The 60,948-nt window shown below is 41.4% G+C and overlaps 1 protein-coding gene across 2 annotated transcripts; it reads left to right on the forward strand.

Annotated features, from left to right (window-relative positions):
* The first annotated feature begins 25,765 nt into the window (after positions 1-25,765).
* Galnt3 (polypeptide N-acetylgalactosaminyltransferase 3) lies at positions 25,766-60,747 on the forward strand. 2 transcript variants are annotated; one of them, XM_057755727.1, is made up of 11 exons: positions 25,766-26,372; positions 39,791-40,413; positions 44,192-44,364; positions 48,389-48,538; positions 50,167-50,401; positions 50,833-50,950; positions 52,389-52,589; positions 53,584-53,715; positions 53,885-53,986; positions 58,545-58,697; positions 59,697-60,747. In XM_057755727.1, exons 2-11 carry the CDS (start codon positions 39,899-39,901, stop codon positions 59,817-59,819), a joined length of 1,902 nt encoding a protein of 633 aa, XP_057611710.1. In that variant the 5' UTR covers positions 25,766-26,372; positions 39,791-39,898; the 3' UTR covers positions 59,820-60,747. The 2 variants fall into 2 exon arrangements, with proteins under 2 accessions (XP_057611710.1, XP_057611711.1); XM_057755728.1 differs by lacking the exon at positions 25,766-26,372 and adding an exon at positions 27,077-27,175.
* The last annotated feature ends 201 nt before the right edge of the window (positions 60,748-60,948 follow it).

Genomic DNA, 60,948 nt, shown 5'->3' on the forward strand with positions numbered 1-60,948 from the left:
GTGCGAAAAAACAACCCACTCTTCATGTGTGATACCCACCCCGGCATTATCCTAAGTATTTTTTTTTTCAAGTAAATTATCCTAGTCAGCTGCAGCACAAAAATATTGTATGAAGTTTCCCATTACGGATCCATTAGTAAGAAGTATCACAGCACATTGCCTATTACAAAGAGATCAAAATCAGAAAAAGGACGCGTGGAACAAAGGAAAAATGAAAGAGCGTTGCATAAATGAGAAGTTAGACAAGACACATCATCTAAATGCTTTTCTCAGTGCCACACTCTAGATCTTGTTTTTTGATTAAGGACAGTATTATTACATGGGTTATTTTCCAGACTGCTGTATTTTTTAACTAGGCACAGACATGACAGTGTAGGCAAGACGGGTGGTAAGTACAGAGAGGGTGACAGGATTATAAAGGAAGTGTTTGCCAAGAGTGACTTTAGTATACATTTGTATTACCTCGTTGCACAACCCTTGCTACTTCTTCTTTTCTTATTTCTCATACAGTTTTCCCATCGACTGCTCCTCAAAAGACAGTAGGAGAACTGTGCCATAAAAGAAGCTAGTCTGATGAGTTTTAATAATAATGGCTTATGTTTCCTTAGTACTGCCCGGTCATCTCTTTATAGCTAATACAATGTGGTATAGGCACCAATACTAAACGGAATTTCCAAAGGAGGAAATGGAAGCACAGATTGAAAAACACTTGACCAAGGATACACAGCCATGGTATAGTTAATAGCCTCAGGAACAAATAACGGTGCCATTTAAGAACTTGAGAAGAGGGGAGGGAGAGAGAACTGGGATTGGTATGTAAAATAAGATTGTTTACAAAATAAAAAAAAGTAAAAACATTAAAAACTTGAGAAGAAGCAATGGCTAAGTGAAGGGTCTTGCTTGCTCTTCGAATAAAAAGACCCAGGCATAAGTTTCAAATTCTAGGAAATTTTTAAAAATTAATTTTGTCAGGCTTATTATGGGTACCATGGTTCATCTTGATCACCAATTATAGTATATCTTGAACCAACTAAGAAACATGCCTCTGGCTGGGTGTGTGAGGGTGTTTCCAAGAAGGGTTCACTGGAAGTGCTTGATTTCCCCCACAGTGTCAGGAGCCATTTTCCCAAAGATTATGGCGGGGACCATTGTCCTGGGGATGTTTGTGGAGAGCCCCACACCCCAACTGTATTGAGAACTGTTTGTTGGCAGAGCCCACCCCACACCCAACTATCTTGAGAGTTATCTGTTAGCGGAACCCGCCCCACATCCCAACTATCGAGAGAATTGTTTGTGGTTGGAATCACAAAAGGAACGATTCCGCCTGCATAGAGAACACCAGGTGTGTCGACTCATGACCTCCTGACTGAGGACTCATGACCTCGTGTCCAACTCGTGACCAAGTGACCAAGTGTCGGCTCGTGACCATCACTGCAAGATCCCTTTCTGCCCTGACCATGCCCCTGCCCCCATCCCAACCCAAATTCCTCATCCAGGGCCTATATAAGCCACAACCATGATGCTAATAAACGGAGGCTTTGACAAGAACTCTGCTTGGCCTTCTTCCTCTTTCCCGCCCATGCCTTTTCAGATAGTGCCTCTCCGGGACCCTGGAATAACTGACCTGCCAGGTGGGTTACAACCCCAGACTAACTGACCTGCCGGGTGGGTTACACCACAGAGTGAGCAACACTTAAGAGCAGTGGCTGGATAACCAGAAGTTCGATAGGAAAGCAGTGCTGGTCCCCGGCCCATCTTCCTTTCTTGCTGATGAATTGATCTGACGCATTGTTCTTGCTGCTATCTTTCGTTGCCATCAGAAGCCAGGTTCCTCAGCTTTACAATGCGGACTGAAGACCAGGAACCCTCCAACCTTTCAGGGCCAGGTTAGTACTGCTGAGGAATCCAGCTTTGTAAACAGAGCAGCTGCAGGTGTTCCTGTGACTCTAGCATGAGACAATCACTTGTGACTGCTGCGGTGGTTTGAATGGAAATGGCCCTAATAGGGTCATAGGGATGGACACTATTGGTAGGTGTGGCCTTGTTGAAGGAAGTGTGTCACTGGGGTTAGCTTTGATGTTTCAGAAGCCCAAACTAGGCCCCAGTGGCTCTCTCTTCTGGCTGAGTGCCTATCCAGATGTAGGACTCTAAGTCACTCCTCCAGCACAACATCTGTGTGCCGCCATGCTTCCTGCCGTGAAAACAATGGACTAAACCTCTGAACTGTAAGCCAGAAAAATTAAACGTTTTCTCTTCTAAGAGTTGCTATGATGATAGTGTGTCCTCACAACGATAGAAACCCTAAGACAGAAGTTGGTACCAGGGACGAGGTGCTATAAGAGCATGGAAGACGGTGATGCTGAATGTAAACTGAATTGTAGGGATCTGGTTCAAGAGGTTTCAGAGGAAAAAAAAATTAGTATGTGGTCTAGAAAACCTTCTTGTGACAGTTTGGTGAAAAATGTGGCTGCTTTCTGCCCTTGTCCAAAAAAAAAAATATTCCCAAGGCTAAATCAAGAGATGGATTAACAACATTGTCAGAAGAAATTTCAAAACAGCCTATCATTGACTGTGTCATATCATTACTGGTAGCCAGTCTTATGCAGATCTATAATGAAAAGCAGCAAGCTGAGCAAGGAGAAGTACAAAATATATAGTTTGAGGAGAACAGGGCACCAGGAAGTTTAATAGCGCTAAATCATGTGATTAAAATAAAAAGATTAAAGAAAAGTCCTATGCTAGGTGGGATAAAGGGAGTGGGGACCTTGAGGCAAGACCCTACCCACTAAGCTTCCAACTTGTGAAAATGAATTAAAGAAAAGCTTAGGGCTGGACATGGTGGCACCTACCTTTAATCCCAGCACTGAGGAAGTAGAGGCAGGTGGATTTTAGATGTTAAGGCCAGCTAAGTTTCAGGACAGTCAAGTGTAGACAGTGAATGAAACCATCAAAAACATAAAACTGGTGAAAACGTATTTGAATGAGGGGCAAAGTTCCAGCCCCAGCAAGCAGCAGAACTTGACAATTTTAGCCAAGTGGTTTTGACTTTAGAGTTAAGGATACAAGAGAGGGGTTATGGAATCCCTGAGACTAGGGAAAGCTGATGAGGTCAGGCATCTATAAGAGTGTCCCTGCACAGAGGCCTAGAGAGGCCATGCATGAAGCTGTAAAGGTAAAGCCTGGGTTGCCTTGGAGCCCCAAAGATGTTGGAGATGTCAGAGTCATGAGAAAAGTTGCTTACAGTGAGTGAATGGTGCTAGCCCAATAGAAAGAAGTGTGTTGCAGTCAACAAAGCTGAAAGGAGTTAGCAATTTAAAGAGTATTTTGACACCAGACATAGAGATGAAGAGTTTGGAGTTTGCCCAGCTGGTTTTGGTTTTTGGTCTTCTGTTGGTCCAGTATTTTCTCACTATGCTCCCTGTCCTGCCTTTTGGAATGGACATGTATACCCTGCGCATTGTATAGGAGATTACAGTTAAGAGATTGCCAAGAGTCTCCGAAGAGACTTTGGACTTCTAAACAGGGTTGAGATAATAAATTATGGGGACTTTTGAAGCTGAAATGACTGCTTTTGTATTGGATACAGCTGTAATCCTATGGTGGTCAGGGAGTGGAATGTGGCAGCTTGAATGAAAATGGCCCCTATTTACTCGAGGAGCCGCACTCTTGGGAGGTGTGGCCTTATTGTAATAGGTTTAGCATTGTCGGAAGAAGTGTGTCACAGGGGGTAGGCTTTGAGGTTTCAGAAGCCCAGGCAAGGCCTACTGTCCCTCTCTCTTTCTGCAGTCTGCTGACTGGGATCTAGAACTCTCAGCTACCTCTCCAGCACCATGTCTGTCTGCATGCTGCCATGCTTCCCAACATGATGATGAGGGACTAACCTTCAGAACTGTAAGCCAGCCCCAATTAAGTGTTTTCTTTTATAAGAGTTGATATGGTGTCTCAAAGCAATAAAATCCTAACACAATAACCCAGTCCATGCCCTAAAAAGCCAGTGTGATAAATGTTCTTTTGTTCTGTTCATCTGGAGAACTCTAATAAATACAGGGGGTTATAGTAAAATTAAGATAGTATTTACTCCTGTACATGTACACAAACTTCTTAAACCCCATGTAATTCTGCTTCATGGAAGCATCAGGAAAGATAGAGAGTTGGGAAGTTCCCATCAGAGCATAAAAACGGAGGGAAACCAGGCTTCACATGTGAGAAAAAAAGATAGCTATGTGCTAAGGTATTCTGGTATCTGTGAAGGAAAAGCAGATAGAGGGGGAAGTACCAAAGATGCCTTCTAGGAAGACTAAATGAGAAAGACTGGATGAAAGATGGGTGATTGGCATGGAATGGGGATGTCTAGATAAGAGGAAGAGAAAGATGGGGAGGGGCAGAAAGCACAGAAGGAGGCAGAGGAAGAAACAGAGGAGACAGTCTAAGCCAACTCAAAACTAGAGCGGAAGCAGGGACATAGGGAAATGGATTTCTCTTTGTCCATCAGATTGCTAATCCCCTATTGTAGCTGCAGAAAACAAAGGTTGATGCACTAAAGAAGAAAAACCTGTATCTTTATTTTGCAGTATGCTTACTTTTGGTGCTTGAAAAATATTTTTTCTTTCTATTTTCCTTCCTTGAAGGGAAGCTCATAAAATCAAACTGGAGGATCTTTTTATTTCAACTTTTTGTCAAATATCTTGGGTCAGCGGTCTTCAAATTTAGGAAGATTGGAATCCTTAGGATTAGTCCATCAGATTTAGCAATTAAAAACACAACCCCTGTTTATATTTAAATGTCAGATAAACAACAAATCACTTCTCACTATGTTCAAATATTGCATGGGACATACTAAATGTCCTTCGTTGATGATCGAAAGTTCAAATTAATCTGGGAGTCTTCTATTTTATCTGGCAGTCCTATCTGGGGAACTTGTTAAAAATGTATGATCAGTTTAGGTGCTCATCAATGGCCGAATGGATCAAAAGAAAGTGACATGCACACAATGGAGCTTTTGTTGCCATAAGGAAGAGTGAAATTATGTCACTGGCGGGAAAATAGAAGTGAAAATCGCCATGGAGAGTGAAATAAGTTTATTTCTAAAGACAAGTATGTCACATGTTTTCTCTCACACTTGGACTGAGCAAAGGCAGCCGTCATGACATTAAAAGCACAAAGATTAGGATGTGGAAGGGGAAATGGGTGGGATAGGAAGGAGTAGCAGATAGGGAGTTACTGAGGTCACAGTAAATGTATGAAGATGCTTCTGAGGAACCTCTCACTCTGCAGTTAACACCTGCTTCACCAGTTCCACATTGGTCTTGGTCTGAAGGGAAGGGGAGGCCTAAGCACCTCCAGCTGATTAGAGTACAGCTCGTTGTCGGAAAACACTCAAGAGAGCTGCTGGGTGAGTCTGGGTAGTGCTGAGAGCAGTGGGTTCTCAGGACAGCTGAATATCTGAAGGAGGAGGTCTGCAGAGCTGTGGGAGCCCAAAGGGATGATATAAAGGCCGATGTTCCAAGTGAAGAGAACTCCAGACCCTACGCTGAACCAGAGCACACACTTGCTGCGCCCCACTGTCATTTAGCCCTTTCAGTGAGGCCGGATAAAGATAACTCTGAGCTCAGTCTTCTTAGGTAAGGACATTTTTTTTTACTATTATTCTTCTTATAAACTGAGATCGAATTACGTATGATAAATGCTCCAACATCATTCTCACTAAGCATTCTTTTGGTTACCTGAGATCTTTTTCCACATAATTCTTTTGCACAAATTTGGGTATTATTTCCTTATTTCTGTGAAGAATGGTGCGAGGATTTTGATTAGGATTGCCCTGAATCTGTAAGTTGCTTTCGGGAAGATGGTCATTTTCACACTCTTATTTCTTTTAATCCATGAGATTGGGAGTCTTTCTCAATTCCTTTCTTCAGAGATTTAAGGTTTGCATTGCAGAGGTCTCCTACCTGCGTGGTTGGCATTATTCCCACTTATTCGTCATTGGTTTGTTTTATTTTAGGTCTTCTGTGAATGGAATTGAAGGGGATCATTTCTTTGATTTCCTTCTCAACGTGTTTGTTATTGGTAGACAGAAATTAAAGCATTGGGATTAATAGGTTTATCTGAGATAGCTAATACTTAGAGGAATTAGGATTTGAGATAAGACCAATCGCATTCAAAGCCCAAATTCTCAATTAGTCCTGTGCAACAAGAGAGTTAATTTTTTTCCAAAACATTTTTTTTTTCTGTTCACAGCTACCTGTAATTTGACAAATGAATGAAAACAGCCAGGGATGTGGCATAGACCCTCTCAAAGTGCTCAAAGACCTCTACATTCTGATATGTGTGATAATAGGCAAAGAGACTGAATTTGTCAGCAACATGACCAAACGAGCTGCTGAGGAACTGGATGACACACTAGGAAACAACGTGCCGTCACTTGAAAACCACAGGGTCAAGAGTCAGTCTCCTTTGGAGGACAAACCTGGCTTGTCCTCTTGTGTTCACTGAAAACAACTGCAAATGATATGAGGCAAACCCACTCAATACAGAGAATAGGTCTATAGAGGAAGTAGAGCCTCTTAGCTTGGAGGGGAGGCAGCTCAAAAGCCAAAACAATGACAAGAAAAAAATACATGACTGATGAGATTTCCTAACATTTTCAGAGTTTGTAAAGAAGAAGAGGTAATGAGTAGAAACCACAGTTTGGATATAGTTCAGTAATGATTTTGACTCAATAAAGGTATTGAAGATTATGCTATTCAAAATATCCTTGTTCTTTCTCTGGATTGCCCTGCCTCCTCTCTAGCCTTCCTAGTGGGAGGATTCTATGTGACTCATGTTGGCCAATAAAAGATGGAAACTTAAATGGCCAGAATGTGACTTCTTAGTAACCTGACCTGAGACTGTGTATATTCCAGGGAGGGACTTTTTGTTCAGTCTGGATTGTAGACCAGAGTCAAGTGTATCTGTAATAGGCACATAGCATTGCAAGAAAGAAGTCTTTCATTTGAGGTCACTGACATTTTAAGAACATTTGTTACTGCAGAATGCCTGAGCTAGCTTGAATGGTCATTCAGAAAGGACTATAAATGTCAGTGTTGTACAGGAATGGAGAAAAGTTTGAAACGGGGCTAGGAAACCAGTTTAGGTCATGACTTCTTTTTCTTTGTTTTAGTGTAGGAAAAAGGGCAGATTGAAATGTTGGATGCACGTTTGAGCCTTAAACTTTGTTCTGTATCAGAGATTCTATGCCATATAACAGGACCTGCAAGCACGTACAAAATAAATTCAAGTTTGGACATTTATGTTTACAAACCGCTGCACACGGAGCATGAGCAGGAAATCATCACGGCTTCATCTCAGCCTGGTGTTCAAACTGGGAGTATTAACCTAACACCTGTTGGAAAGCGGGACTCTGAGCCATAACTCAGAGTTAAATATTTATGTGGTTTGAGATTAACAACCAAAGGCCTTCAGGGCAGGATTAGAATGCAAGAATAGCTTGGGAAAGTAATTCAGTCACTGTCCTGACTCCCCAGGACTCTGCTCACTGTGATGAACCATGCCAAACCACCTACTTGGCTGGACACCAGAGATGACTGAGCCACAGCACAGCATAGTACTGTGCCAAAGCGTCCGGGGTCCTGGAGGAACACCTCACGATCCTCTCTTCTTGTCTCTTCTGTCTCCTATTTTCCATCTTTGATGCTTTTCTTTTCTTCCACCATTTTATCTTAATCATCTTTCTTCATAACTTCACAAGCAGCACTTCAACTCCAGAACCAACACACACACAAACACACGCACGCACACATACACACAAACACACACGCACAAACACACACATGCACACACACAAACACATGCATGCACACATACACACACAAACACACTCACACACACACACAAACACACACATGCACACACACAAACACGTGCACACGAACATGTGCACACAAACATACACACAAACACACACACATTCTTATCTGACCTCTCAAGAAGCTAATCTAATCTTGTTTCTTTCTACCCACTTAACCAACGACCCCAGTGAGAACTCTAGGAATTGACATGGGGTTAAAATGCAATGGAAGTGTAAAACGAGTTAAACTGTCTTTTTGCCCCCACAAACTCAATCAGTGAGTCTGTAGCAGTTTGTGCTGTGTGTGAAAACATGACTCACACGGAACTCAGACAAGTTCTAGTCCAAACTGGAGCTCCACTTTCCTTGGCTTGGCTAGCTCGGCCTGGTTTGGGACTCACTGTATAATACATGCTGGCCATGAACTGTGGCAATTCTTCTTCCTCGGCCTCCTAATGTTGAGGTTCGGCTTTCATATTTCTTATTCATAAGACTCATGGCTGGGTGGGTTGTTGGGAAAGCTCAGTAAAGTGGGCCGTGCTGTGAGCGTGCAACAGCCATCAGTTAGAAGATGAACAGCACACGGATTGTGTACAATTCCAGCACGTCTTGGGTTGCAGCTACAATGTCTTCATCCTCACCTAAATTGCATTAAAATGAGAATTTTTCCTGCATCTACAAATTTGTTGCACATTGGAAGATATAAGACGTGGAACCCAAACACACTCCTGTATTTCCACAGCATTTTTCAGACATTTATTTTTTTACGGACTAAGGATGGGGATCCCTGGGAATTGACAAGGTTTAAACTATGAAATGTTATTGGAAAGCCCATTATAGGGTTATTTTCTTTATAAAACAAGGAAGAGAAAACAGATTAATTCTGCACCTTAAGTAAAAATATGAGGAAGTATGCTGCAAATCCAAACAAGGGGACCCATCAAAACCTGGATCGTCCCCTGGAGCCACAAAATAAGTTCTGGTGTTCAAGTTATCAAGTTATGCAGGCTACAGTTTCCTAAGCATTCTGAGATGAGTAATAATGGAAATATGTATAAATATCTATCTATCTATCTATCTCTATATCTATCTATCTCTGTATCTATCTATCTACCTACCTATGTATGTATGCATGTATTATGTATCTATCTACCCACCTACCTATGTATCTATCTACCTGTCTGTCTGTCTGTCTGTCTGTCTACCTATCTATCTACGTATCTATCTACGTATCTATCTATCTATCTATCTATCTATCTATCTACTTATCTATGTATGTATTATGTATGGATATATGTATGGATATATGTATGTATGTGTCTGTCTACCTACCTATGTATCTATCTATCTACTTATCTATCTATCTATCTATCTACCTATGTATCTATCTATCTATCTATCTATCTATCTATCTATCTATCTATCTATCTATCTATCTTCCTGTACTCATATAGTTACTCTCTGATTTCATGTAGAACCTTTCACATTTGTACAACTGGGTGAAATTTGGGGATATTTCCCTGGTATGACTTCAGTCTTGAATGTAAGAAAGAGAATAAACACAATCCTAATCTTTAAAATTTTTACACTTGGGAGGCAGAGGCAGAGGCAGGTGGATGTCTAAGTTTGAGACCAGCCTGGCCTACAGAACAAGCTCCAGGAGAGCCAAGGCTGTAACATAGAAATGTTCTTCTCCCTACCCCACTCCCTGCAATATATATATATATATATATATATATATATATATATATATATATATATATAGTTGTTTTTTATGTTAAGTTTGTAAATTATCTCATGAAGCAATAGGTTTCACCATACCATCCTCATACTTGTGACTTTATGCCAGGCTCTCATTCATTCTTCCACCCACCCTCATCCTCGCTTCTGCATCCTTTCCCTTCCATCTGGTTCTTTCCTATCTCCAGGTCTTCTTGTCTTCTGCTTTCCTATTACATGGTACAGATTCTATTAACAGATCTCTTTCTCCTCTTCATAGTTCCCTTTATAGTTCTCTCTCTCTCTCTCTCTCTCTCTCTCTCTCTCTCTCTCTCTCTCTCACACACACACACACACACACACATATGCATTTAAATTTTGGTTCCACATATTAGAGAAAAATATGATTTTTCTTTTTCTGAGTCTTGTTTATTTCTTTTAACATAATGCTTCCTCATCGCATCTGGTTTCCTAAAAGTGCATGATTTGATACTTCTTTAAGACTGCATGCATTTTTGTGGTGTGTATGTGTCACATCTGAGTCTTGTTTATTTCTTTTAACATAATGCTTCCTCATCGCATCTGGTTTCCTAAAAGTGCATGATTTGATACTTCTTTAAGACTGCATGCATTTTCGTGGTGTGTATGTGTCACATCGTTATCCATATATCTGCCAATCAATGGGCACGCAAGCTGGAGAAACTGGTTTCTGCTTTCCTAGTCTTCTCTGTTTATACAGGTTCCCCTTGTTAGACAAGCTACTATAGCTGCCTACATTTTGAGTTTCTGGTATGACAACCAGGAGCTGGCGATGTGATCAATGGTAGAATAGCTACAGAATATGCAAAAGGTCCTTGTTCAGACCTCAGTTAGGGGAACTGAAGAAGATGTCCTATGTAACAAACATCTGGTAGAATAGCCAGCACCATTAACAAAGATGTACAAACAGAAAATGAAATCGGATACAGGTCATACTGACACTGCCTAGTAACGGAACCATTGGCAGCACAGATTTGTTACATAAAAAATAAACCTTTATTTAGGTCGATACTTGTGCTCTTTTTTATTTTCAATTTGCAGCCAAAGACACTCCTAACAAACAGCAGGTGACAGAGTTGCTAGATCAGTGAAGTCAGAATAAAAAGGCACAGGGGATAGGATGTTACTGACATGGAGATAATAAAAAAAAAAGGAATTTCTCTCAGAAGGTTTTTCTGGTAAAAACATACTTTATCAAATAAAACACTCGCAAAGGCAGCTGCTGCACTGCTTACAGGAGAGAATCTTGACCATCTAGAATTTGTTTTTTGATACAGGGTGTTACTACATAGACCATAGGGCTTGCCTGCTTCTGTCTCCTGCTTGCTGAGATAAAGTGTGTGCCACCACCATGCCCAGTTCGAAAGTATATACATTAGGGAACATAAAATCCTGCATTTTGATTTTGAAACAAGATACATTTAAAAAGGCAAAACATAAAGCAATGGTTTTGTTTAGTTATTTAATGAGAATCAAGTTATTTTGAGAAACTTTTATAGTAATTATTTGCTATGCGATGCAGGCAATTGGTACATACATCCTACCAGCTGCCTCCACATCTTTCAATGCCATGCATTGAGCTGCTAAAGCAAAGGAAGCATTAGTACGTTCCACTTAATTTTTTAAAATTGGCTGCGGTCTGATTTCTTCTCTCTGAGTAATTACTCTCTTCCTCCTGTGAGCTGTTTCCATGCTAATTGGATTGTTTGGAAGCTCTTCCCTAACTGTTAGTTTCTACTGAGACAATGCTATTCTCAGAAATAAAAATTCAGAACTCTAAACCTTCGGTATAAATGCCATACTTTATATTTCTAAGTCTATAGAAAACCATTAGCGTAATCTTGCCAGTTTACATTTTTTTCTTATAGGGAGAAGTATACAGTCAAAGCTGGCCAGCTTGCAACCCTTTTCCTTGAGGTCCTTTTAGACTGCGCTTCTCACATTTCCAATACTCATTATCTGCTCACTAGGAAAATTTCTAATTCAAATAACATTTTGGTTTTTTTATATATATATTTGAAGATGTCAGAGTCACATTCAAATGTACCAAAGACATCTCTCAATATGTTTTGTCTATTTAGTCATGGCAGAAGTTTGGAACGAGCAACTCAGTGTGGAAATGTGTTTGTCTTTCCCAAACTTGACTGACAAGAATTCTCACACAGAGGCATGTTCTGATAATCAAGCAGTGATAATTTTAAATTGATTCATTCGTCAATTTCTTACATTATAGAGAATGTAGATTATTAATGGAAATTGGAAGGAGAGTGGGAGGGGCTTAGGGAAAAATACTGTTACTGATGGCTTTAGTCCTGAGGTTTGACCCCAGAGCCTTGTGTGTGCCGAGCATATACTCTGCCTCTGACCTCAACTCAAGCCCCAAATAGCAATTCTGATCGCGATTCAGATGAATTTTCTAAATTATCATTGTTTGAAAACGCTGTCAAAGATGTTTTGAGCATTGCAAACGTGACCAAGTTCAGATTCATTATCACCTTCTCTGAATAATAACATGGTACATTGTTTTTACGTCACAAGTAGTAATAGAACCTGAAGCTATTCCTAAACAAAATGCCTTGGATTGTCTTTCAGATTATAATTGCAACATTTCCCACTTTCCTTTCCTCCTTCCCAACACTCCCATGTACCCCTCCTCGCTCTGTCTCAAATCTGGCCTGTTGTTTTTCATTAATTGTTGTTAAGTCCATATATGTATATGCATATATATTCCTAAACACAACCTTCTCAGTCTGTATGATGCTACTTGTAAGTACGTTTTCAGGGATGACCATTGGAACTGGGTAACCAATTGCTGTGCTCTTCCCTGGGGAAGACTATTTCCCCCATGCTCAGCGTTCCTTAGTTGTCTGTGGTTCTTTGTGTAGGATTGAAGCTTCATGGGCTTTTCCCCATCCACTCTGTCACGTTTTGTTGTCAGAGGCCACGATCTTTTATCCGAGGTCACTCATTTGTTCCCGGCGGCCTAGACTCGAAATAACCGCACAGAAACTATTTTATTTGCAATACTGTTTGGTCAATGGCTCAAGTGTATTTCTGGCTAACTCTTTTGTTTTAAATTAACCCATTTCGATTAACCTGTGTATTGCTATGTGCCTGTGGCTTGCCAAGTAAAGTCCCCTCCCGTGTCTGTCTCCAGCAGGGCTACACGGCTTCTCTCTAACTCCACCTACTCTCTATATACAATTATGCATCGTTTCCAGCCTAGCTATATTCTGTAAAGCCATTGGCCGAAAACAGCTTCTTTATTAACCGAGGACAATCCCACATCAATGTTTAGTGATGTCATCCTTAAACGTTTAGTTTTTAAAGGAGGTTTGTTTAAGAAACATTAAGCAAGGCACCAAATTGTTTCCCTATTCTGGGTTTTGCCCCTGGTTGACATGTAGCCGTAACTTTCTCAGTAAGAGAAACCTGATCTGTTCTCCTGCCACTCACCTTTAGTGGTGACCAGAAGGAAACAGAATAGAGTGGCCTTGTTCACTTGAGTTCCATGACCTGGCATGAGAGAAGCCACAGGAGTACTTGTTAAATGAATGATCCTGCTGTCTGCAAACCTACACTAATTCCTCCCTCTCTAGTACTTAACACAAATTCTTTCCTCTAACCTATATACAAACCCCCTCTTAGCCCAATCAGAACTATAAGCAAGGACCGTGCCCCATTGCACACAAACCCTCCTCCTCCTTCTTCCTTTTTTTTGGGGGGGGGAGGGGGGAGAGGAATGAAAGGAATGCCTGCTACAAAACCATGGTGATTTCTGCCTTCTCACAAAAATCACATTCTTGTCTTTATAAAGACTCATGCCTTTAGCCACTGGAAGATCTGTCATTTGTACTCTGATTTGGTATGTTCTCTATGGCACTTGACGCATTTTGCTTTTGGTTGCAAATAATCGTATTCATGTATTGTCCCATCATCCACACCGTAAACTTCTTGGGGAAAAAGATAGCAAAGGGCACCATGGCCCAGTACATATACAAAACATTTCATTGTTACTCGTGAGTGTATACGTCTAGGGTTTAGCGTTTCAACCACGTGAGATCATTGCTGTGAGAGGGAGGTACTAATAAAAGGCGTATCTTAGTAAAGTTGTATGTGATTATGGACACAGTCTCCTGTAGTCATCTGCACGGGGTGGGTTCTCGCTCGTCAGTTCATGAGCTTTGCATCTTTAGGGAAGCTGTGTTATTTTCTAAACCTCATATGGCATGGTACACTATTACCTACCTTCAAGGGCTTTATGCAAATCATGGAATAACATACATAAAATGCCTAGTATCCCTGAAAAGCATTTCTTAGTATTCATTTCATGCCATTATTATTTGAATTTAAGATGTTTGAAGTTTTAATGGCTTATATAATCAATCACTATGCAATACTGGATTGCAGAAACCATTTTTGTTTGGAGTAGCTCTCCAACAATAAATTAACAACCACCACCAAATCATTTAGACTTCCATTTTCTCTGCTTTGAAAACTCCAGAAATTTTCTGTGATTCTTCATATGATTAGCAGTAGAGGTCTGTGGTATATTTCTAGCTGTACTATCTAATAATCCATAAATTCTCCACTAAGCTGATAGCAGTGATTGTTCCTAAGTATTTCTGGTTACTGACTTGGTACTTACAAGGTGCATTAGCGAACCTACTGCCCTGTTGAACTGAGCATCTGATGAAATACCCACTTCTAGTGCAGCAGACCATAAAAGGCACAGACATTAATCAGAAAAACATTAGAGCTGGCATGAACCACTCAAGGAATGTTCAAGATATCACCATTTGCTCGGTTCTAATAAAATAATTTGGAGCTCTTATAACATTAGGAAGCTTTGGAATAGCATGTTTATGCAAAGGGAACATAGCAGAAGACCCTCCCCATTTTGCATTTTGCCAAATGTTCTTTTTCAAAGAATATCATCCTTCTTATGAGCGTGCCCTGATTAAAGAAACTTAGCTATAAACGAGAAGAATCTATTTCTGGTGGTACTGTGCCCTGTGGGTTTTAGTTAAGTAAAGTCTAAAGCTTTAGGATAGTTGAGCTATATCCAATAGTGCAGTAGTGGGTCTCCATCAGCTTAAAGCATGAAATTGCTATAGTAGAAAAAATTCTGCCAAAAACAAGGTTATGGTTGAGATAAAAATATATTAAACCACCTTCCAGTATTCAGATTCTGACTATTTTAGGAGACATGGCTAAAGAAGAACCCGTGCCTGAAGCTGGTTTCTTGTTTATCACACCAACCTTGGAGGCTGAAAGACCAAGGCCCAGGACTGAAACAGGAGCCAACGCCTACTCCGGCTCCTGAAATGGAGGCATCAGCAGCGTGACGAAAGGCAAGTGGAAGATAAACGCATTTGGTTTTCCATCTGTCAAGACACAATGAAAACATACTTCCCATTTTTCCCCTTAATATTTTGTTTCCTGGCAACAAATGACAAAATTCCCAATCAACCACAGCTTTCACAGTGTTTGGTTCTTTTCAAAGGCTGCTTCAGAAATATTGTTCAGATTTCTGGAGCATAAAACCATTTTATGCAAAAGAATATATTTCTCCTACACATATATACGTGTATGACATAGCCATGTAACAAACTATTAAAGAATGTTCCGGTTACTACAAAGACACACCATGCAACCTCACTGAAAAACAACTGGCATCATCTAATAAGTCACTTATAACACAGCAATTTCGATCCTCCACATTTGTCCAAGGGAGATCTTTACAGACTTTGTAACCAGAAGCCACATACAAGCAGGACCTTAGTTTCTTTCCTACAAACACATGTTTGTACATATTCTTACATATTCATCAAAAGCAGAATGGCTCAGGAGAACACAAAATGGCAGGAGTTTAATTTGTCACAACTACATACAACAGCATGTGTCGATTTTGTATAAATATAATGTGTACACTTTTGTGAGAAAATATGACATGCGCAATGCATGTGACTGCTTCACTAAGTTCAAACATGCACAAAATGAACCCACATATGTTAAATGGAAATGTGGCCAAGTTCTGTAGGAAGGCAAAAAGAACGAATAACACAAAGCTTAGATCTGGAAATGGTGGGGACCCAAGCATCTCACAAGAGAGAGCGACACTTGTCTAACCAGGCTCATACTTCTTCTTTTTCCCATGCGTCTTCTCACAGTGCATGTGTTCCGTGGATATTCCTTAGAAAATGTTTCATATTTAGTAAAAGTATAAAAAGAATATAAACAAACCATCGCCACTCTTATATCTAAGGAAAATGCTTTTAAGGTAATACAATCTTTAAATTACCAGGACTAGAGAGATGGCTGAGCTGTTAAGAGCACTGTCTGCTCTTCCACAAAATTCAGGTTCATCCCCAGTACCCACACGGCAGCTCATAACTGTCTGTAACTCCAGTTCCAAGGGGTCTGACAGCCTCACCCGGACATACACGGAGGCAAAACACCAATGTGCATGAAATAAACACAAATCTGAAAACCTTCCCTTAGCCGTCATTTCATGACTTCAATGAGATGATGGATGTGTTTAATTACTGTAAGAGAAAAGGAAAGGTCAGATGAGAAATCCAGTTTACTGTGGCTCGTGATACCATAAGAGGTCACATTCCAAGGAGAAAACTGACAGGATATCATCAGTCTTCAGTGCCTGACGATCTTTAGACTCCGGATTTTGAAATCTTATGATGTAATATGAGGATGTTTTTTCTGGTTTAGTCTACCTCATCAGTGCAACCTAACCTCTGAAATTCTAAAATCTAGTGTTTTGTGTATTGTTACATTATAATTAAACTACAAAACCCACAATTTCTCTTCAATATTAATGGATTTTTATTATCTCACCTTAGTTTGGTGCTCTCAAGAATACTTTTTTTTTTTTTTTTTTGGTTTTTCGAGACAGGGTTTCTCTGTGGTTTTGGAGCCTGTCCTGGAACTAGCTCTTGTAGGCCAGGCTGGTCTCGAACTCACAGAGATCCGCCTGCCTCTGCCTCCCAAGTGCTGGGATTAAAGGCGTGCGCCACCACCGCCCGGCTAAGAATACTTTCATTTAACTGTTACTCTTTCTAAAGACTATTTTCACATCAAACTATAAGCTGAAAATTTGTGATAATATATTTTAATTATAACTAAATGAAGAAAATTACGCTGTAAAATATTACAAAGCATTACTTTATAACATTTTATTTGTGTTAAAATATTACATACTGCTTTACTAGACAATTACAGAAGTATGCATGTTTAAATCCTCCTTATTATATTTTATGTACATGTACAAACATATATACATACAAATATGTATAACTATTGATACATGTGTGTTTCTATGTGCATGTGTTCATGTGTGTAGCTAGGAGTCAAATCCAGGTCCTTGCATATTCTAAGCAAACACTCCACCCCTGAGCTACATCTCCAGCCCTTCAAAAGAAACAAACCACCAAATGAAGCATTGTATTGACATAGTTTTTCTTACTTTTATATCTCTGGATCCCATATTCTTTAATACTTTCATTATGAAAATTGGTATATTTGGGTTTTGTACAATATTATGTTTTATCATATCTTATGTTTAAAGGAATATCTATGTGACAATAATTAATTTTGGCTTAATAGAAGTGAATGAATTGTAAAATATGTATGTAAAAATAAACTTATATAGCTTCACTTTTCCACACATTGTTACTGAATTAACAAAGTAGAAACTGGGGAATCAGAAACCTCAATGAATGTTGTGGTGACTATTCTTGATTGTCAACTTGACACACCTGTGAAGAGGGAAGCGAAAACGAAGATGAGCCTACATCAGAATGGCTTGTGGGCATGTTATGAAGCATTGCTTCATTGGTGATTAATGAAGGGGGGTCGAGCTCACTGTGGGCGGCGGCATTCCCTAAAAGGTAGTACAGGATTATATAAGAACGCAGGCTGAGCAAACCATGAAAAGCAAGTCAGTAAACATCATTTCTCTATGGTTTCTGCTTCAAGCTCCTGCCTCGCCTTCTGTCAATCATGAACTATAACCAATAAGATGAAATAAATCCTTTCTTCCCCTGAATGCTTTTGGTCAGTGTTTTATCATAGCAATGGAAAGCCCAGAGGGACAGAAATCTACGGATAAACTAAAGGTAAGGGCACATCCGCAGTGTTCTCCCTTTCCCACACTGTTAGCTGTAAGTCTCTGAGAATGGCCCTGCACCTCCTCACCTGAACAACTAATTACACGTGAGAATGACAGGGACCATATAAGGCAACATAGTGATAATCCCCGGCATAGTGGTAATTTTCAGCAAATATTCTTCTTTCTCCCATCCCCTAGTTCAAAGTAAGAAGTAAATTTTTCTTGAAATACAAGGTATGACTAAATACTATATGCCACTTCTTTATCTTCTAAGGTGCTTAACGGTGTTTTTGTTTTGTTTTGTTTTTTAAGCAAGAAACCTTGGGCTTCATGAGCCTTGCTCTACTGTCTCTTACTTGACAGTGGTCTTCCCATCCAGCAGTCTTGCTTAGCCTTGGCGTTTGAGAAAGGAGAGAGGAGATATTTGTACCATCAGTCTCAGAAGGCCATTGGTGAAAGCTCACATGCAGGCGCTGATTCTGCCATCCAATCTTTGCAAAACACCAATGCTCTCCTACAGGATGCCTGCTACAGCATGGAGGCGAGATACTCAACATGCATTTCTTTTGCATTATTTTTTTATTTCTCACTCTGATAGTCAACCGGGGGCACGTGAATTTATGAAGACAGGATAAAATATAAGAAACTTAATGGAACATTATTTTTATGTCTGTTTTTGCATGTGTGTGAGTACATGCTCATGTGTGCTTTGTGTGGATATGTGTGTACAGATGCATGTGGAAGCCAAAGGTAATGTCACAGTCAGATGTCTTTTTTTAAAAAGAGATTTATTTATCATATATACAACATTCTGCCTGCATATATCCCTGCCGGCCAGAAGAGGACACCAGATCTCATTACAGATGGTTGTGAGCCTCCATGTGGTTGCTGGGAATTGAACTCAGGTCCTCTGGAAGAGCAGTCAGTGCTCTTAACCTCTGTGCCATTTTTCCAGCCCTGATATCAGATGTCTCACTCAATTGCTTTCCATCTTGTATTTTGACACAGAGTCTCGTTCAGTGATTCAGCAACCTCAGAGCTCCTCTTGTCTTTGCCTCTCTGGTAGTGGGATTACAAGTACAAACAGAAGCACTGGGCTTTTTCTTTTTTAACCCAACTCAAGTTTTCATGCTTGCACAGATCAGCAAGCACCTTATGGACTGTGCCGTCTCTACAGTCCTTAATGTCTGTCCTTAAGGTTTATTTTTCCCCCTTGCATCCATTCCTACCACACCAAGTGATAATCAAATCTTAGCAACTACATTTCATGGGGCTTTAAGTCATCACAGGCAACCAGGCTGTCCTGTTCTGATGATGGCCTCAGTGTGGCTTTGGCCATGTCTACATGGTTTGTTTTGTGATGTCATGCAAGTTGCACGTTTTCTCAGTTTCTTGTGCTTCTTCTAAATCAAAGATTTCTCAAGGCGCAGATAGAAAATATCTTAGACTACACAGCCTATGTGGTCTTTGTCACAGCTACTTCAACCTGGCGCTGTTACAGCAAAGCAACTGTAGACAACACACACACACACACACGTTATACATATGAATGGACAAGCTTCTTTTTCAATAAAACATAATTTACAAAAATTATCTTGCCTACAATTGGGTACATCTGAGGAACCTGGTGTATCTTTCTGGGGCACATGATGTTGTTATGCTATCTGAGATGTCTTCTGTTCTTAATCAACATTAGACAATGTGATATCAGGAGCTCACTTCTTGCATTGATAGGGTCAATGAAACCAGCTTCTTTTTTTGTCTCTGTCAGAATCCTCTTGCCAGTCTGATTTCATGGGTCAGATACATTTTACTGATTATCTTGGTCTGTTCAAGCAGTATCCTAAGTGATGATACTCTGAAATTGTGAGATGTTACAGACGTGCTTCTGGGCCTTTACTTCTCTCTTTTTAATAAATCTAATCCTTTGCCTCTTCGAAGCCTTCTGTTTGTGCCTGCTGAAATACCAAACTTAAATACTTAAAATGAGCCCCAAAATACGCTGGCATAAACAGTAACAAATTAATGTTTCCTCATAACTTTGTGAACTGCTCACATGGTTCTTTGGGGAGTAATTGCCTATAGCTGGCGCTGGGCAAAGAGTTGTGCTCAACCGGAACTCCTAGGATGGAAGGCTTCTCGCTCCCCGATCTCTCCTTCTCTTCTCTCTGTCTCCTTCTCTACCTGCTTTATCCCCTTCCCCACAAACACATTTTGTGCCCCGTGCTTGTGGCACAGTCCACTCAGGAGCACATTCCAAGGAGGAGAAAGAAAAAGGTAAAATGTTTCCCATATGTTCTAGTTCCAACTGTGCAAATACTACAAGGTCAATAGTCAATAAAATGAAGTGCACTTCTTGGCGGAAGAAACAACGAAGTTGAAGTGCAAAGGCCATGCTTGCTTACTGGAGCAGGAAGAATTTGTACCCAACTTGCAATCTTCCACACATTCAAAGACAAAGTTGGAGGCTAGTTTTTATTCCACTGATCATCTCACGATGGCTAGCTATCTTTGCAAGGGGATAAATTCCTGCTGGGATAGGAGATTATACTCTATGGGGAGAGAGTATCTTATTACAGGAAGAGTGGGATGAAAGGCAGCCGAGCTTCCCTTCAGCCAGCTGAATCACATCACATCACTTCTAGTAAGGAAAAACTGTCATTCACTTGTTAGGTCCTGGACCCACATGTGAACTTTACAGTGTTTCAGGACTTTCCTTGGGGAGATCTACAGGTATGACTATTCATTCCAGGTAGGACACCAACAAACTAAATAAACAACTTCCTACAAATCCAGCTTGGGAAAACCAGCGAGTAACTGGGATTATTTAGAAAAGCATTCATGAGAAATTACTTACAGGAGCATGGATAACCAACCAAAACTCAGTCAAATTCACAGCAAAACTCAACTAAGCATGAGGGAATGCTCATAAAAGCTGCACCAGTAGAGTCTAGCCAACATTCCATTTTCTATATATTCTAGCACATCTCAAGACAGCATGCAGGGTTATATGCTGCTGGGAGAGGAGCTAAGGAGTGTTAAGAGGCTGGATCTTGAGAGGTTCTAGATCTGCTCTGATGGCCATACCCTTGGAAGACAGAACCTCACAATACAATACCCACTGATGACATTTCCTAAGGCACACATAAAACCATTCAAGTGATGGCATTAGTTACTTGTTGGGTTGTTGTGTTGTCAGTAGCAACTGGGAGAAAAGGAGGGAGGAAAATAAGGATGGAGGGAGGGTAGCCTTATTTTGGCTCACAGTTTTAGGGAGCACAGTCCATTCTGGGAGGGACAGCACAGCTGCAGACACAGGAAGCAGAGAGGTGAGGAATAATGAATATTGTTGTTCGACTCCATGTTTTCTTTTTGTTTATAAAAGTTTAGGGCCTTAGCCCATAGAATGGCAAGGCTCACATTTAGGATGGGTATCTCTACTTCAGTCTAACCTAGAAAACGCCTCACAGACATTCCAAGGCCGTGCTTCCATGGTTATTATCAATTCCATCAAGTTGGCAACCAAAATTAACCATCAAAACCACACAGGCCTTGTTGGACACTGTCTTGGTCATCATTTCGTGGGTGTGAAGAAACACCATGACTTGGCAGCTCTTATAAAAGAAAGCATTTATTTGGACTTGCTTACAGTTTCAGTGGCTTAGTCCATTATCATCAAGGCAGCATGAAGACAGGCACAGTACTAGAGACGGAATTGAGAGTTCTACATCCAAGTGCAGGCAGCAGGAAGAAAGAGACTCTCGGCTTAAATTGGATTTTTGAAACCTCGAAGTCCACCCCCAGTGACACAGTTCTTCCAACAAGGCCACACCCACTAACCCTTTCGAACAGTGCCACTCCCTGACCAAATTTTAAAATTTATGAGTCTATGGAGAGCATTCTCGTTCAAACCACCACAGACACCATTCTTCCAAGAACCAAATACATTGGATTCCAGTGAAGTCCAAGATCCTAGCGACAATGTTGAGGCAATTATATCAGATCTCTGTGGAGCTGAAGAACGTTGGTACCACTCCTGGTTTAGTTCTTTTCCTGTATACTTTGTGAAATGAAGCCTCCTTGACTAGATCTTGATGTGGAAAGTGTCCCCAAAGTCCCCTCAGGCCTTCAGAGGATAAACCACATGACTGATTTGTTTGTGTTTTATTCTTCCACTCCTCAGCATCTTTCCGACTATACCATCCAACCCAAATACTTCTTTTGTGGTATCCATCAGCTATCTTAAGAGAAATAAAGAAAATTATTATAAATGTTTCAAGAGATGAAGGTTGCGGTTCTTCCAGAACTGTCTGAAGCAGCGAAGTTTGGAAGCAAGAATTCTTGTCCAACAATAACTGACAAATAGATAGGACCAGACAAAGGGATACCAGGCAGCCACTTGAAATAATATTGAAATGAGTCTATTGACTCAGAAAATTATGTTTAAAAATTGTGGCTATAAAACAAATTCCCCAAATGATCTTGCCTTTTTATTTGACAAGCTGTTTTCTATGTTCATTTTTCTACTTTCACAATGCCTTTAATAGTAAATATATCTGGAAATGTATTTAATAGAAAATGTTTGAAGAGCCATGAGTGTTGCTAAGTGGTAGAATGCTTGTTGCTTGGTACGTGAACCTGGACTCAATACTCAATATCCAGCACACACGTGCACACGCGTACGTACACACACAAATTCATGCATCTTGCTATGAACAAATACTCCTGCAGTGAGTGGGAATTCTTTTGCCATGAAAAGAACTCACTTTCCAGAAAAAGAAATATCAGTCTAGGAAGAGTATCAGCCAGGGATATCTGGAGTAGATCTCGGAGGTCCACATCATGCAACACCATTGTCCTACTTTTTTCCTGTGAAATGTCCTTTTGTGCCGCTGTCGGAATTCAGAGCTACTCAGATTGAATATTAGTCTGACTCAGCACGGCATTTCTTTTTGCTTTTATGCTAATGCTTAAAAGCCTGCAACTCTTCTCTCTATTCAATATATTTCATCAAATATTTATTAAGCACCTACTGTGTGCCAAGCATCAAGGAAACAACATTAACTAGACAATTCTACTGTAATTTGAGTCAATAAACAGCTTCATAAATATGCCTATCTCTTTTCAAAACCCAGATGGTCATTCTAACGATATTCTTAAGGCAGCCCCTTCAAAAAAACCCCAAGAAGTCCAAAACAGTTCAAACATGAATAGTTTCTTTCTAATGACTTCATCGTGTTGTCTAGTACAATACAGGGTTAGCTGGTTCATCATCTTGAAAACGCTCACACGCTAGTGTCTCCTCACAGACGCCATCACCGTTGTCCTCTTTGAACAATAGCATTTCGGGTCTTTTGTTCCTTTGAGGTAGAAATTGCTCCAATCTGTTTAGTTTCTGAGCCAAATCTCTCAATTAGGCTTTGAGCTCAGAAGGAGAATGGCATGAGGTAAAACTGTTCTCAAGTCTAAGCCAAGGAATATGTTTCAAACTACAGTGAATAAGTCCTGTTGAATCAGCAATTAAACAATTAACAAGCTATAAATACAGCATGCTACACGAAGGCCACAATTTCATTCATTAAATTGTATATTTTACAAAGAATTTTTACTAATTTAGTTTTTATGTAAGTTATTTCAATGTTTCTTCCTTGTTATATATTTATGTATATATGTATATAAACGTACATAATATATATTATGTTTATATATATGTAGGGTTTCTTAAATTTATGACAATTCTCACATTATGGCATTTAGATGAATTTGATTGTAAAAGAATTTTGTACAGATTTACATTTTACTTTGTGGAAAGGAATATGCCTCGTGAGAGTGGAAAGAGCTTGACACAGTGTCTCAGAGAGGAGAGGCATCTGAAAATTGGCCGTACTTCAAACCATGTACTTTAGATGACCAACCCACCACTTCCCTTGCCCAAGATGATTTCCCTATATGTGGTCTTAAGCCAGCCGTTCTTTGCATCTCTATTTTGGTAAAGATGCCACACACATTGTTTTGTTTTGTTTTCGTGGCATCTGGTGGACTCATTCACACGTTTCCTGTGGAGCTAATCCATAGCAAGTCTTGATCTTGGTAATAGTTTAAATGTTAACAGAAATGATTTATCAGTGAGTGCCTCGGGTCTACACAACTGAGCAGTCTGTGACTAGCTCTACATGTTTGAACATACATGTGTGTGTTGAGGACAGAAGAGTTGTTTGTGGCACGTCTTTCCTGCCCAGTTTCCTCATTTAAGTATAATCATATGCCAAATATGTACTATTAAGTAGACTTGTTTCAGAGACGCATATGTGCACGAAGCCTCCCGGAGTTTATTGTGCGATGAGATGTTAATTTTACTTTTATGAAATGAATGCTTGGTTTCATAATTACGAATAGGATGGTACTTTCAAGTTTCTCACATCTAATTAGACTTCGGATATTAAATTTTTCAGCACAATAATACTTGTTCTTAGCCTTTAGCATTCTAATTTTGATGTGAAGAAGAAAATTTTGAAATTAAGTTTAACACTTTGCTTTCAGAATGGTGTGAAATAATAGTTCAGATACTGTGTGGAGGGAACAAGAAAGGCTACATTCAGAAATACGGATGACCTGGGTACCATCTCTGTCCTTGTAAAACAGACAGTGAATTTTTCCCGTAACTCAAACACCTCCCACATCTCCTTTATCCACCCATCTTGCACCAATGGGCCTGTTGTCTCACACTGTCTTTTGGTCCGATGCCCTAGCTGCCCTTCCCAGTCCCTCTCTGCTGTAACTGGCCACCACATCTCCTCCTGTGACTCTAAATGCCATCCTGTACCCCGTGCTCCGGCCCTGCTCAGTGGGCACTGCCACACCCCTACCTCATTCACGGTGGGTTATGCACAGCAAGGAGGCAGGAATGTTGTGGTTATACACTACGATTTCCTCTAAATTCCCCCAATGGAATCTCTCTCCATTTAGATAAAAAAAAAAAAAAAAAAAAAAAATCACAGAACCAACAAAATAAAATGAATTTAGGAAATTCATGATTTTACTTCTGGGCCTAAAGACCCACCATGGAAAGTTGTTATGGTAATTCACACAATACGCACGTGTCTCTCAAATCTTTATTTTAGGAGAAAAAAAGAAGAAGGAACCTAAAAATGCTTTTAGATGCTAATGCTAAAATGTCACACAAAAGTTCCCGGATTCCCACAAAACAATCAGAAATACGCAAAACAAAGAATTATCTGAGTTTTAAACCTAATTATAGGTGTTAGGACTATAAAATGGTGCTTGGCTAAATTGAATGTTGTATACAAATAAAACTAACCTAATGATTTTAAACCTTAATTTCAAGACACATATAAAACTCATAAGCTAGTAAAGCAGTGTCAGTGGCAAAATGTAGGAGGAAAGCCTTCGTGGTTTTTTACAGGAAAACCTAACCCTATGTGATCAAACACATTGCCTGAAGTCCTTAGCTGATTTTCCCTGTCCCCCACATATTTTTGAGAACAGTCAAATAACAATTGCATAGGACCGCATAAAGGCAATTTGAAGCCCTAGTTTTGGGTGTCAGGGTCCCAGGAATGGAAGGCATTGTAAAAAAGAAAGGGGAAACACGACTTAAGTGTCTTAGACACACCGGCAAAACCTACCATGTTTAAGAGTTTAGGTTCTCACCTTGGTCTTACAGACCACTCTTCAATAAAAACAATCCCTCTCCAGGAAACCACAAACTCTCGTTCCAAAACCCTGGCAGAGGGATTCTCCCAAGGGCGCTGCTATGCCTCTCCTGTGGATATTGGCTCGCCTTGCAACAGACAGCAACTTACAGAGGGATTTGGTGGTGCACCTCAAATCAGCTAAACTTGACCAAATACTAGAAGCTCTACTTTGGAAGAGGGGAGGCGCCTCCTTGGGACGTGAGGCATCCCTACCCTAGCGCCCGCGGCCAGAAACGGAAACCACTAGCTGCGCTCAAGTGAGTGGAGTGATGAAATCAAGGCTACCAGGGGAGGAAGCTCACCGACTTAACTGGTGATAAGCGGCCGGGCCCCGTGAGGAAGCCACGCGGTCCCATCGTGGTCCCCTCCGCATCCCTGGCTTTGAACCACGCGGAGAAGCAGGGGAGCCGCGTCAGGGGCGGGGGGAAGTGCGGCTCAGATTTCGCAAGGTTACCCCCACCCCCCCGTCTGTGGGCTCCGGGTACCGGGTGGCCGCGGCGCGGGGCCGCGCAGAGCCGAACGCGGCGGGGCTGGGCAGAAGGCGCGCGGGCTGCGGAGGAGTTGCGGGGCGCGCGCCCGGCCGGCTCGCCCGCCGCTCACCTGGAGTGCTCAGGTAGGACCTGGGCGGGGCGCGGGGCTGGCGCGCAGGCGCGGGATCCGGCCTCGCCCCTGCCGACGTCGCCGGCGGGAGCTCACCTGGGAGACTCGCAGAGGAAGAGGAGCCTTGGCCGCCGCCTCGCCTGGCAACGCGGGAGGCCCGGCGGGCAGGCAGGAAGCGGCGGCGGCGGAGGAGTTGAACCGAACGGCCCACGCGAGTCCCAGCCACCCGAGTCGCCCGCGCCGCCACCTGCACTTGGCTCCGGGCCGGCGGGCAGCGCCCCCGGCCGGCCACCGCTTCCCGCCGCCTGCCCTGCCCACCTGCCAGGTAAGCCGGCTTGGAGCCGGCGGGGACCCGCGATCCGGGAGAGGGACAAGCTGCGGGACGGCCCCCCGAAGCTGCCCGCGGCCGGTTGAACCCGGTCTCGAGAGCGGGTTTCAGTTGCCCTCCTTCGGGAGCGGGAGAAGCCGGCGGGGACACGGGTCACTCCTGTCGCCGATGCCCCTCGGCTTCCCCGGGGGCAAAGCTCCAACCCGAGTGCTCTACCCGGACCGAAAGTCCCTCTGACCCCGGGCTGGTCCTCGGGAAGGCGGATCTCAGGCGGAGGCGCTGCGCAAGGCTCGCCAACTTGGGTTAGCAGGTTGCCTGCCCGCTCCCGGGTACCTAGTGGGGCCAAACCCACGACGGGGAGGATTGTGGCTGTGCCGGGCAACTTTCCCCGCCAACCCCCAGACAGTCCCAGACTGGAAACCGCGGTAGCCCCGAGCCATCTCGAAGCTTTCCGACTGGTTTGGAAGGCGCTCCGTGGTCGGGACGCGGGCATTCGCGCTCTGCACTTTCCGGGTGCACTTTCGGAGCCAGAGCTGCGCCCACTTTCCGGTTGAAGGTAGCAGAGTCCAGGTCTTCGTGGCAGGAGGAAATAGAGCTGCGGTTCACCAGCTGCACACCCTCCTCTTAGAGGACCTGTTGACTTAAGGACCAGTGTATCTCGGATCTGGTGTGCCTGTGGCATATGACTCAAAGGTTCAAAAAAAAACTTTGTTTCAGCATCCTGCCACGTCTGAACCTGGGAGTGCCAAGCCCGAATTCCTGTCTACCTAATTAGGATTTTCGGAAGCCTAAAAATTAAGGTTAAAACTGCTCTTACCATAGACTTAATTCCTTCCTTCTGTTTTGGGGATTGAATCAAGTTACCCCTTCCCTCTTTTTCTGATTTATTTTTAAGGAACATGTTACTAACATGACATGTCTTTGTAGTTACACTACATAATGAACATATGAATTCGAATCCTTTGTTAAAATTCAGAAAGTTACATTTGCGCTTCAGAGTTTCTGTGTTGTGAGAAAATCTGTAGTCTAACCAACTAACTTCAGAGTTTGTTTCTTAGGCATCTAAGTTCAAGGCCGAACCCTATAATTATTTCTTTTTAACCTTTACCATTATCTGAACCTAACATGCAGGTTAGTTGAAACATTCTGGGCAATATATTACTACCAAGCATTTTTTCACACATTTTTAACCAACATATTTTTCATAGAAAAAAAATTAATAATAAATAGTAATTCCACTCTCTAGGTGTGTTTAGTTCTGCCTTTACTCATTTTTAAAATATATATTTAGATTGTATGCTTAACTTAAAATGCTTTAGGCTATACAGATGGACTTTTTATGAGGTGCAATTAAATCTTAAAAAAAAAAATCATAGCAGCACATAATAGTTAATTCAAGCAAGGCTTTTTAAGAGCCTCACCTACCTTTAAGAAGGTCTTGTCTCCATAGTGAGAAATTGATGCACTAAGTGCTGTTTGAACACTATTAGTTTTCACTGGCTCTTGGGCAGGTTTTATCAGACTATCTTGACTCTAATTTTAGGGGAAAAAATGTAGCATGTTTTTGTTAGTTGCAATAGCAATGCGGCCTTGGTTTCTGTCTGTAAAGTATTGGGGGAAAATGATTTCATCCCCTAAGCTCATGAAGCCTTAAGAACATTCTTCGTCTTCCCTTCTTGTCTTGGTTGTCCAGTCAAGCCATCCCAATTGACTAGCAGGAGCCCCGAGGGGTGTCCTGTCATGCCACAAGTGCTAGCGATGGCCCTGTTGTGGTGGCTTTTGTATCATGACATCTCTCCACTTTTGTCACTCATCACAAGATGCTGATCTTCTCTTTCATGCAGCCTGTAAGGGCTTCATAATGATAGGGTGGTCCATTGTCCTGGGTCCAGCTCTGATTTCCTCTCTTCTCCACCTTGCTCTGCGGAGTCTCCGGGAGGCCGGCATGCGTTCCCCTGGCTGAGAATTTCACGTGTGTGTTGAGGGGCCATATGGGCTGGAATTTTTAATCCCTTTTTGGTATTTCAGAGACACTGTTATTTTTTGAGCCAGTTTGGACGATATTAGCCAGTTCTGATCTTTTATTATATTGGCTGGAACCGTATTTTATAAGGCATAGACCCAATGTCTTCCCTGCACTTGCAATAATCTAGACGTTTGGTTTCAAGCACACTTCCTTAATACCAGTGCTGCAAAAACATTTTTTTAAACCCACAGTCCTCTAATTTGAAATATTCTGTTTCAACTCAACACATTGGCAAGGGTGTATGTACATACAAGAAATGAGTTTCACAAAACAATATCTAGCCTTGCGACACAGATGCTTTTTTAAAAAGATGCATTAATATACTAGATTGATTTCATGTCAGCTAATGGATGGTACCTGTAATGGTAAAAGTGTCCTCTGATTATGTGTTAAGGCTCATTGTTCTAAAGGTTCTCTCTCTCTCTCTCTCTCTCTCTCTCTCTCTCTCTCTCTCACACACACACACACACACACACACACACACACACAGAGTTCATTAAATCATATTGCGCTCCTTATTTCATGGTTAGTTTGAGGCTCTAGCATATCGACACTGGATAACCTCTCAGACATCAGGAGCTACACAGAATCTCGTTGTATATTATTATACTTTAAATGGGTTCCCCTGCTGTGGTGTATGTAGAGATGGGATGAAAACTAGAAATGTTTTGTGAGGACATTTTGATGGTAACAATTGTCAAGTGAAAGTTTGAGAAAAGTAATTCTGTCATTCTTCCACCCCTGGTGCTAATTTTATTATAAGTTTTATGACTGAGTTAGACTTAGGGATTATGAAAAAATATTTACTAGGGAATGCATAGTCTAATTTACTATTTTATATATGTATTATATATATATATATTCTGTTAATAGTTTATCATTTATTGGGAAACAGGTATAAGAGATGAATTACAGGACTCACTTCCTCTCCATAAAAGACTAGATTCAGAAATTAGACTAAAGGGCTGGAGGTATGGCTCAACAGATAAGAAAACATCCAGTTCCTAGCACTGTGATAGCCATTCACAACAAACTTACACCAATTACAAGGGACCTAACGCCCCCTTCTGGTCTCTGTGGGCACTGCACACATATACTCAGGCAAAGCACCTGTACACAGTAATAAATCAGTAAGTTAGATTAAGACTAGGGGTGTTTAAATATAGAACTCGGGAGACAGAGGTATGTCTGAGGCTAATCTAGTCTACATAGTGAGTTCCAGGCCAGCCAGAGCTACATAGCTGAGACCTCATATTAAAACAAAAACAAAAACACACACACACATACACACACAAAAAAAAGATTAGATCCCTAAGTGATTTGTAGGGATATAGTCCTGGGCAGTCTGATTGGAGATAATGTTTTCAAAGACACTCTTAACTTTACCCCACCTTTGCATTCTTGGTGGAAATAGCTGTTCGCCTGAAGAAAATATTTCTGCATTTTATATTTGGGGAATGGCTAATACCAGATGCATTCATTTCTCTGGTCCACAGAGCATAGTAATACATTTGGAATAAACAAATCACTTATTAGTCTAAAAGCTGACCAAGAAGAAAGGAGTGTTTTCTGTTACCTATCCACTTATGCATCTGGTTAGTACAGTATAATTAGTATTATATAATTTGGGTGATTCTTAGCATAATTAATGTGCTGTTAATGACAACATTGAATTTAATCAGTTCCAGCAATGGCCGGAGACCAAAGTACTTTAATTTCTGGTAAAAACACAGGCAAATAAGACTCAGAATTCTGGGTCATTAGTGGCTACTGATAACTAGACAGAAGCCTTCCTGAGTCATTCTCTGAATTGGGCTTGTAATTCTGTCACATTTTTCCCATCCTTGTTTGAGTTTCAAACTGTGTAAACTAATTTGTTCATCTGTATGATGGCCTGCTGGGTGTCTCTAACTTATCATCCCAATAACTGGAGATTACACATGTGTAGTCATCACGCCACAAGCAAAAAGAAAAAAAGATAAGAAAGGAAAGTTTCACTTCCTGTAGTCCATCTATAGGTATTAGAAATCTTATCATGTCGTCTTACCCACAAAACTTCGTGTGACTCATTTGTTAGCCAAACTTGAGCAAGTGAACTGTCAGGAAACTGCCAAACTGCCATCTACACCACCAGTAGGATGGATCTTGCTGCAGAAATAGTGCTGGCTTTGATTAGATAGCACTGCCCTTGGCTGTGATGGGGAGCAGCATTACGTTAGGTATATGAACCATGTCACTATCCTAACTTTCCAAAACATTCTGATGTTGAAACACATCCGGCTCAAGAGATTGGGAGGAATAGACTATGGACCTATGGTGTTATCTGAGAATCAGACCACAAATACAGAGTTGTTTTTAACCGTGTCTAACCGGCCTCCACAGTAATTATCATATGAGGATTTGTGCCCCTCCAAAATACATATGTAGACATCTAATTCCATGTGTGTTGGTGTTAAGATATAAGAGCTGCCAGCTATGGTGTTATAGTACCCTGGGAGCACAGACAGGCAGATCTCTGTGAGTTTCAGGCCAGGCTGTCTTACCTAGCAAGCCACAGGCTGGCCAAGGCTGCGTAGTTTAGACCCACCTCAAAACAAGACCCAGGCCTTTGGAAGGTGATTGGGTTGTGAGGGTTGTGCCTTCCCGGGGCTAGGAGAGCTGGAATGCTGTCAGCTTTTGGTAATTCCCCTAAGCGGATGCACCTAGGACAAGTGTGTCATCTGTGGGAATGGTCCCTCTCTGTGCATTGATCTGCTAGGGCCTCAACCTTAAACCTCCTAGAACGTGGGCAGTTAATTTTGTTTTATAAATGAGCTGGGGCAGAGTACTTTGTTGTGGCCGTCTCAGACTAGCACAGCAACCGTCCGCTCACTCACTCTGCCCAACATTTTTACTGGTTTCTCACCACTAAAACTCCTCCCCTGTTTCTCCCTTTAGCAGGGAATTAACAGCTCTTGTCTAGGCTACCACACTTACTTCCTATCTGAATCTTAGTGTGTCCTCTTGCCGTCCTCAAATCCACCCTCGGCAGAACCCCTAAGGCGGTGATTCAAAACAAATGAAAATCATAAACTGGAACTACTTTCTTCTCTGAGCAGAGTGCATCTCAAGTTTTCTGTAGCTCTCAGGTCTCACCAGATTGGACGTTACTGGTGGGTCTGCTTCTGCACCTGTTTGGGTGCGCGGGCACAAACATCGTTTGGATGGTTCGCGAAACATGCAGCCATTTTCTGCAAGCCAAGCCTGGAGTATGAAGCAGTGAGTTGATGTGGCTGGGAGGGTGGCATGGTGGTAGAGTACTTTCCTCTGGGGGGAGGAGGGGCATTAGGAAATGACCAGCAATATGAGAGAGGCGTTTCACTGAACTTGCTTTTTTAACTTAGGTTGCTATTATGCCCATCTCATTCCTTTGAATTCTGTTATTTGGGGACTTTGTGTGCAAAGATTCAGTTTTCAAAAGTGAAAGGTTAACTTTGTGGTTGAAAGACCATGCAGCTTTTGCTTATAAATACTTCCCAATCGAGGACATTACTCCTGGTGAGACAGTATAAGAGGGCAGGTTTTACCTGAGTAAAGTATGGTTAGGCTAAACCGAAAGTAGAGCGTGGAGACAGAAAGTAAAGAAAGGGGGCCTTGATATTAGGTGTTTTCCTTTAAAATGTCTATCATGACCAAACTCTCTTAATTTTATCTTTTAAATGCACATTTTCCAAATCTATGCATTTTTTTTTCTCCAGGCCCGTTAGACCATCATCTCTTACCTAGACTTTTGCGATGGCCAGATGGCCAGCCTTTCCAAACTACTTCTGACTTCTTTCTGGTTTGTTCTTCACACTACATTCAGAATGAGAGTTTTCAAAATACTTGGCCACAGTGACCCCTTCTCAAAACCCTTCCACGCCCTTAGGGTAAGACAAACCCTTTAATGTGGCCTAAAGTCTGGGCATGACTCAGCGGCTGCCACCCCACCCCCTCCTGCCTGCTTCTCTGGCAACCTCTTTGACTGCCAGGTTCTTCTTGCCTCTAAGTCATTGCCAAGTGTGATTCTTTCTGCCGGTAACAAGCACCTTCCTACCTTTGGGCCTGTCAGCTAATACTCAGCCTTCGAGTTCCAATCTGAGCTTCTTCATTTTTACCTCTATCTATAACTGGAATTTGTCTCTCTCTGGAATTTGCACTCCCCTCCCTTCCAATCACACACTAAATGTTAGCCTAAAGAAATAATGAGCTACTTGGTACCCGGCTATGTATTAACCTTTATAATGAATTTCCTCCCAGAAGAGGGTGGTCAGCTTTAATGTTTACCCCACAGGTTGAACTATCTTTTCAATTACTAACTGCTATTATATTTTTTATCATGTAATAATTCATATTTATTACCTTAGTAATTTCTGATCTTTGTTTACTGTTGCTCATTTGTCCAACATACTTTCAGCAATCTACATGTAACTCATTAAATTTTTTTCCAACCTAGAAATTTTTTTTAGTCTTAAATTGATTGTATCTATAGACAAAAAAAATCCACTTTTAGACATCTATCCTAAGGAAATAATAAGACTTATGAACACTGGGCACAACTGCTTGCACTCATGGATACGACATACAAACATTATATGTATCATCTACTGATGTAAGAAATTGATTAGAAGCTCTTTTTTTCTTTATTTTATTGAGCTCTACATTTTTCTCTGCTCCCCTCCCTTTCTCTCCCCACCCCTCCAACCCTCCCACATGGTCTCCATGCTCCCAATTTCCTCAGGAGATCTTGTCTTTTCAGCCTTCCCTTGCTATTAGATCCATGTATGAACTCATTAAATTTCCACAGCAACTTGTGAAGTATGTGCTGTTTTTCTCCATTCCTTTAGAGAAAGGGGGGAAAACCGAGAGGTTAGCGCATTCGCTGCCATCTAGACGGTTCATTCTTAGCTCTGAGAGCTAAGACACAGCCATGGAAGTCTGATTCTAACTCAAGGCTTCCATCTACCTTATGTGTGAGCAAAGAAAGTGAAGTGTGATTACTAAGTGAGTCACCACGGTGACAGCATCCAGTCAGGCATCCAGTCACCTGTCCCCCCTCTCTTTAGACGCCTCTATAGTGTTCTCCCTCGGAATGATACACAGGCAGTGCTGTCTCCCGGGTCAGGGTGTGGCACTATCTGTGGTCTTCTCATTATGGCAGATAAATATCTCCCCCACTCACACGTCCACCTCTGCTCTTCCTTCCTCCGCATCGAAGTCTCGGTTTTCGTTTGCGGTTTGATGTTTATTTATTATGGTTATATAGATACTGCTCACTATACATCCACCCAGGTCCATTGAGGTGGTTTTGTTTGGCGTTTGAAGCATGGTCTCATATATATAAGCCCCACTCGGCCTAGCGCTCGCTGTGCAGTCCAGGATGGACTCTCTTGCCTCCGGCTTCCCAGCACTCTGCCTGCCAATGTGTACCTCCACCCTCAGCTGGGTATTGGTGTTTATTTGTGTAAATATTTACACAAATAAATTTATTTTTTAAATTAGGTGTAATTTAAATTTATTTTTTAAATGAGGTGTAATCAGGTCTGGTCTGTAGTTGGCCAGGTTGGTCTCAAATGCTCGCAGCATAAGTTATCCGTCAGCCTCCGAATAGTTGAGACTTGCGGCGTGTGTCCTGTGGCTAGCTTAGAGAGTGCTTTTAACACTTTGTTAGTACCTAACTAATTTAAGGAAAATAGCTTGCCTGATTTTTCCATATATTAATTGGAGTCTGACTTCTTTATATGCCAAGACCTCTTTAGTTTTATGTAATCTAAACATTAGATTATTGGTACCTTCTCTCTTGTCTTCTTGTCCTGCTTGGAGCCATTGGTAATTGGGCCCGTTTTGAAACTTCTATTGGTGATCTTCCTTTGATGATATCTCTTCAGTTGCTATTTTTAAGATGATGTGACCAACCCTTCATACTTGTTGCTTCTCCTATTTTGTACAACATATCTTCCTGAGAAATGGTTTATAGCATTAAGAAAATCATTATTACCTTCGCACATTTCCTTCGTAATTTATTTTTGCTGTTAAGCTTTTCACGATGGTCGTCATCTGCAAACATAGCGTACAGTGTTTCTTTCATTGTTGCTGTCTGACACAGTTTTCCTTAGTCTAGTGCAGAGAGCTCATCAGCAACTTCCGTTCACCAAGCGAAGTGTCATCCTCAGCTCAGACTGAATCTTCTAGCCTCGCTATTAAATGGTTTGCTGAGTTCAGCTGCCTCTCAGGTCTTTTTTCCAAACCTCCATATCTCTTTTATCCATGTCTTGCTCACATTATTTTTAATAATCCCATAATTGCCTCTACCCTCCTATCTGAGCTCCTCTTTCTCCAAAAATAATGTATATCCTGCACAACTTATAATGCACATCCTGCACAACTTATAATGTATATCCTGCACAGCTTTCCAGGGCAATCACTTTAGCTTTCAGTTTTGGTTAACATACTGCTTAAAATCCACCAGGGCCTCACCCATTGCTTAGGGAATTAAGTTTAAATCCCGCAGGATTATGGACCCTCCCTATTTGGAGCTTGTCATTCAGCACAGGAATCCTCAGCCTCCCTGTGTGGCAGCTGACTGCTTGTGGCCTTCAGGAAAACCGCCCTGAGGTCAGCTATTGAAGGAGCAGTTATGTTTTAGGCTGAGACTGCTTTATGTCCAACGTAAACTTATAACAAAGGAAGTTTTGATTGCTAAAGCACGAGGCGAGGGTGATACTGGTGCCCTGGAGAAAATTGAAGCAGCAGGCAAAGCTATTTTATGTTTCCTATTAGGCTCTTTTGCCACCTGACCTTAAAAATGCTGTGAATGATTTGAAGATGGATGTGATTGTGTTACAGCCAGGTTGGTAGAGCTAGGGAGGGAGGGAGGAAGGGGAAATTTGCTATGTTGAGATTCACGTCTTTTAGGAGTTTTAGAGCAAGGGTTGGAATACACAGCCCCTGGGCCAAATTTGGTACACAATCTGCTTTTGCAAAATAATAATAATAATAGGAACATAGATATGCTTTATGCTTATTTATTTATGCATTGTCCTTTCCCCCCAGCATTGAGTAGTTGCAATAGAGGCCATGTGGTCTTGAAACAAAATAAAAAAAGGAAGGTGGGGAGGACGGGAGTGATTGACTCCTTATGAAAAGTTCACTGTTCCTTCTACAGGCTGGCGGGGCACTGAGATTCAGCCAGGAGTGGAGGGGAAGCCCCTAGAAAGGTGAAAGTAGCCGAGATGAGCGAGGAGGAGTCTTACTGTTCTTCCCTCTGTATCCCCATCCTTCAATACTCTTTGGCCTTCCACAGAAGATGAATGACCTGAAATGGCCTTCTCCTTAGGCGTTGTGTTCTACCCCTCCCTAACTGGGCTGGTTGATAAGACTTACTACCAGGTGCCCCGACACACCCCTCCAGCTACATCCCACTGGGTCATTCCCGTAGATGTTGTGAAATACATCCGTGAGTCGTGCCTTTGCACCTGTGGATAAAGCAGTCTGCGCTTGTTCTCTTCAGGTCATTGAGATCAGCTTCCTGATTTCAGTGCAGTTAATGGGATCCTGTTGCAGCCGAAGCAAAGAGGCAAACACACCTTAACCACCAAAGACAAAGTAGATACTTCTCCTGTAATGGAAGGTGGGGCTGTATAACCACCAGAAAGCCGTGCGTGCTGTCTACATCAGTCCTGGCAGCTGAGATGTTTTTGACAGATGCCTAGTGGTCACTAAGGACTGGAACAGATAAGCATCTTTTAGTTGTCAGAACTGAGAGCTTTCGTTTCAACTGTTTTCCAAACCTGTGTCAGTTCCCAGATCCAGTATCTTCCCTAGCTGTGCCAACAGCCGTTTTCCAAAGTATCCTGGGAAGCCCTGAGACTCTCGCACCAATTCTTAGAAACAGAAAGTATCAAATTAGCAACTCATCGTGGTGAAGTAGCAGAAGGAACTGCTGCCCTGTTAGACTTCCCTTCCTCAAGTTCTCCCTCCTCTGAGTGGGGGTGAGGGCAGGCGAGCCTTTAACACAAGGCTCTTTGGGTGACTGTCCCAAACAATAGCCCTTGGTCCCTTCCAGCTCATATCTGTGACTTCTTGTGGGGAATTGAAATGAAAGAGAAAGAAATCTCAGAACTGATTCCCAGAAGAGAATGCAGTTATGCTGCAGCACTGACAAGAGACAGCCACCGAATCCAGCCCTGCCCCATTGTTAGATGTCTGAGATGCCCTCCCCAAACGAGGAAATTCTTCCGACAGGTAGATACTGTGTTTGTCCACTGGGTTTAGAATGAGATGGCTGGGGATATCGATATTTATTGGTTGACTGGAAGTTACGATGCTTTGTGTGGCCATGGCCTTGAAAGAGCTGAGCCTTTAAGACTGGTGAGGCTGGAATTTGAGGCTGTGTATCTAAGCCTTTCAGAAGGGGCAGACCCTGCAGAGGTTTATCTCCTGTAAATACACCGAAGGGTTTTTCTCTTCAAGAGAAAGCTTTTACTGATGAAACGGAGTAAGGAACACACGCCATGGGCCATGAACGTCAGCCAGCACCCCTCCCCAGCTACCTGAGGGCTTTGTCCGTGGCTGTGAGTAGAACAGGAACGGAGACTGTCTCACCAGTTCTGCTGCTGCGGTCCTAATCTACGGAGAACAACACTGAGCCCTGTAGTGGACAGGAAAGGCTGGAGAGTCCAAGGGAAAGCTTTTACTGCTCACCAGCTTACTGTCTGTGTGCTTTAATTATTAGCCTGCCATGCAGTACTAGAGCAGAATCTCATAAGGGTTTGGCCTGCACCAACTGATGCCTTGTTCAGCCAGGCCAACAAAGTGCTTCAAGGACACTGAGCAGAACAGGGGCTTCCCCTCCTGGCTTCAGGGCTCTTGGTGAACATACTTATACCGCTGATCGACTCTTTCCATGGCTTGCTATAGTGCTAGGCCCCTACAGGGAACAGCTTTCCGAGAGCCAGCCTCCCCCACTCCATCCTGTTTACAGGACTTGACTTGGCCAGTAAGGCTGGATCCTTCTAGCCTAGGTAGCTGCTCCCCAAACTCTTTCCCAGACTCACACAAAGGCCTGAAACAATTGGTCATTTGTGGAGGTAGCTCTCTACCCTCTATCCCAGGCAACCAGCCCAGAGTTATCTTGGCCTCAGCTACACGTGAAGAAGTGAGCTTGACTTCAGAAGCCAGCATTGCCCCTCAGCAGCTACCTAGTCCCAGGAACCGGTTCCTCTCTGTGAGTAGCCTCTCCTAGGACTCCCCAAGGCAGGTTTCCGGCCAGTCTCAGAACTGGTACCTGCCTTATCTCTGTAGCCATCCTGCTCCTGTTCCTCTCTTAAATGTAATTAATTCTGTGGCTGGACTCTTAAGATTCCTCTCTACCTTCTGGTACCCTGGATAGTATCACTTTTACCAGGGCTGGGTTTTCCAATACATAAGATTGATTATGATCCTGCCTTAAAGTCATCAACCCCTAAGATAAGAAGAAAAGGGTAAATTCCGGAATCCCCAGAAGATGCGCAGGCCTTCTGTGATTTGGTTTCTCCCTGGTCTCCCCGCGTCATCTCCCGACATTTCCCACCTCGGCTCGGATCAGGCGGTGCCTTTTTTACTTCCAAGCCTTTAAGTATGCCAGTCTATCTCTCCTCTCCGTCTTGGCAATCTGCCTAAGAGTTTTTTATCTCTCAAGATTCTGTTCAGCTGTGTAAGTCACTCCTGGGCGCTTTCCTCTAAGACCTCTGCCAGCGTTTCGAGTCATATGACCCTGCTGTGCCCCTTGGCTTGCCCTATATTACTTTGACCCCTCAGCCTTTGTGCCCTGAGGGAAAGCATTGGAATGTTGTGGCCAAAGCATAGATTAGACAACTACACGGAGTGTTTAAAGACAGGTGGAAGCGCGTCTGGTCACCTTATTCTACCATGAAGCTCCTAAAGCTAGAAATGCCCAGAAAACATTGGGATCTCACTTTTATGGGCAACAGACATTATATCTGAGCTATCCTTGGGGGCCAGAGTTAATTTTTTTCCTTATTTTAAATTACATAATAGCATTGGAGCAAATGCCCAATAAAGTGTCCGAGTTAGTTTTCACTGTTACAAATGACATTTTCTTTAATTATTTTGTAGACTAGGGGACAACAAAACAGGCAGTGTTCCTTTCGTCACCACTGTTAATAGTTGGGAATAGCTTGGCATACTGAGCCCTTTTACGTTGTTATTATCTTATTTATTTAGGTATTTATTTGGGTTTTTCAGGACAGGGCTTCTTTGTGTAGCCTTGGCTGTCCTGGAACTCACTCTGTTGACCAGGCTGGCCTCAAACTCACAGAGATCCTCCTGCCTGTGCCTCCTGAGTGCTGAGTGCTAGGATTAAAGACATGCACCACCACCACCACCACCACCACCACCACCACCACCACCACCACCACCACCACCACCACCACCGAGTTTACACAATATATTTTCAAGGATCACAAAGAAACTCAACATCCAGCCTGATTCAGGCTGTCCTCAACTCATGCTGGTTCACTTCAGGGTCTAACGAACGCAGTGTTCTCGTCTCATGCTCAGTTGCAAGCAGCCCTTTCTCAGGCCAACTTCTGCCTTCAGATGCTGGAGGCCCAGAGACACCTCAAGCAAAGCCAACACAGTTCTCATTGTGCTGTTAGGTTTTGCATTTGCGCGAGTTATTGAAGTAGCTGGAAAAAGCAATGGCTTAACTTGATTGTAAGTTGTAAATTACCCTGCAGTAAGACGTGTAGCACTTCTGCCTTGACTCACAGCAATGCCCTGTGAGCAGATCTGGGAGAGAATGCCAGCCAACTTACAGGTGCAGCCTCTTGATCAGCTTGCTTAGCTGGAGAGGCGCTTCGCTAGTTAATGGCCAAGCACATGAAAAGAAGGTCACTGTTGAGGTTGTTTGGCAGTGCATGCCAGCATGACTTCCCTATGCATCTGCCCTGTTTATAATCCACTTCACGAAGGCCTCTGACCCCTTGCTGATCCCTTGGTTAGCAAGCTCAGATAATCCTTTTTGAAAATCTGAAAAATCTATTTGCAATGCAGCATTTTGTGTGTATCATATAGTAGTTGTTGACAGAGTGAACAAAATGTGCGGTGTGGTTTGGTTTGATTTGTTTTGTTTTGTTTTGTTTTCCTGGCAAGGAAGTTTTCATTTTTCAAAGGGCACAGTCAATCACAGTTAATGACCATAGGTATTTTCTTCTTAAAGTGTCATTTTGTTGATGGTGAAATGTCTACGTGTTCTTTAAGCTCTAAGAGGACATTGCAGCTCATGTTCAGTTGTTGGCTGAGGTAATGAATTGTACCCTGACTTTAGAAAAGAATCACTACTAACATCATCTGTCATCTCTGTTTGTAGGTATTACTATTTAAAGAAACCTTTTACCAGCAAATCTATGATACAAACTATAAGTAACAAAGAAAACCATAGCTGTTATCTGTCAAGTAACAAGTGCTTAATGCCAGAATGGCTCACCTAAAGCGACTAGTAAAATTGCACATTAAAAAACATTACTGCAAAAAGTTCTGGAAGCTTGGTGTGTTCATCTTTTGCTTTTTCGTCATTTTGATTTTAATGCAACGAGAAGTAAGCGTTCAATATTCCAAGGAGGAATCAAAGATGGAGAGAAACTTGAAAAACAAAAACAAAATGCTTGACTTCATGCTCGAAGCTGTAAACAATATCAAAGACGCAATGCCAAAGATGCAAATAGGAGCACCCGTCAAGCCGAGCATCGACATCCCCCAGAGACCCTGTCTGCAAGGGTACTACACAGCAGCCGAGCTGAAACCCGTCCTCGACCGCCCACCTCAGGATTCCAATGCACCTGGTGCTTCCGGCAAGCCTTTCAAAGTCACCCACCTCAGCCTGGAGGAGCAGAAGGAAAAAGAGCGCGGGGAGACCAAGCACTGCTTCAACGCCTTTGCCAGTGACAGGATTTCTTTACACCGTGACCTTGGACCTGACACCCGACCACCTGAGTATGTTGAAGAATATTCCCTTACTGTTTTTCATCAGGGTTTTCAAGGAAGAGGTGCTAATTCAGGCAGGCTCCTTAGGCACTCTGAAGCAAAACAGCAGCCAGTGCTGTTTGTTTGATGTCTCCTTTGATTTTCTTTATAATTATTGAGGCAGAGTATCCATAGCTCTTGCTGGTTTGGCAGTGGAGACAGGAAATGCACCTTCTGAATTAGAAAACCATGTTCTAGATCTGATGTATACTCAAGGGGAAATCCCCCCCCCCAAATGCTATAATTTCCTCATCCACTTAGGAACATTTGGACAGTTTTTATAGAAAATAGAGTAAGTGAAGGGATAGTTCTCAATTCTCTGATATGCTATGGAATAGAAATGTTTTTTAAACTGTGCCAAGATTTTGAAGCTATTAGGTAGTGTGTTGGCTTGTAAAGTATGTCACACACTCTGTGTACTGTCGAGACGTGATTAGATCTCAGAAGGCCTGGGTATGTAGACTTCCTTCTTAGAGAGGACGTTGCTACAACTCACTTCCACCTGCCAAGAGGCTCTGCTCGTGTGCTCTCATGTCTGTAGAATTAGAGGCAAATAGGCCTTCTGAAGTGATGTCATTTCTAATACTTGTCTCAACTATACAGAATCTTTCTCTGTGCCTTTAATTAAGCACTTTGTTACCTGTAAGGTGAGGTTTAAATACTGTATTTGAATTGCAAAGGGTGGGATGAATTCCTGAACTCTCGAACCATCCATGAGTTTTTAAGAACACAAGACAGGCAAACAGTAAGCAACTGGTGCCTACTACATATTTTGTTTTACTGTTTCTAACCGATTGCATCTGCACGCAGAGAGTTTTTACTAGATTTGCAACTGTGAATTCCTACTCTGACTACTTGCATCCCTGCAGGTTGAAGCTGCAGGGGAAGGATGATGTAACTCTATTCTAATCAGTGTGGTTCAAGATTAAGTTGCCCATCACTTCAGAGTAAATACAGGAAGAAACGGTTGCTCTATAAAATACCCTAGTGTTTCTGAAGATGGTTCTCTCTTTTATCAATAGATTCAGATGCAGTATTTCATTTTACTGATTCTGGGAAACTTGGTAACCGAAAAGCAGTCCCCATAAAAACTCATTTAGCATAATTTTTATTCATTACATGTCAGTTACTATCTTCTTAAGATGAGCATTTTAATTCTAGTGTTAGTAAACTTCAATAACGTTCAATAATCTAGTTACTGAGGGAGAAAAAACCAGATGAGCACATTAACAGCCATTATTAGTTTGGAGTTGGAGATCTGCTTCTCCGCCACTCTCTGGATAACATTTTGTGGGGAGTGCTAAAGGCTAGTTGTTTCTTACTTTGAATATAACCAGTATCAACGGGACCCCCCTTTTCTGAAAATCTCACTAGCGTTTTATTCAAGGCTCAGCAGCCATGTGGATGGATCTAGTGTCTCCTAAAGCCAGATGATGACCTGATTTATAATGTAAGCAGTTTCTAAATGCTGAATTTTACAAATTGTCTTACAGTAAATATCGAGTCTCTGCAGCAGGTTATTTAATTGCGCTAGTTTAAATGATATGAAACAGTTTGTAGCATAAATTTACTGTGCACATTATTTCAGAATGATCGCAGTTTATAAAGTCATACTGAGAAATTTTATCGCTTGCATTAATGATGGAATCAACACTTGGCCTGTGACCCTCTCGCTTTCATTTTTACTAATTCTCATTAATAGTTACTTGCCAGGCAAATAAATTCTAGCTTACTTAAACAGAGGGAATGCCTCACACAATTAAATTGGTAACATTTTACTAGTGACACATATGTGTGTTTGTGTGTGTGTGCAGTTTTGTCTGTTGCATCTTTAATGTCATGTAATTCTTAATTGTTATTGTATTAATTGACTATATAGCAAATAAAGGTAAGTAAAAATCTTTAATCCCCAAATTCTCTTCCTTCCTTATAACATGAGAAAATGTCATACTGTGGGATTTTCCAGAACTGTATGTTAGTTTATAAACCTTTATGTATTAAAATATAAACTTATATTTAGTAATCTATTTCTGTATCATTATGATAAAATGAATATGTACGTTTGCGTTTTATTTTTACTTGGTAGTTTATTCAAAATTCAATTTACGAAAAGTAACTTGCTGTAGTTGTGTGTGACGTTCTACCCCCAACAGCGCTTTTTCCCTGTCCTCTCTTTTCCCTATCCGCTTTACCAACAGGTCCTCTTCACAGCTACCTCTGACTAATTCCTTTTTTCTTCCATAAACATCTCACCCTACTGACCTGCTTTTGGGAAAGAATCCCAAGCACATTTCTACCAAGGTATGGCTAATGAAGGCTTTTCATGAGAGGACCTGCTGGTTTGTTTGTAGGCTCGGCTGCCACGCTGGAGAAGGCCCACTGGCCACTTAAAGCAACTGAAGTGTGCTCGATCTTATCTCTACGAGTGAATGATTTACCTCCTTCCCTTTGAGTCTGAGCAGCAATCTTTGATTGTTTGCATGCTGTTTTTATAGGGTGGGGGAATGGTATAGTCTGCTGCCTCAAATGGAGCAGTCCTGCATGACATTTCAATGACCTTATAGACACTGCTGTCTTGTCAGCTTATCTTCTGCACAGACCACACACAGTTAATGTCATGCCCTGGGTTGTAAATCCTCACCTCCACTCCAAAGACTGGTGACTGTGTTCATCATGGCATCTCGTCTCAAGGGCTGGAGGCTCTACCGAGCCACAGTTGCTTTTCTGTCCAAATTAGTTTGTAAATAACGTTTCTGTGAGGAAGACAATGTTGCAAAAGTGAATTGGATAACAATCTGTAATACTTTTAGGTAATTGATAGTAGCACTAATTAATCAAATCAAGACCGCTTAGGAATCCTTTCCCTGTGTATATCAATGTAACGGATGGTAATATGCATAAGACTTTTTTTTTTCTCCTAAAGATAGGGTCTAAGTATGTAGACTTGGCTGGCCTGGAATTGGCTATGTAGACCAGAATCGCCTCAAGCTCACAAAGATTCACCTGCCTCTTGCTCCAAATGCTGGTTCTGAAGTCGTGTACCATCATGACTGGCCCAACATAAACCTTTGAACGTGGATATATAGATCTTTGAATTTCTAAGTATGTCCTATTAAAAGATAATTTGAAAGTGATAGGTCTTAATCAAATAGCAAAGCACATTTTCAGAGTGAATTCCTTAACACAGACAGTCAAATGGTCCTAAGCATTTGGTGATAAGAACCTAGGTTTAGTGGGTGAGGTTCCTTCTTGTTTTGATTCCATATATAAACTAAATTTGATTAAATTAACTTGGGAAATGAAGTTATGCAGTTTAAATCAAATAAGAAAAATGTATGACTTAAGCAAGAAAAAAAATTTTATTGGACAATAGTTAGACATTTTGATTTTTGCACATTGATTCATTTATGGGTTATATCTCTTTCTAAAACCGGACAGTGTAGAAAGCCTGACCCATGTCGCCTGTATCAGTGAGCATGATTAGGAAGAAGGAGCTGCTTCTAGAACTTTGCTTCAACCTAGCTATACTTATGAATCATTAAGATACTTTCATATATGAATAAGCATTGCTGTCTATTTGGTTCTGTTTGTTTCTTTGAGTTGCTTTATTTATGTATGTTTATTTATTTGAGTTGCCATCATTTCGTGTGATAATGATTAAATAATGATAATTTAGCGATGGTATAGAAATGGTGAAATAAACCAGGAGAAGTCATCATTGCTCTCCCACTTCCTTAACTTCTCCTAGATGTATTGAGCAGAAATTTAAGCGCTGCCCTCCCCTGCCTACCACCAGCGTCATAATAGTCTTTCATAACGAAGCGTGGTCCACGCTGCTCCGCACCGTCCACAGTGTGCTCTATTCTTCGCCTGCAATACTGCTGAAGGAGATCATTCTGGTGGACGACGCCAGCGTAGACGGTAAGAGAGTGGATGCTGACCAGTAAATCCTTGTGCTCACGGACAAAGCCTGCCTGGTGTACGTCGTACTCCCTGGGGAACGGATTGGGTGGCACGGCGAATGGTGAAGTTTGAGCTCTAGGGTGCCGTGTTGGAACATTGTACGTTGTTGGACTCTCTGAACACCGACCTTCATAAGTGTAGGCCCAGGGGACGTGGCTTTCACTATAGAGCACGCTGGCGAGGGGCACAGATGGGAGCTTGAAGTAAAGCTGTCTGGGCTGGAGCCCCACCTCTGGTCCCAACCAGCTGTGTGAATTTGTCACGTCTACTCTTCGGCCCCGGTTTCTTTATTCATAAAATGGAGATAATATCATGCTGTATCAAATTTAAGTAATGACATTACCTTAAACCACCGAAAGGGGAAACTGTGGCGAATTTAATGAATATGCAATTGATTATATGACGCATCCCATAGTGTGATTTAGACCTGGAGCTTAACTGGGTTTTTTAATATGAAGGAATTCATGTGAGTCCCGTAATTTACAGGTAATGGTGTGAGCACCTGACGCCACACCGTGACTCCCTTCTGTTTTATTTGAGCATTTCCCCATTATAGTGCTGAGGGTCCAGTACAGGCCTCAGGCATGGCAGGCAACCGCTGTGTGGGAAGTGTGTCTGTAGACCTGGGCTTTTAAACAATTAATTTAGCATTGCTTTCAAAATTAGGAACGGTCTTTGAATGTTTGTTTCTAATCATAATGAGATACTAAGTTAGATATCTTAAATTGGGATCATAAGTCTATCAATATCCCCATCTCTACTTTTTTAAAGTTACAATTCCTTTAAGTAAAAAACAATTTATTTCAGTGATTACGAAATTTGACTCCTGTATAAACCCAGGTTTGGAGTTAGATTCCCAAAGGCCTTAATCTTAGCTCGTAGTTGTTCCTTCATTTGTAAAATGGGTACAGCACGCCCCCACCAAATCCAAAGTGCTGTTACGTATACCATCCTTTCTGTACATGCGGAAGGGAAAGCAGGTACTCATTAGGTCACATTGCTTGTATCCCTAGTCCAAACACGCTAATCAGTGGCCATAAAATGAAACCGTTAGCTCATCACATCTACATGCAATTCTGTGTATTTCCATGGCTTCCAGCTAAACTCACTCTGAATAGAGTGAGTTATATTCTCAACTGAGAGAAACATCTGTGCAAAAGAAAAAAAAATTTGTTCAGTTCTAGAGATTTTTACATGAACGCGAGACCAGGTCTCCAAGTGAAGAAGTTTTATAATTCGTGTCTCCTGGATTCAAGTTAGACTCCATCAATTGGATGTGGTGTCGCATGCCTACAGTGTCAGCTGCTGCCTGCAGCTACAGCAAACAATCAGATAAGAAAAAAGCAGGATGAAGCAAGAGAAGAAAGAGGAAATGAAGTTACACACTATAGAGATCTTTGGATTTCTAATACCCTTTCCTATTACTTTACCACTTAATTGTAACTAACTGGTATTTTGCTCTATAATCCGATTTTGTGGTTCTTCCTGTCTGGTTGGACAGCGGCCAGTGGGTTTTAAGTCATACTTGATTAAGGTTTTCATCCCCTATAAATTTACCTGAAAGAAAAAAAAAAAACCAAAACACAAAACACAGCACTAACACAGTCTTGGAAATGTTTTCTCCCCTTTGAATTTTTGAATGCCTTTTCGGAGATGGTTTTTATTTTGCTCGATTGTCCCAGGTGTGAGACAATGGAGGTCTGGCAGATTGACTGCCAGCAGGGCGTTCAGTGGAAACATGCATCTTTATTTGAAAGCTCAAACAACCATTGAAGCAAAGGACGTGGGAACCAAGACACACCCGTTCATTGTCTTTCTGTTTCAACCATTTCTTGTTTGCTTTCTTTCCTAATCACTTTCAAAGTAAGCATAAGGCTTACCTAATTACATTAGACTTGTACCGATTTAACATTTTACATTCTCATGTAACACCGTGATTAGCCCCCCCAGACACATTTTCCCCTGATGGCTCGTGGTGTCTTTTCCCTACAGCATCATTGCCTGTCATGTAGCAGGGACTGGAGGAGCTTGAGTCCCTCAGCTTGCTCGGCCCTTCACCTCTAGAGAAGGGTAGAGAAGGACGTCTGCTTGCCGAAAAGGCCTGCTCCCTTTCGTAATAGTGATAAGAACTTGACAATAAACTTGAGCCATTTTCCTAACAAAATGTATGCTTCGGTGCTCTTGTAGTTTGTCTCATAGACTCCATCTGAAACCTACCCACCGAGCACCCACTTGGAAACTATGACTGTATGGAAACGGAACAGCTAGGAGGGCGCTGCACGCCTGTGAGCCCAGCACTCAGAGACTGAGGCAAGAGGCTCCGGAGTTCAGAGCTAGCCTAGGATGCTAGCCTGTCTTCAGAACAGATGCGCACACGTGCATACACACACGCGCATACGCACATACCCACCCCCACCCCACACCCGCATATCTGTGAAGTAAAAACTAGTCCCTGATAGCAGTTTATTGAGGAAAAGCAGAATGAAGATGAGGATATTTGGGTGCCAATAAGGTAGTTAAATCCTAGTGAAGGCGAAAACCAGAGCTGACATGTTCAGAGTAGTGCCACCTGATAGAGCCTGTGTTCTGCTGTCTCCTGGGGTCCCTCTCCTTCTCCCAGTTGTCACCGGGGCTGCTTACGTCACATCCCCACTACAGATAAGAGATCTAAGTACAGAAAAGATAAAATAAGTTTTCCAAGGTCAAACGGTTCAAAGGAATGGTCCTCTAACCCAGGACCTCTGATTTGATACAGTTTTGTGCTTTCCCAAACAGAATACGGGTTAGAAAATATTTAGGGAGCAGATAAGAATTTGAACATATTTCAGATGTTTTTTAAAAAAAAGAAAACAATTTCCCCAGTTTTAATGGGGGGTGTTTTGCCTTCATGTATGTTTGTACATCACATGCATGCAGTGCAAGGAGGCCAGAAGAGAGGGTCAGATCCCCCTGAGAGCAGAGATACAGACAGTTGTGAGCCAGCATGTGGTTGCTGGGAATTGAACTTGGCTCCTCTGTAGTTTAGGTCGCTTAAGCTGAATAACATATTAACAAGAACTGAAGAATTAAATGGCAAGCTAGATGCCCTGGTATAAAGCCGTAATGCTACAACTCTGCAAGCTGAGGCCCGAGGACCACCCTGTCCAGGCCAGCCACGTCTGGCAAGACCATGTCTGGAGCAAACAGAACGCCCACAGCGACAAAGACAATCTGATGGTGAAAGGGTTGACTGAAGATGCCCACACGTCTGAACAGCACGAGACGGATTTGATTCCGGTTTCCTTTTACCTTTTGCCTCCACGTTTGCTCCTTCCTTATCTCATCCAGCCTCAGATGTTTAGTTTTCTGAGTTATGTATGTTATATAGCTGTGTCTGTCTTTAGCAACCTTCCATGCCTCTTCAAGTTTGTGCCGACGGTGAAGTGTCCCCAATCTCCCCAATCTACCACGACTCTCGGCATCCCCTGCTTGCCCTTTGCTTGGCATGTGGGGAGTGAGCAGCTTTGACCACTGTCTCACCGCTAGTGAACTGTATTGATTGCCTGGCATTCCTTGTCACGGTTCTCAAATTTTAGTGCCAGTTTAAATACTGGTTGAATGTTTTTTATTAAAATCTGTTTCTCTGACTCTGAAAGCCACTCAGCTCAGTTCTTACTGTGAGCTTTCTGAACTCGTGGGGTCCTCTCCATGTCGGCCTCTCACTTGTCCCTAACATAGTGCATGGATTTTCTATGAAGTGGACAGAATAAGTACAAATTATAACCGTAGGCATGACGTGAGTTATAATTTGTATACATAGTCTCATTTTCCTCAAAGACTTAAAGGTAAAGTCATGCTGATTTTACTGGCAGAATGAGCAAATGTTGACATAGATTTAGAAGGGTCACTGCCTGATGATTTCATTACCTCTCAGATGTTAGATATAAAAATAAATATTTTTTTTTAAAAAAAAGTTAACTGGAATTTTTTTTCTTCTTTACAGACTACTTACATGAAAAACTAGAGGAATATATCAAACAATTTTCTATAGTGAAAATAGTCAGACAACAAGAAAGAAAAGGCCTCATCACTGCTCGGTTGCTAGGGGCAGCAGTAGCGACTGCGGAGACGCTCACGTTTTTGGATGCTCACTGTAAGTGCCTGTGCATAGCTGGCTGGTAACTTTCTCCCTCTGCCCCTTCATCTCAAAGTTACTTTTCTCTAGATGTCTCGTGGTATTCTTCTGAATAGCTTGTGTTACTGATGTTAGCTCTGGCAGGCCTAGCAGCTAATGGCTCTGTATACGAACTTCACAGAAGCCCTTACCTTCTCAGTGTTTTTAATGCCCAGCTTTCCTTGCAGGTGATTCTTACTTAGGGCTCCTCCCTCACCCAAGATGTTCATTCTGCCCTAAGTAAAAGGAATTTCTCCTTGCAGTTTTTCATTCCTACACTGTGAGATTAAATTTTTACCTAAGTATTCATGATCAGTACTATCATTGAACTTTGTCTCAATACTGCCACTTATAATGATTATAGGCTTTTTTTTTTTTTCTGTTAAAGCTTTGTTGAATCTGTTCTGCCAAGCAAGGACTATCCTGCTATCTCATCCATGTACAATGGATATGCTAGGTATTAACAAATGCTGCTTGGTCCCTGGAGCTATAAGTTTGGGGAGTTTTACTCTTCCTATGAATGCTTGAACTTGAACTGCCTAGCTCGTAGATATCTCTCCATCCAAGAACGGGTGGAAGCATACACTGACTGTCCCAGAAAGGCTTTGGGGCTGGTTTCTGTTGAGAGCCATTGCATCTGATAGGCTCTTAATCCAGCCTTTGGAAACTGAATAGAGATCTGGAAGTTTCTCAAAGGACCACATCACTCTCTAGTATTTCTTTTTCCGATCCAAAATGCGGTAAGATCTGACTTGGCATTCTTCTCTGCTGGACGATGATGCTTTCAGGCCACGGCTGACAAATTTAGCTGTGGGAAGGAGAGTGACCGGGTGTGGTGTGGACCAAGAGCATAATTCTGACCTTCGTGGGACTCTCCGCTCCTTTTCCACTTCCATCAGGACTATAGTAGCTTTGGGTGATTTTCTCTAGTCACTGAATTCAGAATATCCTAACTTCCTGACTTACTTTCACCTAAGACCCAGGAAGAAAAATTAAGCTTTCAGTTACTATGCCTTACTGGGTCAAAGGGACAAAAAAATTAAATAAGCTAGAATAATTTTAGGGTTAAATGGAAAGTTTATCTTAAAGGAAAAGGGCTCCTGTAACAAGGATAGTAAATACATTAGAGCCCGTCTGCTATGCTAGGAGGAAAATCTCATCTTTTCAGAGAATTTTCCTGATTTTGTTTTTCCTCTTTAACCCTATTCTCACAATAAGCCCTTGAGAAGTCCCTGCTTATAGAGGTCTATTGTACAGCGTGGGGTCTATAGTTAATACTGTGTTGCGTACTTTAAAATGGTTAGAAGTAGATCTCTCGTATCCCCCTTCTCTTCCCTAGCCCCCCACGTGAGGTGATGGGTGGATACCTTAATTGGCTTGATAATAGTAAACTTTTAACAGTATGTTACTGCGTGTGTATCAAAACACACCATATACTCTTAATTACATCATTTTACCTATCATAATTAAGATGAAAGAAATCATGCGTGTATATTCAGAGCACAGATGATCTTTTCTTTATAGTTTCTCTATAAACTTTCCTGTAATATCAAAGGAAACTCTCTCACCATTTCCATGAACTTGACCATAGCTTCTCTTTTGGGCAGGTGAGTGCTTCTATGGTTGGTTGGAGCCTCTGCTGGCCAGAATAGCCGAGAACTACACTGCCGTGGTGAGTCCAGACATTGCATCCATAGATCTAAACACATTTGAGTTCAACAAGCCTTCTCCATATGGAAGCAACCATAACCGCGGAAACTTTGACTGGAGCCTCTCCTTCGGCTGGGAATCGCTTCCTGATCATGAGAAGCAAAGGAGGAAAGATGAAACCTACCCAATCAAGTAAGCTGCTTGCCGCCACGTCTTATCTTCACGCCAGGAGCACGGAACGCTGCATGTGCATATGTGTTTTGTTTGTGTGATAATCCTTAAAAACAGAAAAAAATGCATCCTATATGTAGACTCGTAATGTACGAGGCTCTTTTGCACAATAGGAGAAACCATTGAGATTAGGTGAATTCTCATGTCCTCATAAATTATAGTTTAAGAATATTAAAGCAGGTTAAGAACAGAAACAATATGGAAGATGTTATTTTTAAAGTTCTTTTCCCCCACGACCTTAACTGTGAGGAAAAATTTTTCAGCTATTCTATATCTACATAAAAGAATTAAAATGTAATGTCTCTTCACCTCTATTGTCAGTTTGGTTCTTTAAACAGCCTTTCAGCCTGTTCAATTTCTGTATCAAACTTTGGCGATGTGTTTCTTTTCAGGACCCCCACCTTCGCAGGAGGCCTATTTTCTATATCTAAAGAATATTTTGAGCATATTGGAAGTTACGATGAAGAAATGGAAATCTGGGGAGGTGAAAATATAGAAATGTCATTCAGAGTAAGTTTATGGAGATTAAACATAGCATACATGTCAAACAGTGTGATGTATTGTGTTCTGATCGGCTCATACAGACCGTTGCAGATGTATGCTGTCTTTATGGATTTAGTGCTTTCTATAATGTAATTGCTGGAAAATTGGCAATGAGGCTATTTCCATTTAAGTTGTAACTTGATATATTTATTCATGGTTACCAGTGTAACAAGAGGAATCAGTTAAACTCCTGTGTCCAGGCAATAACACCAATTAATGCACTTGTAGCTACTGAATTCCAGCCAAGATAAATATAATTAAACCTAGTGCTTCAGGAAATGAGTTGATTATCAAGGGAGTCAGTATGGAAAACATTTATTTATAACTGTAAAGGACACTAGGCTTAACTCTTTGCATCATATGAACTGTTCTTTTCATAATGCATGTCATAAATTAATATAAACCAAATAAGCTTTTAGTAGGCATGACATGTGCTTAATATATTCAACTTCATGACCTCATTTTTGTTGGAACCATGTCGTTCACGTTTTATCCTTCAGATTGGAATGTGGAGGGGGAAAGCCCTGGGCTCTGACTCCATTGCACACTGGCAGTAGTGGGCCCTGCCTGCCACATCTGAACCGCTGAAGGGCAAGGGTCTTTTTAAAGCTGACTCTGCTTCCAGCCCTAGCCCAGGCTGAGTCTCAATGCAGCTTGTTGAACTGAACGTGTCGCTGAGCCATCTGATTTATTTTAATCGGGGGGAAAGAGGTTTTGACCACTTGTCTCCGTTCTAGCGTTCACTTTTGAGCATGGCTTCATTTTAGGTTTTTTTTTTTCTTACTGATTGTTGACGGCAGAACTAACCAGTAGGACATTGTACTTAGAACTACTGCAAATTTTAGACACATTCTACATAGACGTGGGCTTTTCAATATGAAAAACTCCCTTGAAAATATAATGGGTTATATTCTGGTAATGATAGCTTTCTCAAATGCTTTTCTTTAATACCAAATTGAATATCCAAGGAGGAAATAGAGTCTGGGTTCTTTTGTACCCAGACAGCTAGTTCATTTCTTAGGAAAAAGTGTGTAGTTTCAGTAAGTGGCATGTGTTTAAGGGGGACGTCAGCTACACCAGAGAACCTTGTTTTTCTCTGCATATTAGAACACTTGCATAATTATTGGCCAAAAAGAAAACTTGGAATTAGTTTTTATGAAGGACTCAGAACTCGTGTTCTTGTAAACCTACTTTCTGAAGATGTGCGTTTGTTCTCTATATTTCTCATTTCGTTTATTAAAACCATTGTTTACATCTATAGAACATAAATTGAACTGGCATAGAGACTTTATAACATGCTAATAAATCTCTATATTTTGTATTTATTGATATTTTAAAGGTAAACTTAAAGCAACAGTTTTTTCCCCAAATACTGTAAATTTAAACAAATATCATTAATTATCAGGTGTGGCAATGTGGTGGGCAGTTGGAGATTATGCCTTGCTCTGTTGTTGGACATGTTTTTCGCAGCAAAAGCCCTCATACCTTCCCAAAAGGCACGCAGGTGATTGCTCGCAACCAAGTTCGCCTTGCAGAAGTCTGGATGGATGAATACAAGGAAATATTTTATAGGAGAAACACAGATGCAGCAAAAATCGTTAAGCAAGTAAGTGAGGGCCAAATAATGAAACGACAGTTAAAGACTATCCCAAGTCCATAAGCCTTTATTTATTTATTTATTTATTTATTTTTTGCTTGAATCACCTCATGGGGGGCATTTAAAAAGTATTTTTGAAGGTAGGCCTTTAAACTTTAAAATAAATAGCTTAGGGCCATCAAGCTGGTGCAGGAGCTTGTCGCCAACCCTGATAGCCTAAATTCAATCCCTGGGACCAACACCGTGGAAGGAGAGAACTGATTCCTCTAAGTTGTCATTTGACTTTACATGTATGTGCCATGGCACATGTATACACATACACACAAATAATAGTAATAATAATAATTATAAAATAATAAGTAATAATAAATGTGTATATAACTTATTCATGCTCTTCTAAAAGAATAAGATTAAACAGTGTTATAAAATTCCGGCATTTTTAATTGTTTTCCTTGCCCCTGAAAATAAAGGAAAATAAAATACAATTAACTCAAAATTGCCTTTTTCAACTCAAGTTCCAGTTGGGAATTTTGTAGAGATTAAAACACTTAAATTAGAAAACACCCGACTGTGCGCTTTGGGAATTATTTTTTTGCACTTGACTACAAAGAGATATTGATCTCACTGGGTCTTAGCACTGTTTGTCTGCCTGTGTTTCCTCACGCCTCGCCCTCTGGGTCATTTTTAAGTAAAGAGGTAGGATGAGTTCAGAATTCTCCCACAATCAGCCCCACATCGTCAGCATTTTGGGGAGATCTTTGTTCTTTAGAGGTCCTGTCCACAAGTAAAGTGTATTCCAGCCCTCCGGGGTGACTTAATTCTCTCAACCACCAGGGACCAGGCAGGCAGCGCACCCGTTGCTTGAACAAATGGTCCATTTATTGTTCATCCTGCATCCAGAGTTTTACCGAATTCCTAAATGTCAATGCAAATAGGACCGTATGAAGGATTCATCAGAGCCTATGTGATTGAGAACTCCTTTCATGCTCTCATCTGTTTCCAGAAATCATTTGGTGACCTTTCAAAAAGATTTGAGATAAAGAAACGCCTTCAGTGTAAAAATTTTACATGGTACCTGAATACCGTTTACCCAGAAGTGTATGTACCAGACCTTAATCCTGTTATATCTGGATATGTGAGTATTTTTATGTTCCCCCTTTTCCTTGATAAATTCCCTTCCATACCTTTTAACTTACTGCTTTTGGAGTTTTTTATTATTAATGCCACTTCCCTGAAATTAATTGAAAAATAGAAACTGTGCAATTTGAATATATATATATATATATATAAATCTTTTTACTTAGATTAAGAGTGTCGGTCAACCTCTGTGTCTGGATGTTGGTGAAAATAACCAGGGAGGCAAACCGTTGATTCTGTACACATGCCATGGACTCGGCGGAAACCAGGTGAGCGCTTCCAGACATGGTCAGGTGTTGTGTCTTCCTCGGAAGTAGCAGCTCAGCTTGACACTAAGGCACACGACTGTGCGGATGTTTTCAAGCTAAGCATGATGTTGCGGAGTATTTCCATTGGCTGGGAAAGTAATCTGGAGTTCCCCACTTGATCAACAGAAAGGACCGAAAACAAAGCAGAATAATGTTATTTGATGTTGTGTATGTCTAACGTAGCTTTCGACCTTGTGTGACTGTCGGTATGGAGGCTTTGGGATCATCGGGGGAAGGCAGTATTAACTAATACAGTGATAGCAAATTGCTTCCAGTGATAATGCTGGCACAGCTGCATTATAAAGTCCTTTGAGGGCAGAGATACTGTTTCAGACACTGAATTTAAATGCTGTTTCTCACCGACCCCGTTTTTTTCCCTTTGATTACTGACATCCTTGTTTCCACTCAATTTTTCCAATTGAGAGCAAATGTGATCTGTTACTACCTAGCCTACTAAAGTTGTAGAAATTATTAAGTTTCTAGCTTTTAGCTTATTTTGACCTTATCCTTAGCAAGTTAGCTCAGAGAAGGATTTGTTTTTCTCCACAGTCAGCTAGTTCCCCGAGTGAGCCCTGGCTGAGCTGCATCCACTGGCTCCTAGCTCCATTAGGAACCCATACTGTAGGACCAGCATCTGCAGTCAGTAACATCAGGTCAGGAGTAAGGAATCCAGTGGCTTTGTGGATGTATCAAACCGCCTCAGGATTAGATGAGGGGCCCATGGACTTTCCTGAGAAAGATAACATCTGAGACTTTCTATTGAGAGGTGTTTAGTGGAGTGGTAAGGAAATAGGCAAAGTGGGAGGAAGGATATACAAGGAAAAACATCTAGAACTTTTTCCTTTCTGGGAATTGCCTGTGTGTTGGCACAGGAGTTTCACAGGCTTGCATGTTTGTGCTACTGTGTACGTACTTCTACAGGGCTTTGAAAGAAAGTATCAGCATTAGGAAGAAAGGATCAATGTGTCTCCTGGCCAGTCTGCATCTGGGCATCTTCCTATTCATTAAATTCAGCTTAATTGGTTTCAGGCTGTATTTGACCATATACAATCTTTTAATTTTTTTCCTTTCTTTTTACATAAGAATAGTTATAGAAAAAAATTGTTATTTTGTAAATAACAATTTGCTTATTTCCTCATTTGTAAATATACTTATCATTATTGTTAATACTTAGACATTTCTCTCAAGGTCTCTCCAGAATAATAATTATCTTAACATACATTATTACTACTATTTTTGTAATAATTTTCTGCAGGGTACTATCTTAAAAATATAGTGTGTGTTAGTTTTATGCTTTTCTATTATCTTTTTCTGTGTAGATATATTTGTAGTGAATAATAAAATTAATTTTAAATTATCAATAGAATAGGCTGTCTTTAATAAATATGAGGAGGAAATTCAGTTATTAAAAATATTTGTATAACTTCATCATACACCTTGTCCTGTTTCAAGATTTGAAAGTCATGACTGACCTTGTGAAACCGGTGTCACAGAAGCTTTTTTTTTTTCATAAGAAGTGAAAACTATAATGTAGTTTGTGGTGCTAACAGAGATAGAGTAGGAAGAGATAATATGAGTGATAGATTCAGAGGTTGGACTTGGAGTTAAAGAAGATATTTCTGGAGCAGTCATCTGAGAAGGAGTCAAGCATTCGGGGAGAAGAGCATCTTGAAGGAGGTCTGGGTGAGAGCAGCCATGTAGGGGAGGTTCAGAGAACACAGCAGCCCAACATGGCCAGCACGCAGTGGTCTAGGCAAGGAGCGAGAGAAATGAGGTCAGAGATGCTGATAAGGAACCTGGTTGTATGGAGCTCTGCAAACCTATTAAGGAAGATGGATTTGATTCTGAACTCAACAGAAGCCATCAAGAGGTTTTTGAGTGGGCGAATAATGTGATCTGGTTTGTATTTTAAGATGGCTCTGGCTTCTGTCATCCTAACGCACTTATATCTTTTACATGTTCATTTGTTATTTTTGAGATTTAATAAAATTTTTAACATTTCTCCCTTCCCTTTCTACCCTCTCATATAACCCTCCCCCCGTCTCCCTCAGATTCATGGGCTCTTTTTTCCCTAATTGCTACTGCATGCATATATGTGTATACATATAAATTTCTAACTATAACCTGTTTACTCTGCATAATGTTACTTGTATGTATGCTTGGCACTGGACAACCAATTGATGTGTATTTCCCTGGGAAAGACCACTTACCCGGCTCCCAGCTTTCCTCTGTTGCCTATGGTTCTTTCAGTAGGGTTGAGGCCTCAGTGTGCTTTTCCCTGTCTACTTTGGCATATTTATCGGTGTCATCCTTGTTCAACTCAGTTTCAGGCAGTCCTATTTTTTTAATCAATTATTTCCCTCAACTATTTAGCAAAATTGATAACTAAAATTCAGACGTCTCATTTAATTTGAGCATTTTTTCCTTTTCTTCCATTTTGATCGTTTAATGGTGTTTTATGACATGTAATACTTTTATAAGAGTATTTCTGAATGCAAAGCAAAGTAACTATTTTTGTTCTGTGGCTGGATTGGAGACTGTTCTGGTCCAGTGAAGTTATGTCATTACAGCCTTATGACAGTTAATATTTCATGCACATTCTCCTCTAGAGCATGCCTCCCATAATTTCAGCTGGTTACTTATTTACTTTGTCCTTGTTACCAAATTATTTTTAACTATTTTCCTTTCCTTCCAAGTTTCGTCTTAGTGACCCTTAAATAATATGAGATAGCCTTTCCTCTCGTTTTTGAGTTCTTAAGGCTTATCTTAGCTTAAATTACTTAGTTAGGAATAGTTAGAGTGCTGTTTCTCCTTCTTGAGTTACTTTCTACAGTGCTTCTTCCTGAAAAGTTGGTTATAAAACCAATTTAATGTTTTTCTTGTAGGAGAGAGAGAAATTAAGCGTGAGACTGAGACAAGGAGCTGGGGATGGGGGCTCTGGGTTCTGCTAATGTTTGTGGAGTATTTACTCTAGCACAGTGCCTGCCCAGCATATAGTAAGGGCTCTATAAATATTAGTGCTAACAGGCGTTATTGCATTATTGATAATCAATTATGTTAACTCATTTCATCCTTAGAACCGCCAACATTATTAAATATTTGATTTATTTTGGGGCTGGGACAGTAGCTCAGTCAGTAAAGTGTCTTCCACGACAGTGACTATCACTAGTTCATACAGTGCTTAGTCTTGGCTCACAGAGAATCCAACTAGCCACACATGTAATTCCAGTAGCATAGCACAGGCTAGCTCCGGTGTCATGTGGAAGCCTTGAAAGTTATACTTCTTTTCCACCAAGGGAAAAACTGAGGAGAAATAAAAAGGTAAAATAGGACTTGATCTAGTCCTTAAGGAATGAAAATGACTTAGCAAACCAGGAAAGGGTCAAGGATTTCCAAGCAACAGCCTGGCAACAGAGCGAACTCTTGGGTTATTCTTTAGAGGTTGGTTTATATTAAATGAGCACGGTCTGCTATAGCTGAGGCAGTGGCTGCCGTGAGGGTAAGTCCCGAACACTGCACGTGGCAGATAGCAGGCGGTGGGGGGGGGGGAGCCTTGAGCAGCACAGGTGATTTTCGTGAAGCCAGTTTATCAAATCAGAGCTTTAAAGGGCTTCCAAACAGCTGATAGGATCCGTGCATCCTTGGGTCAGAGGTTGGCACTGCGGATAAATTAAGAGGTGATCTGAGTCAAAGAAGTGAGGACGGAGGAGTAAGCATGAATGAAATGACATCTGAGAAGAAAATTCAGCAGAGCTTAAGAGACTCGTTAATTGGTTGTGGAGATACACCTTAGTTAAAAAAGCTACAGCGTGGGGCTGGAGAGATGGCTCAGAGGTTAAGAGCACTGACTGCTTTTCCAGAGATCCTGAGTTCAATTCCCAGCAACCACATGATGGCTCACAACCATCTGTAGTGAGATCTGGCGCCCTCTTCTGGTGTGTGAGAAGCAGAATGTTGTACACATGATAAATAAATAAATTAATTAAAAAAAAAAAGTTACGGCATACCAAGTGCTGACGCATGCGTGTTGGTCTTTGCTGAAAGTGCTCTACGCCTATCAACCCATTCGATTAGTGATTTCAGGAATGCTGTGGGCAGAGACGCTTGATACCCATCTCACAGGGACAGAAGCAGGCTCTGAGAGTCCATGATAGCTTGTGAATTAGTGCAAATGACTCAGCTGAGATGACTGAGAGAAGGATTGTTGTGGGGGAGAGAGAAGCAGCAACCACTTAACTGCTCTCTAGAACTTTGCAGGCTGCTTTCTGCTGGCCTTCATTCTGCCACGGAATTTGCAGTTTCTAGTTTGGAAAGGAAGGGTTCCCATATTTTGGGAGTAATCCCTGAGAGCAATGGACAAAGCAAGAGCTTGATGTCTTCTGTCACAAGGACTTTGCTTACACTTCTGACCTCTGTTTCATGGTTGTTGAGCACCTCGGGAGCTTACTGTTTAGCAGGGAGCTGGTTGGCTTCCACACAGGTACCTTTGTCAACAACGGTGTCACTCTCCTTCCCACAGTACTTTGAGTACTCCGCTCAGCATGAAATCCGGCACAACATCCAGAAGGAGTTATGTCTTCATGCTACTCAGGGGGTCGTCCAGCTGAAGGCGTGTGTCTATAAAGGTCACAGGACAATCACCCCCGGAGAGCAGATATGGGAGATTCAGAAGGTGACTTGACTGCGGCTCATTCAGCCATTCACTAGATGACTTTGAATAGCTCTGATTGCTTTACTGTGCCATATATCAAATTACTTCACCTTCGGTAGTTCTGCTATTATAATGTATAATGTGTTCCCTCTGTGATAAGAGAATATATCTAGGGATTTAGTACCCGTGGGAGCAACTAATCATAAAGCTGAAGCCTGTCTTAAGCAAGTAAAAAACTTCTATAATATTTATTTATTTATTTTTGGTTTTTTGAGACAGGGTTTCTCTGTAAAACAGTCCTGGCTATCGTGGAACTCACTCTGTAAGACCAGACTGGCCTCGAACTCACAGAGATTCACCTGCCTCTGTCCCCCCACTCCCGAGTTTTGGGATTGAAGGCGTATGCCACCACTGCCTGGCTGTAAACTATTAATTAGTTCCTTATCCTTGACTTTCAAAGAGTTTTTACAATAGACTTTGAAAACTATGTTTATTCCTTAAAGGGACAAAAAGTGTGTTTTTCACATAGAATTGTTATGTCTTCCCCCATTTTAGTACATTTTAAATTAATCTGGAATCGAAAGAATATATGGTGGATCGCCGGTTCTCAAAATGTTTAAGGTTTAGCTTGGTCATAGTACTTTTTATCAAAAACAAGTTCTGTGTAATAATAGCATACCATAAGACTGGCTTTTCTGATTTTGAAGTTGGTCATTTGAAATACCAGCGGACTGCTTCGTGTCTGAAGATGTATTTTGGGTTTGCTCTCTATTCTCCTCTTGGTTTTTGAAATGACTCACATGGACTAGACAGCAGTAAAGTGAACTATAGAGTTATGAACAAAAGTCATCAATACTTTACCAGCTTTAGTTGATCTTAGATTTAAGGTTGAGAATCAGACACATCTGTTATGCAATTCTCCCTTCACCTTTAGAGAAACCGTAAAGTCATTTTCATATCTAATTTCCAGCTGTAAACCATTAAAACTTAATGTCTGTTGTGTGTTTCCTTTTTTCCTAGGACCAACTTCTGTATAATCCATTGTTTAAGATGTGCCTTTCAGCAAATGGAGAGCATCCAAACTTAGTGCCATGCAACCCAGCAGACCTACTCCAAAAATGGATTTTTAGCCAAAATGATTAAGTGTTCCTTAAAGCTAAGGAGTTGAAAAGGACATATTCTTCCTCATAAAACTGTGACGAGGCGTACACTGTAGTTGTTGAAAATTATGCAAAAGCAGCTAATTGTAACTTATTCCAAGTGCATTTTCCTTATTTATGTCTTAAGATGTCTATGTAGTTCTGCAGCAGAGACCCTGTGGGTTTCTGTTAGAAATACCAAAGACGATTCTGAAATGTCCAGATGTAGAAGAGAGATGTTTACAAAGACGGTAATTTTCCTAGAGAAGTGACCTGTGCTTGTACCCTTAGGGGTGTGCACAGCTACATCCGCACATTCGCCACTTAGAATATTTCCCCCAGTTGTAGGGGAACTGGAAAAAGATTTGATACTGTATTTTTATAGCTATGTAGAAATCGATCAATGAAGGTCAGTCATTGGCCTTTCTGTACAAACCAGGAAATTTTTACAGATCTAGAATTTATTGTTCTAAAATCCAGGTAAACTTTTGTTGCCTTTGTTTACTTGTCTGTCACATATTTCCATAAACATGAAGTTGAATAAGGAGAGGACTATTTTTAACACTTCAATTTTTGGAAAATTTACAGATATTTTTTAGTCTGAAGCCCACTCCACTTGATGCACGGGAGTCTTCCCCAAATGGCTTTTTTGAAGCGGCTACACTGTGTGTTTTCCCAGAGCACTTTTAAAAAAACAAAATTATAAATTATTAGCTGTTACTACAGGGGTTCCTTCTTCCTTTCTAGCAGTCTTATTTTCTTAGCTCAATTCACTAATCCTGAATATTTATAATGCTGGATTTCAAATGCAGTCTACTTGACTCAATTCTAAATGTCGTGGTTGATTCATTATACAGAGTGGATTTGCAATGGATCTTTCCCATAAAAAGTAGCCTTACTTTTATCTATGTGAAAAAACACAATAAAAAAGAACCCTGAACACTAGTGCAAACTTTTGTTTCTGTTCTGTCCAATTTGGGGTGGAATCTGTAATTGATCATGGGTAGCGGTTGTTTTTTGGTACATATTAGTTGCCTGCTGTTTGTCGAGCCCCAGATTCTTTTAAGGAACATGCCAGCTGTGCCAGTAGCATGAAAACAGGATTGGAGGTGCTGGTAGATTTATGAATTCCT

This window comes from Chionomys nivalis, chromosome 22 (genome assembly GCF_950005125.1).
Source record: "Chionomys nivalis chromosome 22, mChiNiv1.1, whole genome shotgun sequence".
Taxonomy (NCBI): domain Eukaryota; kingdom Metazoa; phylum Chordata; class Mammalia; order Rodentia; family Cricetidae; genus Chionomys; species Chionomys nivalis.

What these genes read in the sequence shown, in the direction of transcription:
- Galnt3 (XM_057755727.1), top strand. Translation starts at nt 39,899, where the DNA reads ATGGCTCACCTAAAGCGACTAGTAAAATTGCACATTAAAAAACATTAC. An exon ending in CAGCAAAAATCGTTAAGCAA is followed by an intron (nt 52,590 to 53,583) that starts GTAAGTGAGGGC and finishes ATCTGTTTCCAG; the next exon opens with AAATCATTTGGTGACCTTTC. An exon ending in ATCCTGTTATATCTGGATAT is followed by an intron (nt 53,716 to 53,884) that starts GTGAGTATTTTT and finishes CTTTTTACTTAG; the next exon opens with ATTAAGAGTGTCGGTCAACC.